Here is a 72,089-nt window from a genome sequence, read left to right as displayed (position 1 = left end):
AGACACAGAAATGTGTGCAATGAATGTAAATGAGCACAGAGACACACACATGGTACACATACACACATGTACACAGAACTTATAAATAGAGAAATTTAACACAGGTGGATAGGAACAAAACAAAAGAATATTTCATTTTCATCAATTCTCCAGATCTTCTTGATGATAGCCATGTTGAAAATGATAAATAGTGACAATATCTCATTTTATGCTTGTGCATTTTAAAGACAAGCACAGTGAAATTATTTGTGTAGTCAAGTATACTTTTTCATAATCACAAGCACATCAGAGGGTGGATTATGTGGGTACATTGAAAATTAACATTAGTCATTAGAAACACCATAAAGAGAAGCAAGTATGAAAAAGGAATAAGGAATACTGTTGTGATTGGTTTGAGACCTATCTCAAAGAATTTAGGATGTGCCTCAATGAAGAGAAGAGTTGATACCTGAGCCCCAAATTTAAGTAGATAAAATGCAAAACTAAGAATTCTTAACACATTCAAAAATAAACAAACAACAAAGCCACATGAACAAATACTCTGATATTTAAGAGAAATACCAGGAAAAAAAGAAAGAAAGAATAAAATGACAATGTAAAAGTGAATAAAGCTTAGACAAGGCCAGCTGACCATCTCATCATCTAGTAAATTGTTGTATTTTTTTGCTGGGTTGTTGGGTTTTCTTATATCTTCAGGTTGGAGCAGATTAAATTACAATATTTCATCAGCATCAAAGAATGTTTATCAGCAGCCCTTACTTAAAATAAGTAACTCACTTGTTAAAGAAAGAAAGAAAGAGAGAAAGAAAGAAAGAAAGAATAAAGGAAGGAAGGAAGAAAGGAAGGGTCAGAAAATGGATGACCATCAAGACACTACTTTGATTAAAGATGTTAGCTTTAAAGGACCAAATATTTAATAATATGTTTATATGAAATGCATAGATTAAGCAAATACATGGAGATGAACAATAAATTAATATTTCTCCAGGAGCGAGATGGGAAATTAGGAATAACTGTTAGACAATATAAGTTTTCTCTTCAAAATGGTCAAAATGCACAACTGAAAACATACTAAAAACACTGAAAGTGAAATTTAACACATATAATTTGTAGTTTGAAAAATTTTCTAACATTTAGAAATTTCCCATATATTTTAATTTTATAAGCACAAAATTCAACTCATAAAAATACATCAAAAATTGAGAAGACTGTGCACTTATAACCTTATAATCTTTTATTTTGATGGGTTTATCAGGATATTATTAAATCTATTTTGATTGGTGATAGTTTTGACTTGTGATGGGTTTGTCAGAACTTGTATTGTTGAGACACCAAACACATCTTTAAAAAATACAGACACACACACACACACACACACACACACACACACCCCACATTCTGGATAGATTTTAAACATTTCCATATATTTATGAAATTTTTGCAGTAATTCCTATAACAGATGCTTATATTTACACCAAGGTATGAGAAGTGATATCTGATATTATTTCAATCTTCATAAATTTGTTTAGACTTTTTGTGTCCTAATATCTGATTGATGTTGAGGAATGCTCCATAGGCAATTGGGAAGAATATGCATTCTTCAGCTGCTAGACTTGATGTTCTATATGTGTCTGTTAAGTTCATTGGGTCTTAATTTATTTTTGGTCAATCACTAACTCCTCCTTTTGCCTGTTGGTGATCACACGTTTCCTTGATTGTCTTGATGTTTGTGGCAATGCATCAATGTTTTTGCACTTAAAGACGTAGGGACTTATCCCACTTTTCTAAGTTTGTTGTTGTCTGAGAAAGACTCAGGGCAGCATTCATGTTCATTGTGTTTGCAGGGTAGTTGTGGTTGGCATGGCTCTGCTAGGGCCTTGTTGGCAGAAACCATGCTAGGGCATGGAACCCCAAGAGCTGATGTGGTATTCCTAAAGCCTGGGAGGCTGGCAGGCTATTCCAGATTATGTGGAATCTATGGCCATGAAAGTCAGATCAACAATGGTGCAAGTTGGAGATTGTCCTACAAGGATGAAGCCTTTGGCTATGTGGCCCTATGAATGCCAGAGACTCAGTCTGCTGGTAGCTGCCTGAAATCTGGAGCTTGGTCAATTGCATGCTAAGGTGGGGAGTTTTAATACTGAGTATTCCTGGTTTGGATTTCGAACTTTTAGAAATGTCCACCTCACCTCATCTTTAACTCTAAATTCAGGGCATGGTGGTAGTGATGATACCTGTTCACCTCTGATACAATTAATTCTAAGATATCCCCTTCAATTTTTTTGTACCTATTTCTGGTGGTTCAGAGAACATGGATCCTAAATGTCTGTGATTTAGAAGTTATTCCTTGTTAGAATATTTAGTTTTGTGTATACTCCTAAAGAAAAACTTTATAATCCCAGTACTATCAAATACACTGTGGGCTCCTCCATGTATATTTTGGAGAGGGTGAGGTATGGCATTTTAAGGTAGAGTTAGAGTAGTCTGTTTGATGTTGTGTTATGTGACCCATGGTGGGGCAGCTTTGGCTCCATCTGATATACACAGCTCAAAGGACACCTTAATGTATTTCTGGACACACTAGGTAGTGGTTGGTGTCTCTGGGATGTCAACGTGTAAGCTGCTTTGTGGAGTGTACTGATGTGTACATGCTGAGGTTCCCAGGTGACTGCTTAAGGTTACATCTCCTGAGGATTTATGAATCAGAATGATAATTGAGTTAACTGGCAACTCTGGAACTCATAGCTGTGGCCTCACTAGACATGCTGGGGCACCTGAGCTACTTTGCTGTTTGCTATGGTTTTATCCACAGACAGTGCTTGTTAATCAGCCCAGAGGCCCAGATCTGTGTGCCTGGAGGATGCTGCATCAGCTGGTTGTTTGTGTTGGATGTGCTGCTGCAGGGGGCAGGCTTCAGGGCTGTTGCTGAATGTCTTGTCTTGGAGCACTGAGTACCCACGCTCCTCTGCAGGGTTTTTTTTTTTTTTTTTTTTTTTTTAATGGCAGCAGAGAATGTGTTGGTTCTGTACAACTGTGAGGCCTATAAATACAGCTCTTTGTAAATGGCCTGTTACAAAGAAGTTTCCACCTTGATTGTCTCATGGTGAGCAGCTTACCCATCACCAAGATGTGGGAAGGATGTTAGTTGGCCTGTGTAAGTCTGAACTCCTGATGAGGCAGCAGGGAGAGTGCTTTTATTCTTGGGTCAGCTCTGCCTCTCTCCCCTTGTCTTCAGAGAGGTAAAGGGATTTTGGTATCCTTCAACTTTCAACAATCCCTTTACAAGTTCCTTCATCAGCTCTCTTGAAGATGTTATTTGATTCCATCTGCAAGTGGTGAGAAGCTGTATTGATTTAATGTGCCCTAGGGGGTCTAATTAGCTATTAGCTCTATAAATTGGCTGCTGTGCCTAGCACAGCTTAATTCCAAGTCCCTCCAATTCTGAAACTTTCGGTTATTAATCCTGTGAGTTTTTACTCTGCCCACCAAGTCTCTGTTCATCTGCTTCATTTCTTCTCTGTAGAGAAGATGCATGTTGCTGACTAGATACTCTCTGCCACCTTTTGAGTCCAAAATCAAAATATTTTAAATATAATTTATGACAAGAAGCGACTAAAATTGAGACTACTTTTTCCAGTTTAATGTTTAGTATGAAAAATTTATTTCATCCATACACTTATTTTTTTAAAAAGTTTTTTCATTGCCTCTATCACATCTTTGTTTCTCAAACTATAGATGATGGGGTTCAGCATAGGGATTACAGTGCTGTAAAATACTGACACTATCATGTCATGATCCAAGGCATAGCTGGAACTGGGTCTCATATACATGAAGAGGATGGTCCCATGATAAATGGACACTCCAGTCAGGTGGGAGCCACAGGTAGAGAACACTTTCCTCCTCCCCTCAGCAGAATGCATCTTCAGAATGGCCAACAGGATGAAGCTGTAGGACACCAGGACAATCAGGATAGTGACTATCTCAATGGAGCTCACAAAGAAGAAGAGCAGAAGCTCATTTATGTGAGTGTCAGAACAAGAAATGGCAAGTAGAGGAGGGATGTCACAGAATATGTGTCTGATTACATTGGATCCACAGAAGGACAGGCTGAAAGTGGCCACTGTATGTAAAAGGGCATGAAGAATTCCTCCAACACAGGAAGCAATGATGAGTGGCACATAGACCCTGGGTGACATGCTTACTGAATACAGAAGTGGGTTGTAGATGGCCACGTAGCGATCATAAGCCATTGCAGCCAAGAGAAAGCTTTCTGTGGTTCCAAAAGTGACAGCAAGAAATGACTGTGTTGCACATCCATAGAATGAAATCATTTTTCTTTTTGATATGACATTTGCTAACATATTTGGGATAACATCTGTGGAATAGGAGGCATCCACAGAAGACAGCACACTCAGAAAATAGTACATGGGATTGTGGAGCCGGGAATCCAAGATGACTAATACAATCAGTCCCAAATTTCCTGTGACAGTAAAAATATAAACTACTAGGAATATGATAAAGAGCATGATTCTCAGGTCTTTATTGTCCGTGAAACCCTGAAGCATAAATGAATTAACTTCGGTGACATTCTTCATGGTTAAATTTCATAAAACAGACTTGAAGATCTTCAAAGATCCTAGTTCATAGCCCTATAAAAATAATAAGCAACCCTGTAAGACAAGTGAAAATTACTTCATTTCTTTATAATTTTTATTAGTTCATAATAATTATGCACAGTGGTACCATTTAACTTAACATACTTTGATCAATGTCTTTCCCCAATTCTTTTCCCTGTCTTCCCCTCCATCCTTTTCAGGATTCCCTTCCTATATTCTACTGGTCTCCTTTCTGTTTTTGTCAGATAGCTTTTCTTCCTCTTTTCTTTCTAACTTCCATGCATGAGAGAAAACATATGACTCTGGGCTTTCTTTTTCTTCTTTCACATAACACGATGCTCACGAGTCCTAATTATTTTTGTCAGTGTATAATTTCCACACAGTGGATCAGGAAACAATGAAACAATGGTGAGTCAAGTCTTGATGCCACTCATGCAAAATTAAATGAATGGTGTAGTATTTTTTTACTTAGTAGTTAAACTCATCCTTTCTAAATGCCATCAGGTCAAAACTATTGATTCATCAGAGAGTTCTATTAGCTGTTTCTTAATAAATTGCATTAAAACATCAAGTGAGGAGCAGAAAGATAATCTTTTAACATCTGAACATGTGAGATTGTATAGAAGTAAACAGATGACATAGAGAGAGCTTCAGAATTTCAGATCCTTCAGAAATTTTTAAAATAACTTGCTACTTTCTTGTAGGATTCACACATTCTATATTTTAAATCAATGGAACAAAGTATTGAAGGAAAAAATAGATTAATAAAATTTAATTTTTTATTTAAAATATAAAATATACTGAATTACAGTGATTTCAAAGAATAACACATTTCTGAGTTATATTTTACAGGCTAATTTCTAAAATTGGTTTTATATCAAGTCTTACTGGGATTATCTAAATAATACCAAAGCTTAGAGGGTAAGATACAATTAAACAGTTCACCATTTTTATAATTTTGGAATCTTGACATTCTGTGAGTTTTGTTTACTCCCTCAGTATCTGATGAAAAATGGTAGAGTTATTCTGAAAAAGCACATTGTTCTCTACAGTTTTTATTTTTGTTTAGATGTAATTGAACATGAACTCAGTCATATAACAGCTAGCTACCTGCTAAGTCACAAAGTAGTTCCATAATCAAAATATTTACAAAACAGTCTTTATAAAATATATACTTAAAGATAAAAATGTAGAAACAGGTAAATGGTAGAATAAATCTTTCCCCACTCATCTCATGACTAAGCAAATTAGGTATTGAAGTTACCTGTACATGAGTTCACAGTTTCTATTTCTAGTAGGTGAAACTGTCTGCTAGAAAGTATAGATTTTACTTTTCAATATGCACATCAATTATCTTTTTTTTTAAAGGAGTGAAATGTATATGACTAAAAAGTAATGGGGGAAGTGTGAAAAAAAAAACAATTATTCCCACTCTACTAGTATTAAAATGACTGCAATTTTGAGAAACAATTTGTAAATGTTTGATATATATATATATATATATATATATATATATATATATATATATATATATATATATATATATAAAATCAGGGAGAACATAGAGCTAAAATGATTTAATATGGATGAATATCAAATATACATTTGAGTGAAAAGAGAAAAGGGGAATTCGCAGGTGCAGAGCAAGAGAATTAGCCTATCTCACTCTGGAACAGTGGCGCATACCTGTAGTCCCAGTTGCTCTGGAGGCTGAGGCAGGAGAATTGCGAGTTCAAAGCCAAGCCAATCTCAGTAACAGCAAAGTGCTAAGCAAATCAGTGAGACCCTTTCTGTAAATAAAATACAATACAGGGCTAAGGCTGTGGCTTAGTGGTCGAGTGCCCCTGAGTTCAATCCCCAGTTCCCCCCCAAAAAAAAAAAACAAACAAAAGAATTAGGATATCTCATATGAAGATATTTAAAATGCTTGCAAAAACTTTTTTTTTTTTTTTGGTAAATGAGCGTGTAAAGATAAAGTTAGCCAATGATAGCTTGTATATGAATGACAAATTATAGAAATGTCATATTTTGAAAAAGATAATTTGCAAAACTCCGGATCACATATTATAGGAAGAGAATGGAGTATACAAAGAATTTCAATTTCATAAGTAAACTATAGGTCAAACATAAATTGAAAATGGAATCCTATGTATATTAAATGTCAGTCATATTTCCCTATAATATTCATTATAAAAATGAGTATATTTTAATTTAAAAAGTAAATATCCACATGTTAATATTTATTAGTTCTCTTAAAATTAGTAGTCTCCTTAGTTAATTATATATGCATTTATGTGTGTGTGTGTGTGGGTGTGTGTGTATTTGGGTAACTTGTAAATAAAACCTGCACAACTATTCCAAATATGAAAAGTTGGAAAAAAAGAAACAACTACTTTATTGCATGTAATTGACAATGTGCTATCAAAATGCATACAAACTTTATGAAAAACTATAAAGTAAGGCACTTCAATAAGATGAAACAAAAATACCATTAAGCAGTAAAATGATAGTTATAATCATTTAAATTAAAGTATTTGTGGAAGTATAATTCTCATGTCAGAAGATTAAACCATTGTAAAAGGAACAATTCTTTGGCAATTACATTTATGCTGATGCACACCCTCCATCTCTGTCAAGTTCCATGCATTTCTGTCACTGCAAACTATTCAGTAAGTAACTTTTCCCCATTATTCCCTCCTTTGAGCCCCTGGCTACCACCAATGTATGCTCTACTTTTATCTGTTGGTTTATTCTGGATAGTTCATATAAATGGAATCATAATACATACGGCCATGTGTGGCTAACTTCTTTTATTCTGCATATTTTTCAAAATCCAGACCTATTTCAGCATGTTCTGTTAGATATCACTTTTGTGGTTAAAGGTATCCAAACATATATATTTCATAATTTGTAAATGCATTATTCTTTTAAATATTTAAACTCATTTCATCTTTGGCTGTTATAATTAGTACTACATGTTCTTATATTGTTGCATTGACTACTGTTAAGTATTTTGATTATATATCTGGGACTGGGGTTGTGGGGTCATATATTAATGATGTTTAATATTTTTAGGAAACCCCACAATGTTTCTCTCAGTAACTGCTCCACTTTCAGTTCCTGTTAGCTATGTAGAAGGGCATTGCTTTCTTCACATCCTTGCTAACACGTGATATTTGTAGATGTTTTAACTTTATTAGTAGTAGATGCTAAGTGGTATCTTGTTGCAGGATTGATTTACAGTCCTTAGTCACTACTGATGCTGAGCAACTTTTCATGCCTTTAGGTCTATTTGTATATTTATTAAAGAAATGTATATTCAAACTCTTTGGTTGTTATTTAATGGGTTACAGACAAATAATTCTATTTGCATTAAATTTTAAATATTCTGTGTGTAATATTTTTTGATAGTGCTAGGTTGGAAATTTTGTCCTTGCACATGCATTCTCTCACTGAGCTTTATCCTCAGCCCTGGGTATAATATTTGGATTATGATCTTTAACTCTGTCCCTTTTCTTTATGTCTGTAGATCATTCTTGAAGATAAAAATAAATCTTTCAATTGTGTGATCTGTTGGTAATTAAAGTACAAGAAACAAATATCACAATTTTATTCGATACTTATAGTAGGCTTACTCTTACTTCATGTAAATTAAGTAATAAAAACATCAATATTTGTAAAATTTTCTTTGTTTTCTAGGAAGGATTCATGTATAAGATTTATTTAGAAATTGGTATAAATCAGATATTGAGAAATACATTTTATGCCCCTATGAAATCAGCAAAAAATTAAGGGATTTTTATTGGATGTTTAATAGCTAATATATTTACTGTCAAAACATCATCCTGAATTTTAGTTCCCCCAAAATATTCTGCAAATGATTTCAAAATCTCTCTTACCTGTGGAATGGCAAATTAGGTTTACTTATGTTATAAATATGGTTTGTTTAGACTGTTTATACTCACTTACTGACTGTTGATGGAGCCCAAAGGAGATGCCCAAGGGGAATATGACCCAATTAATTTCTGGTTCAAAAATAATAGCATGATGATTCAATTCATAATAAAAGAGAAAATGGCTCTGGAAAAAAAGACTGCATGTCAATGAAAAAATAAATGAATTATTTTGTGTTTGATTCAAAATGGTGGCTTAGGAAATATATTTAAGATGCTTTAATGCTAGCTAAGATATCTTAAGACCTGTGAAATCACTGTCACATAGCTTTAGCATTGTTATTTTTTCACTTCTCTGAAGCCCAGTTTTCCTCATTCAACATTGCAAAAAAGTCTGTAATTAGAGCAAACAATAATAATGTAAAATCACCATATGTTTTTCAATAAATCTAGCAAACAGGTTTTCAGTCTTCAAATACATCACAATATTACTCTGTTAAAAATATACACTGCTGTCTTTGAAGTGAATAAATTATGAATTTTGAGCTTATCAGAAGATTATTATTCAAGGTAAATGGCAAACTACAAAAGTGACATTTGTCTAATAAAATGTTTACAATTTTCACATCATTTTAATCTCTTTTACTTCTTCTGCAAAGTATTTGTTCAATTCATGTGTCCATTTATGAAAGTGTTGTGTGCACACGTGTATGTGAAGATTTCTGAGTACTGTTTATTCATCCTTGTAAGAAGTATAGCTAGCAGGTTTTCTTCCATTCTGAAGGTTTTCCTTCAATCTGATAATTATTTATTTTACTGTAAAGCTTTTAAATTTGATGTTACCTCATTAATTAATTCTTGCTATGATTTCCAGAGCTGTAGGAGTCCTAGTCGGGAAGTCCTTGCTTATGCCGATGTGTTGGAGTGTTTTTCTTGTTTTCTTCAAGCAATATCAATGTTTCAGATGATGCACTTAGGTCTTTGATTCATTCTGAATAGATTTTTGTACAGAGTGAGTGATAGGGATTTAGTTTTATGCTTCTACATATATATTTCCGATGATGCCAGCACCATTTCTTAAAAAACATTTTTCCCATGTATGTTTTTCACACCTTTGTCAAGAATCAGATCGCTTTTACTGCATTAGTTTGTATCTTCCTCTATTCTATCCCATTATCCAAGTGTCTATTTTTAAGCCACTACCATGATGTTTTGGTTACTAAGGCTCTAAATATATTTAGATGTTGGACAGGGAGATACCTCCAGTAGTGTTCTTTTTTCTCAGGATTGTGTTAGCTATTCTGGATCATTTGCTTTTTCAGGGCAGTTTTTTCTAGTTCTTTGAAGAATGTCATTGGTATTCTTTTCAGCATCTTTCTTTTTTTCATTTATTAGTGCATTATGGTTAAAATTATAATGTATAGTTGGGTTCATTTTGACAAACTCATACATGCACAGAATTTTATTACTCCATGTCATTTCCCGGTCCTCCTCTCCTCCTTGCTCTGCCTAGTCTCCTTTCTCTATTCTATTATTCTTCCTTTCACTTGTTTATTTATTATGATTTTCACAATCTCTCAGAATTTCTGAACATTTTAACATGCCTGTTATTTTTATCAATTTGAAAGAAATTTTTTTACATTTCTTTTTTCATAAAAAATTTAAAAAATAATAATATGTTCACCTAGCTCAAAAAATGAAATGTATAAAAATTACACATTAAAGTGGTCCTTACATTTGCCCAGGGCTCAACCATTCTCCCTTACCCCAAACACCATCTCCTGAACTTTAAAGATTCACAGACCTTTTGTAGCTTTATAATTGTATAATTGGTATTTTAATGGGGAGTGTATTGAATCCGTACATGACTTTTAGTAATATGTCCATTTAACAATATTGATTTTTTGAACCATAAACATGGGAATTCTTTCCCATTTACTATTTTTGGAGTGACAATATTTGTCATAAAATAGGAAATAGATTCAATCAGAGTATACATACAATAAAAAATGCATGCTGTACAAATTTTTAAGTGAAGTAGATACACTTAAGAGTCAAATCTGCCAATCATTGGACCCTGACTCTGAACATGCTCCCCTTTTGTTAGTCTTCATTTTAACTAGAATCTATATAAATGATAATGCCCAGTCTCTCAGGCTGATACTGCCATCATAGAATGAATTTGACATTGTTTACTCTCTTCTATTTCATGGAATAATTAGAAGAATGCTGGCGTTAATTATTCTTTATAAACACGGTAGAGCTCAGTTGAGAATCTATTTTGTCCTGGGCTTTTCTTTGTTTAAAGGCTTTTAGTTATTGCTTCAGTTTCATTACTTCAAATTGGTCTGTTTATTTTTTATATATCCTAATGTTTCACTTTGGTTAGGTCTTATGTTTTAGAAATTTGTCAGTATCTTCTAGATTATTAAGTTCATTGGAGAATAAATTTTCAAAATAACTTCTAATGATCCTCTGGAACTAAGAAGAGTCTGTGGTGATGTTTCCTTTTTTTTTTTTTTTTTCAGAAAGGAAGAAGCAAATTTCTTTTATTCTTTATTGCCAGCTGACATGATCATCTATGTAGAAAATTTTACAGATCCGACAGAACAACAAGTTGTTATAATGAGGGAGTTGAACAAGAATACAAATCAATTTATCAGGAATAAATTACATTTTTATGTGCAAGAAAAATAAATTATAAGTATATATAATACAAATATTTAGAAATTCATACATAATGCATATAATAGTATAAGTTATAAAATATTTAAGGATAAGATTTTCCAGAAGATATTCAAGACCTAAATATTGAAAATTACAAAATATTGCTGAGAGAAATTAAGACTTAAGTAATAGGAGAAGTAAGTTTACCATATTCATTGATCAGAAGACTCTATGTTGTAAAGTTGTCAAATCTCAAGTTGATTTATAGACTCAGTGTAATCCCAATTATACAAAGCAATCTTTTTGTAGTGATATTATTTTTTTGGAAATTGACAAATCAATTCAAAAATTTATATATAAATATGAAAAAGCTTAACTAGCCAAAACAATTTTGAAAATAAACAAAGTTCAAGGACATACATTACATGTTTTTATGACTTATGGACAGGTCTAGAAAACAAAATAATGTGTCATTGGTATAAAGATAGACCAATAAATAACTGATGCAGACTAAGGAGTCCAGTAAGAGATCTAGGCTTTCTAGGTCAACTGACATTTGATGAAAATGAAAGGATGCTCTTATCTACAAATGGTGCTGGACAATTTTCAAACCAAAAAAATGAATCTGACCCTTACCTCATACCATATGCAAAAATCAATTTGGAAATGATTACATTCCTAAAAGAGCTAAAACACTAAAACTTTTGGGAGAAAATAAGGGTGAAAACCTTAGTAATTTTTTGTTTGGCAAAGATTTCTTCAGGTAGAACACAAAAACTACAAAATATACAAGAAACTAAAAAAGTTGACTTTATCAAAAGCATAAAAGCTTGTTCTTCAAAAGAATCTGTTAAGAAAATGAAAAAGCAAACCACAGATGGAAAGTAAATCTTTGCAAAACATATACTAACATAGTGATGATTGTTAAATATACTGAAAGTATCTAAATTATGTATATTTTAAAAGGATAAAATTTATGTGAATTATGTATCAGCAAAGCCTTAAACAAAAAAAATTGTATCTAGATTATATAAAGAATTCTCACAGCTTGATGACAAATTATATTGTAAAAATTAAGCAAAAGTTTGAACATATGCTCCACCAAAGGAGATACCCTGGTATCTCCTTTTTTTCATCTCTAATTTTATTGATGTGCGTCTTTTCTTTGTTGTGGTTGGTTTGGCTAAGAGTTTCTCAATGTTATGCATATTTTCGAAGTACCAAATTTGTTGTTTCAATTATATCTATATTTTTTTTTCTCTCAATTTCATAAATTTCAGCTCTGATCTAGTTTCCTGTTTTCTACAAATTTTGAAAATAATGTATTCATGGTTCAGTAGGGCCTAGAGATAAAATATCATCATTATTTTTCTTTAATTAAACCTATGGGCAATTTGGCATTGAGCTATATGCCCAGACCTTTTTTCATTATTATTTTTATTTTGAGACAGGATTTCATTAAGTGTCTTAGCATCTCACTATTTTGTTTGATTTAAATTTATAATCCTCCTGCCTTAATATCTGGAGCCACTGGGATTATTGGTATGTTTCACTGTACTAGAGTCTTTTTTAATGTATGTGCTTAACATTATAAGCTTTCCTCTTAAAACTGCCTTCATACTGTCATAGAGATTTTGATATCTTTAACCTAATTCTCATTTGTTTCTAGGAAATTTTATTTCTTTCATTATTTCTTCAACAATCCATTCCTCATTCAAAAGTGTAAAATTTAATCTCTAGTGTCAAAATATGTTTTTCCTCATATTGCTATTGATGGAAAATTTTATTTTATTACCATCAGATATGATTGATATAAGGAATATTCTCTATTTTTCTTTGTATTTGCTAATACTTGCCATGTGCTGTGAATTACTATCCATGGTATAGAAGATTTTACGTTTAGCTAAGAAGTAAATGAATCTGGTTGTTGATGGATGGAATATTTTATAGATGTCTGTTAGGTTTATTTGTTTATTAGTATATTTTAGCTCTGAAGGGTATTTACTCAGTTTATATCTTTAAGATCTATCTATTGGTGAAAGAGATATGTTGAAATTACCTAGTATTATTGTATATAGGTACTTTTGATTTTTATATTGAGTGATTTTGTTTTATGTATTATGTACATCAGCATTTTACGACATGATATATTGTTGGATGTTTCCCTTAACCAGTATGAAGTGACCTTTTTGACTGTTCCTATTAATTTTTGGCTTAAAATCTACATTATCCAACATTTTCCATCCCTTTGCCTCAGCCTGTGGATCTTTGCCTATAAGGTATGTCTCTTATAAAGATATGTTTGGTCTTGTTTTTCAATCTCTTCTGCAAATTTGTATCTTTAGACAAAATTTCTTGGACCATTTATATTCAGTGTTATTATAGAGAAATGATTTTTATTTCATATCATTTTGATTTATTTTTAATGCTTAATTTGTACTTTATTCTCTTTTAACCAACTATTTTTCTAGTGAAATCCATGCATACATTTGCCCTGATATTAATTTTCATTTAATCTGTGTGAAATATTTCATTGACTATATTTTATACAGCTGACTTAATGGTTATGAGTTATTTAGTTTTACTTAACATGAAAAATATTTATTTCATCTTCACATCAGAAGAATGTACTTGCTGGGTATAAAAATCTTGGTTGGTACCTGATATCATTCAGGGTATGTTGTAGATTATCCAAAATACTCCTAATTGCTGGGGGCCTGGTTTGAGAAATCAGCCAAAAATCTAATTGGCTTACCTCTAAATGTGACTTGCCATTTTTCTCTTACAGCTATGAAAATTTTATTTTGTTCTTTATGTCCAGCAATTTAATTGCAATATTTTTTGGAAAGGATCTCTTTTGATCTTTTTTTTTATCAGCGGAGAGAGAGAGAGAGAGAGAGAGAGAGAGAGAGAGAGGAGAGAGAGAGAGAGAGAGAGAGAGAGAGAGAGAGATGCTTTCTTTCTAAAAATTCTTTCTAAAAGCATTTTGTATTTGGACTTCCATCTCATTCCATCTCATTCTCATCTCCTGAAGATTTATGCATCAGAATGATACTTGAATCAACTGGACACTCTAGGACTTACATCTGTGAACCCTACTAGAGATGCTGGAGCAGGTGAGCTACTTTGATGTTTACTATGGTTTTCTTCTAAGCTTAGTGATTTTTTGTCAGCCCAGAGGCCCAAGTCTGCATGCCTGGAGTGTGTTGCATCTTCTGAATATTTCTGTTGGGTGTGGTTGTGTATGATGCAGGTTTCAGGACTGTTGCTGAATGCTTTGGAGTACCACTCCCCTCAGCAGGAGTTTCTTTATGGCAGCATAGAACTTGGTGGCTCTCTACAACTATGGGGCCCGTGAATCTAAGCCTTTAAGTTGTAGAGAAGATTCTACCCTGGCTGCAATGATGAGGGGTTTAACTACCTCCAGGTTGAGGTGATGAAGAACACTCCTGCTGAGGCAGTGAGGAACCCTAGGCTAATGTTGGATTCCTTGAAAGTGATTTTTTTTTTTCCTATTCAGCTTCACCCCACCCCACCTTCAGAGGGGGGAAGACATTTTGGTATTCTTCAGCTTGCAGAAATTCTGCTACAATTTCCTTCTAGATAGTTTACTTAGATAGTTTGTTGCAGATAGTTTTTCAGAGGTTTTATGTGATTCTACTGTAAGTTGGGAGAAGCTATATTGACTTAATATCTTCCAACCAGTGTGACTAGCAGTGGAATCTACAAAATGGCTTCCCCACCCAGCCTAGTCCAGTCAATTTCCAAGTCCCCTCAAGTTTTTAGTTGTCCAATATTGAGCTTTAGAGTGATTAGTCAGTTAATCAAATCTCTGGTCATCAGTTCTTTAGTGCTTCATTTCTCCTCTGTGGAGAGGTTGACATTAGTATCATACATCCTCTCTGCCACTTTCTGAGTCCAAATAAAAATATTTTAATTAAAATATAATAAGATGACACTGGAAATAAGTCTAGTATTTTTAGTTTATTGCTTAGTATGAAAACTCATTTTATCCATACACCAACTTTTTTAAAAAGTCTTTTCATTGCCTCTATTACATCTTTGTTTCTCAAACTATAGATGATGGGGTTCAGCATAGGGATAACAGTGCTGTAAAATACTGACACTATCATGTCATGCTCCAGAGCATAACTGGAACTTGGTCTCATATACATGAAGAGGATGGTCCCATGATAAATGGACACTCCAGTCAGGTGGGAGCCACAGGTAGAGAACACTTTCCCCCTCCCCTCAGCAGAATGCATCTTCAGAATGGCCAACAGGATGAAGCCATAGGAGATCAGGACAATCAGGATGGTGACTATTTCAATGGAGCTCACAAAGAAGAAGAGCAGAAGCTCATTTATGTGAGTGTCAGAACAAGAAATGGCAAGTAGAGGAGGGATGTCACAGAATATGTGTCTGATTACATTGGATCCACAGAAGGACAGGCTGAAAGTGGCCACTGTATGTAAAAGGGCATGAAGAATTCCTCCAACACAGGAAGCAATGATGAGTGGCACATAGACTCTGGGTGACATGCTCACTGAATACAGAAGTGGGTTGTAGATGGCCACATAGCGATCATAAGCCATTGCAGCCAAGAGAAAGCATTCTGTGGTTCCAAAAGCGACAGCAAGAAATGACTGTGTTGCACATCCATAGAATGAAATCATTTTACTTTTTGATATGAAATTTACTAACATATTTGGGATAACATCTGTGGAATAGGAAGCATCCACAAAAGACAGCACACTCAGAAAATAGTACATGGGATTGTGGAGCCGGGAATCCATGATCACTAATACAATCAGTCCCAAATTTCCTATGACAGTAAAAATGTAAACAGCTAAAAATAGGACAAAGAGAATTATCTGTACTTCTTTATTGTCTGTGAAGCCCTGTAGTACAAATGAATTAACTTCAGTGACATTTTTCATGTTTAAATATCATAAAATAAGCTTGAAAATCTTCAGAAGATCATAGTTCATGTTCTATAAAAATAATGGGCAAAATTGTGAGTCAAAAGAAGAAGACTGTTTTTTAAAATTTCTACTAGTCTATAATAATTATATATAACAGTTGGAGTCACTGTGATTACATATACAGGCACTTAACGTACTTTGATCATTGTCCTATCCCTGTCCTCCCCTCCACCTTCCTCCAGATTCCCTTCCTTTATTCTACTTGTCTCCTATCTATTTGCATCACATAGCCTACATAGGCTTTCTCTATTCTTGTTACATTCCAAGTTGTTAAGTGGAATAAAAAGAGTTAATCAAAAAGTGACTAAACCATCTTGCATCCACTGAGGAAGTATTGAAGCTGCATAAAAAAATCAGTTTCTTATATGTGTGTGCCTTTGTGTGTATGTACACATTCTGATCACAAAACAGAAAAACACACACAAATAAACAAATATGCACCAGTATTGAAAATTTGTGTGTGTGTGTCTTTCTGTTTTGTGATCCACTGATGGCTCTGCACTCTTTTTGATTTTTGACTAACTTATGTTTATATAGCTGAGGTCACAGAACAAGAGAAATGAAGTACCATTTTGATGAACATGATGAAGTCTATCCATGTCTCTATGAGATTAGAAGTCACAGGGAATACAGGGATCATGCAATTCCTGCCAAAGATTCAGTGACTTATCTGACACAAGGTAAGTAACCTGGTATGTGGAATCCAGATGAACCAAATTCCTGACTAAAACCCATGTGTAATGTCTGTCTTTCTGTGGATTTAACCATCTATATTTGAATAGCCAAGAAACAACATAATGTAAGGTAAGAATACAAGTTAAATACGTGCACCAATTTACTTTATAGTTATGGCTACACATTTAAGATGACCATATAAATGATCTTCAGAGGTATCTATTTAAAATCAATTAAATTAGGACACATAATAAAAATTAAACAAAGTTAAAGAAAAATATGTATAACTAGAATATTGAGTCAGATATTTAAATATTTAGCCACAAGTAATGTATTTCTGTAGTTGCTAATAAACACTCAAATAATTCAATTGAGATTAAATTTAAAAATTCTGGGTGTAATTTTGTTTTAGACAGTGCTTGACTTAAACCCAAGTCCTTGCACGTGTCAGGCAACTATACTATTTTTCAGCTTTATCCACTGGGTCTAATATTTAGATTATGGTTTTTATGTCTGTCCCCTCTCTTAATGTTTGGGTTCATTTTTTAACAAAAAAAATGGAATTTTATCAGTTGTGTAAGCTATTGATAATAAAAGTACATAGAAAAAATATTACAGTTGCATTTAAAACATTAGAGCAGATTTAGTTTTACTATGTGCAAATAAAATAATAACAACAAGTTGTTTCAATTTTTTTTTTTGCTTGGAAGTATTGGTTTTCAATACTTACTTAAAACTTGGTATAAATCAGATATTGAGAAATGTATTCTACTTCTCTATACAACAGGATAGAATTAAAGAGGTTTTTTATTGAGTATTTAATAGCTATAGTATTTAGTACCAAAATTTGATCCTGACTTTCAATTCTCCAACATATTGTGCAAATAATGTCAAATTTTTTCTTACCTGTGGTATACTAAATTCAGGCTTAATCATGTTTTAAATATGGTTCATTTAAGCTATTTATATAAACTAACTTTACTGTATGTAGAGCCCAAAGGAGATGCCCCAACGGGAATATGACCCAATTATTTTTTGGTTCCAAATAACAACATGATGATTTAATTCATAATAAAAAGTGATAATGGTTCTGGATAAAAAACACTGTATGTTGACATAGATAAAATGAGTGAAATTATTTTGTGTCTTATTCAAAATGATGGCTTAGAAATGCATTTTAAGATGCTTTTATGTTAGCTAAGAAATCTTAAACTCTGCAAATATATTGTCACATAGCTTTGACATGTTATAACTTCACCTCTCTGAAGCCTGATTTCCTCCCATTGATGACATAAGCAACAACTCATTCATGACATTGCAACAATTCAGTTATCATGGTGAATAATTTTAGAAGATGGGTTTGCCATCATCAAATACATTACAGCTTTACTCTCTTTAAATTATAGCTTGTTGAGTTTGAAGTATAAATTTTGAGCTTACCAGAGGATTATTTTTCAAGGTCATATTAAACCCCCCAAAGTTACATAAATGTGGAAGATTTTAAAAATGTTAAACTTGGACTAAATAAATCATACAATTTGTCAATGGTGAAAATTAAAATTTATTCAGATGAAACTGTGAGTGTATATGTATATATGTATATTTATGTACATATATGTAGAGATAGGGAATAAGTTTAAGTATACATATGTAGGTAGATTCACACACACAAATGTGCAAAAACACACTGTGAAACACACAACATATAAAAGGATTAGGATGAAGAAATTTAACACTGGTAAGCAGGGAAGACTCGATTTTTTTTCATTTTCATCATTTTTTTTTAATGTGCTCTTGATGATAGGTTGGAAATGACAAATAGTGAAAGTTTCTCATTTTATACATTTTTTCTTGAAGACTAGAATAGTGAATTATTTGCATAATCACATACATCATATTCATAATTGCAAACACACCCAAGCGTGGATTGTGGGACATTGAAAAGTAACATCAGTCACTATAAACACCAGGAGCAGAAGCAAATATGAAAAAAAGAACACAGTGTCATGCCATCATATGAATAGGTTTAGACTTTTTTTTTTTTTTTTTTTTTTTTTTTTAGACAGGGGTTTGAACCCAGGGATGCTTAGACACTGAGCCACATCCCCAGCCTATTTTGTATTTTATTTAGAGATAGGGTCTTACTAAGTTACTTAGGAACTTGATAAATTGTTGAGGCTTACTTTGAATTCATTATCCTCCTGCCTCAGCTTCCTGAGCCTCTGGGATTACAGGTGTGCTCTACTGCACCCAGATTAGCCATATTTCAAAGAATGTAGAAATGCCCTCAAGGAACATTTGTCACGTGAGCACTAAAGCTAATGTATAGATGAAATGAAAAACTGAGTATCTTTAACATATTTAAAAATGAACAGACAACAAATACTGCCAGAAACATGTGTAAGGAATTCGATGATAATAGAAAATTGATCAAAACTGAGACAAAACAAGTAGAAAGTTTAAAATACATACACACTCACACACACACACACACACACACACACAAAAAAAAAAAAACCTGTCCTTTGAAACAGTTCATAAGAAAGAAAATTACAAAAATCCTCAACAAAATACTACCAAAACAAATTCAAAAGCATATTAAAAGGTTAATTTTATCAAATGACATTTATCCCAGGGACAGAAAGGAAGCCAGAAAACAATAATGTGATCTCTGTATATGCAAAAAAGGCATTTGACAAAATTCAACATTCCTTCGTGATAAAAAACATTGAGTAAATTATGTGTGAAAGGAATGCAGCTGAACACAATGAAGACCATGTGTAATAAGCCAACAACCAACATAACAGATGGGGAAAATCTGAAAGGTTTTTCTCCAAGACTTAAAACAAGATTAGGATGTCCCCTTTCTCCATTTTTGTTCTACATAGTACTGAAGTCCTAGCCAGAGGACTCAAGTAAGATAAACAAATAAAGGACACTTATATTAGAAAAACTATGTGAAATTGTCATTGTTTTCAGATGACAGAATCTTAGATGCATAAAATCCCACAAACACGCCAAAAAGTCTTTTAGAGCTAGTGAATGAATTTAGCAGCATTGCAGGGTAAAATAATCAACACAAAAATCAATAACATGCCATCAGAAAGTTATCAGAAATGGAAATGAAGAAAGTAGTCTTATTTATAACATGTACAAAACCCAAACCCAAAAAGGTAAAAATATATCTTACCAAAGAGAGGCATGATTTCTACAATGAAAAATTTAAAAATATTGATGAAAGAACTTGAAGAGGAGAGAAAAAGTGATAAGACATTGAATGTTCATGTATAGGGTGAATCTATATTCCTAAAATGTTCATACTACCTCATGTGATCTATGAATTCAATAAATCCCTGTCAAAATATCAGTGGCATTCTTCATGAAATTAGAGACAAAACAATCCTAAAATTCTTCAAAACTTCAAATTTATCCTTAGCAAAAACAACAAAGTGGAAAGCATTGCATTATTGACCTTAGTATATACTACATATCTATGGTAATCAAAGCACCGTGGTATTGTCATTAAAACAGACATGTAGACTGTTTTAATGCACAGCAAAAAATAAATCCTTGAAATCTGCAACCAACTGAATTTTAACAAAAGTGTTAAAAGCATTTATTGGAGAGAGGATAGTCTTTCAAAAAAAATTGTTCTTGGAGAACTGTATCTTTACATACAGAAGAATGAAAGTAGATCTCTATCTCTCCCCATTTATAGAAATAGGCTAAAATTGGGTTTAGACAAATTTAAGATATGAAACTACTCAAAGAAAATATGAAATAAATGCTTTATGCAGTGTATGGGCAATATTTTTTTACAAAAACCCACAATCACACGAAACAAAAACAAAAGAGAAAAATGGGATTACATCCAGCAAAATAGGTTGTGCACAGCAACCTATTGAAGAGACAACCTATGAAGGGGAGAAAATATTTTTAATCTACACATTTGACAAAGCGTTGATATCCAGAATACACAGGTTCTCCAAAATCTCAATAGTAATATATAAATATTCCAATTACAAATGAGCAATGGGCCTAAATATGCAGTTCTCTAAAGAAGTCATATGAATGGCCAATAGGTATATGAAAAAATGTCAATATCACTGACCACCAAGGAATTGTAACAAAGAACTACAAGAGATATTACTTCATGCCTGTAAGCAAGGAAAGTATCAAAAACATAAAGAAGCACCAGTAAGGATGTCAAGTAAAGACAACACTTGTTGGGAATGTACATTAGCACAGCTATTATGTCAAATAGTTTGAAGCTACCTAAAAAAAATATTTTAAAAAAAGAACTACCACATGATCCAACAATGTTATTATTTAATATTTATCCAAAGGAGGGATGAATAAAGATTGATTAATGAATACTAATTTATACTTAGCTAAGAGCAAGAAATTCTGGTGCTCTATTACACAGTAAAGTGGCCACAGAGAACAATATTATACAGTCAATTTCAAACAACTAGAAGACAGGATGTTGAAATTTCTCACCATGAATATATGACAGATGTTTGGGGAGAATTTTTAAGCTAATTCAGACATTAAAAAATGTCTATCAAAATAATGCAACATATCCCCATTAATATGCATACTTTATGTTTTTAAGTGTCAGTTAGTAAATTAATTTTAAATGTGCTTTTATATTTTTTCTGAATTGGTAGTAAATTATCTGTATACTAAAAGTATAAAAAGAGAAAACACAAGAAGATGTACCAACAATGAAGAAGTAGAATGTTAAAGAAAACATTTTTTTTACAAAATTTTATTACAAAGAAAGTTGATTAATGAGAAAATGAAATTTTTGGTAAGGGATATGGTAACAAATGGCAGCAAATTCTTAATAGAATCAACAAATCTTCTGCAGGCACAAAATGTTTAGGAAAAATAAAGCATTAACATGATTTATAAGATATGGGACACATGGCTTTTCAAAACTCACTGTTAACAAGGAAAATCAATTTCCTAAGTAGGAATCTCAGAAAAACTGAATTGAGAAAAAAAAAAAGGTGGGGTGGGGGGTTATCTCCAAGGTGCAGTTGAATGACCACCCAACCCCTCACATAGCATCAGATAGATATCCTGTCCCAGAGGAACTGGAAGACTGGAAAGGTGCCCTGATTCAGAGAATCCCAAAAATATGCAGTATGTCTTCCTTCAGTAGGAGATATATTTATCTTAATGGAAAAATATTTGAGAAGCATGTCACATGAGTAGGGCAGAGACAGTGGGAAAGTTTAAATAAGTGATGAAGTTCTTGGAAGACGGCGGACCCTACACATCCTGTTAAAGCAATATAAAATGTCTGAAGTACAGATGACCACTGTGAAAGGCAATACCTGTCTGGCCATGGGACTTAAGGAAATCCAGATAGAATGTTCACAGATAATACTCCAGAGTGTAAACATATCACATTTTTTATTCATTCCTCTGTTGATGGACATCAAGGTTTATTTCATCTTAAGCACTTGTGAATAATGCCACAATAAATATGAGAAGTGCAAGTATCTCATAGGTATGCTGATTTCTTTTTATTTTGATACATACACAGAAAATTAGCAGGATCATATGGTAGATCTGTGTTTATTTTTTTGAGGAACCTTTGTAATATTCTTCATAATGGGTATACAAATTTATATTCTCATCAAGAGGAAAAAAATTTCCTTTTTCTCAATAAATGTGTCAGCATTTTTTATTTTTTTATAACAACCATTTTTAATTAGAGTGAGATGATATTTTATTGAATTTTCTATTTACATTATTCTGGTGACATAAAGAAGAATAAAACTGGTTTAGTCATTTGCAGCATAATTGAGGACATTAAGTTAAGGACATTAAGTAAAGCAAAATGAAAATCAGATGCATAAAGCCATTACTGCATGTTTTTTCTCAAAAATGGAAACTTAAAAAGTCAAACTGAAGATAGAATAGTGATTAATAGGGCTTGTCAGGGATCAGGGGAACAGGATAAAGGGAGTTTAGATAATAGGTAACAAAACACAGATAGTAAGAATACATTCTGGTGTTCTTCAAAATAGTGAGGGAAATGTAATTTACAATAATATACTATATATTTTATGAAGACACATAAGAAAAGAGCTTGAACACTCCAAACACTCCAAAAAGAGCTTGAACACTCCCTCTCTAATTAGAGAAATTCTAATTACCCTGATTTTATCAGTGCATGCTGTATGCATATAAAGAAATATCACACTGAACCTCATTAACTTATAAAATTAATTCAGATCTATAATATTAATTAATAAAAAGCATATACATACATCTTAGCCCTGAGAGTTAAAATAACTTTTCAATAACTATTTTAAGCACTGGTAAATATATGAGAGTGACTCTGTAATTATGAAACAGAAAAATACAGCTGGATTTACCTTCAATCTTACATGAACCTCCTTCTGATCCTTCATATGCTTATCACACTGAAATATAAAGATAAATATGAGGATCACAACTGAATCTTATGTAAGAATATTATGGTGTAGAAGGACCAAAACAACAAAATAGCATTTTAAAAGTTGCTAAAATCAGAACATAAAATAATGCCATATTAATAGCCTATCAAATATGTGTTAAATTTGCTAAAACAAGATAAAAATAATCATTGCAGCATCAAGAAAACAAAATATATAAGAAATATGACTAGTGAAAATTAAAAGAATATACAGAGATAATTCAGAGAGCTCGGAGTGTTAAACCAATAATATAACTTCACACAATATAAAGCAAAACATCATACAATGAATAATGTAGTAAAACACAAGAGGAAGTAGTTATCATATAAAATTACTATTAAAACACAAAGAAAAACAAGATATAAAATAGTGATATGAAAGAAAATTAATCAAAAAGAGAGAAAACTGAGAGAAATTGATGAAAGTAAAAACAATAAACTAATTTTTCAAAATATTAGATACTTATACAATTATGAACACACAACAACTGTTTACAAGCTGTGTCATTAATAAGAAAATCAGTAGGATGATAAAACCAATTCAAATGATAACATTTAAGTAATACAGTCTAGGAGACCTTATTAAAACAATTACAGTACAAGAAGGTTTTGTTTCCCTTTTAATTTTATTAAAGAAAATAAATAGAGGAAACATCCTTAATGTACAACTTGATGAATTTTTACAAACTTAAAAAGACTAAGTTAAAGAGTACTATCACCAGCACTCCTAGTGTGTTCCCTTTTCCTATCTACCAGTCAGTATCACCCCTCCAAAAATAATTCAACTTCCAAAGCTGTAACAATTATAGGCAATCACTAGATTTTATAAGCCAGAATTTTGAGTTTTAATTCACATATAGGAAAATAAGTACCAGTTATATAAATTATGAGAATCACATACACTTGTATAAGAAATTCAAGTTATGAAATATAACCCTAAAAATGTTTCTTCTTGCCAGTTCATATTAAATCAACTCCCATCACCTCTAGTTCTGGTAATTGCAATGACGTTTTCCATTGTTAAAATTTTGCCATGTTCAGAATGTGACAAGAGTGGAATCACATTATTTGCATCATTCTCCCTTTGGTTTCTTTCACTTAGCAAGAGGCAATTGAGAGCCATCCCTGTTATCTGATTACAGTATTTTTTTTTTCCTTTTTAATCACTGAATAATCTTCCATTATTTAAATGTAACATTATTATTTTATCCATTCACTAGTTGTTAGATTTGGTTTGCTTCACTTATATACATAAATTTAAGTTCCTTCCATATCTTTTCAGAACTTAAAAAAATTCATTTTTAATGTTTGATAATATTCCATTGTCTGAATATACCACAGTTGAACAATCTATTTACATTCTGAAAGGCATCTTGGTTGCTTTTAAGTTGGGGCAATTATACATATGGCTGCTATAAACATCTGTGTGCAGGATTTTGAGTGGACTTATGTTTTAAAACTTTGTGTGTGTGTGCACACATGTCTATGTCCGTGTGTGATTATTGCATTTTGAGCAAAAATTTGTAAGAAACCTCCAAAGTGTTTTCCAAAGTAACTGTAGCATTTTTCTTTCCCACCATCAATGAAAGAGAACTCCATTTACTGGACATCCTACTTAACATTTGGTGTTCTAGATTTTGGTTGTTTCAACATGTAGCAATATCTTATTTTTACCTAAATTTACATCTCTCTGATGAACTATGACATGGAGCATCTTTGCTATTGCTCATTTAATATCTTTCCATAGACTTTTGTGAGGTATCTGTTGAGGTCATTGACCTAAGTTTTAAGGTCATTTTTACCATTTATCAAATATTCTTTTCTTATAAATTGCTGAGTTTTATCAGGTCTTTGTATATTTGTGGTAACAGTCCTTTATCAAATGTTTCTTTAGCAAATATTTTCCCTCATTCTGTGGTTTGTTATTTCATTCTTTTGGTCATCCACACAATATACTTTACAATATTTTGAATTATTTATGACCATAGTTAGGTACAAGTCTTTACATTAGTATATGTGAGAGTCTAAATGGGATGGAAGATTCCAAGGAACTGAAAAGGCTGACCTTTAACTAGCCAGATTTCTAAAGTTATGATATTCTATGACAAAGAACATTATCTGTACATTGCACTAATTCTCCTATCAATACTTGCTGTTCAAGGTTAACAGTTTAGTTATGGGCATTTACATATTATATCCTCCATTAAATTTTCAATGAGCTTAAATCTATTTTTATACCACTTAGAATAATAGCACTTCAAAATTTAGATAGTATAGTTAGTGATCTTTATTGAATGATTATACATTCTATCCTAAATTATGCTTTCACATGAGCTCATTTTATACATATGTAAAATATATTAATAGAATTAAACAGGTTATATTTCCAAGAAGAGAAAAGTAGATTTCAGAGAATTTTTTTAATCAACCCAATGACACAAAATTAGTATCAGAAGTGGAAATATGTGCTGATTTATTAGACTGCTTTTCTAGGCCTAAGCATGCATGAAGCATTCATTTTATACCAAGTGCCAATGCACATTCAGTCATCTTTTTTATCATTTTTATGATGTACTCCATTGCTACAAATCATACATTTGTTTACCATGAGAAAAAAAAAAAATAATGACACTTTCATGTCCCTGAAGAGAATTACTGTGTTTCCTCCTTGGAACATCCCTGTGGACTTTAAGAAGAGCTCAAGGACCTGGCATAAGAATGAAAATGCACAATATGCACAGTTTGCCTTAGTTGAGAAGTTTATTTCCAAAGGTAAGAGGCAAGGCTTTCTTTCCTTATGAAATACTTAGATCTGTAACCTTGAATTTGGAACTAAAGTATGTATCATAGTAGTACTAAAAATGCATTTACATGAAAATGTTTTAATTATAAAGTTTTAAATATATATATAACATATATGTAGATGCATATATATATTTATATATGCATCTACATATATGATTAAAATTAATAAAAAATTTCCAAATTTTACTAAAGTGTAAAAAAAATAAATAGGGAATTATAAAAGCTGTATTTCTTCATGGTCTTGAATAATCAAGGGACTACAAACAAGAAGATAAATATTTCTTCTTTTTGTTATAAATGTATGCCACATATTTATATATGTATATACATATATAATACACACACACACACACACACACACACACACACACACACACTAAGTACTACTCTAAGAGAATTTTACCTAAGTGGATTGGATTACAAATTGAATTACATACCTGTCAGGGACTACAGCAGGGGATACAAGAAGGGTTCTCTCTATATTTCAATTAACAGAGCTGTAAACTAAGAATTTGTTTTGATTTTATAAAAAAAAAAATAACTGTTAACATAAGGTGGTAAAAAAGGAGTTATGGTTATAATTTAGAAAAGTGATAAAATGGATAAAACATTAACTTTCAACCCAACACTTGTTACACAATAATCAGGAATTTTTTTTTTGTTATGAAGGGATATAAATGAATTTAAATTTTATTTCTAGTTAGGAAATTTACCGGGGCATAAGTTAAGATTGTCTTTAATCCCATGGTTTACTGAAGTTGGACTGCTTTATAAAATAATTCAAGTATGTAAATATCTGATTTTGCCTTGCTTTCAGATGATCCTGGAGCTATGGCATGTCACACTGAGTCTGCAGTGTGGCCAAGAGGATAAAGTCTCAGTGTGGATTCACAGAAGTCTGGGCTTGAACCCTGGCTCTGCTACCATCTGTGTGACTTGCTTAAGTTACCTGTTTTCTCTTCAGTAAGGGGACGTGGAATCACTTATTCTACACGTCATTATGAAGATTACATAAGATAATGCACACAAAATATCTTACCCCTGGTGAAATCTGCACACCGTCAGAGCTGCTGTCGAGCTTTCCTTCTTGATGAGCACAGGTTTGTAATACTATTCCCATACATGCCCAGTGATTGTGTTCTCTGTGAGCTTTAAGGAGCTGATTTTCCTCGGTTTTCCAGACTCATTATTTTTGGTTGAAGATTCCACAATCTACATTTTGGCTTTCCAAACTCTGTCAAAGTGAAGTCAGATAGAATAAACAAAATCAGTTCTACTTTCCTAAATTATTACTTTGACAGAAATGTCTGTGTGGTGAGCATTTTGAAAATATGTCTAGACATCACACTGTCGGTCTCTCCTGCCTCTATTTCCCTATAAGAGAGTAGATATGGACTCTAAAGAGGCATGGTTTAGAACAAAATATACTGTGACTCATAGATCTCCTTACTCTACAGCCAAGCTCAGAGCCATCAAAGTTTACTAGAAAAATATTTTAACAGACATAGTAGGGGAATATATTTAAACATATTAATTATGGTTCTGTCATAAGAGGAGGCATACTACAGTAATACAGATGCATTTTAAATATAATATACTATAGAATATTGGGATATTAGGTATCATATCATTGGAATAGTGTGTGTGTGTGTGTGTGTGTGTGTGTTTATACCTTCTTGTTTGGAGCCCATTGATTATTCAAGACCATGAAGAAATACAGCTTTTATAATTACCTATTTTTTATTAAAACATTTTTATGTAAAATGCATTTTATCTTCTCATAAATAGGTACTCTCTGGTGATATCTCATTCATGTAGTTGAACAAGACAAAAATTTTGGTCAATCTTAATCTTTGGTTCAGAAGAACTAACTTTTCCAAGCTCACAATTGTCAATAAATAGTAATTCTGAGCTTTTAATATAGGGGTTTAGAGTCCAAATAAATGTAAAGTAATGGTCATGAATTGTTTTTGAAACAATTGTATCTAAAAACTATACCCTAAAATTTGTATGTATAATCATCTTATTTATTGAAACATTTGAATTCAGTTAAAATAATGTGTTTAAAAAAAAAAAAGCAAGACCCAAAATGGAAAACATGATGATGTTTATTTCAAGAATAAAAATGAAAAACAAAAAGTAAAACTAATTTTAAAATAAAACCCACTAAAACTATTCTTACTTGTTATACAATGTGCCCCTCCTTACAGAAGAATGCCTATTGTGGTTTTCAACCTTGCCCTTCAGTACTCTTGGAATTAAGCAATTGTCATAAGAAAGGACTTGATATGCTTTCGTCAGAAAAACTGCCCTGAATGACAAACTAAATTATAAGTCTAACATAACAAATTTCTATGAATGTTGAACTGAGATTACATAAGCAATAATTCTCACCCTCTTTTTCTTATTTCAACTAAACGTGATCTTATAAGTGTGATTGATTCAATTAAAAAAATGAAACTTTAATGGAAATCATCCCGTGGACATTGTATGGAACCTAGAATATGCATTCAGTTTGTGAATTTAAAGATGATATACTGTGAAAACAGGTAAAGAAATTTGGCAGAAAATAAATGTAAAGTTAAGGAAATTTAATTGGCAGATTTTGTTTAATGTGACAAACATATCCAGCAACTGATTAATTTCTTAAATTCATTTAAACAGAATAATGCCTCCATTGGAATACATCATCTTCATCATTGCACACTCTTTAATGGCAAGATTTTTCTATGCTTTTCCAAAGCCCAAACATGAGGGCTTAATTGACTGGACTCTACTTTTGCAGGATATTGCTCTTAGAAAACCTAAGTGTTAACTTAATTGTCAGGGATACCATCAAATATGGATTTATCCAGGATTCAGTTCAATAATGCTACTGAAGTCACAATGTTTATATTATTAGGCTTCACAGATGATTTTTACCTGCAAGTATTCCTATTTTTACTATTTCTTGGCATCTATCTTTTTACTTTGATAGGAAATTTGGGGCTGGTTGTATTGGTCATTGAGGATTCCAGGCTCCACAACCCCATGTACTACTTTCTGAGCGTCTTATCATTCTTGGATGCCTGCTATTCCACTGTTGTCACCCCAAATATGTTGGTCAATTTCCTGGCAAAGAAAAAATCCATTTCACTTTTTGGATGTGAAACACAGATGTTTCTCTTTGTTACTTTTGGGACCACAGAATGCTTTCTCTTGGCTGCAATGGCTTATGATCGCTATGTGGCCATCTACAACCCACTTCTGTATTCAGTGAGCATGTCACCCAGGGTCTATGTGCCACTCATCATTGCTTCCTATATTGGTGGCATTTCACATGCTACTATACACACGGTAGCAACTTTCCGCTTGTCCTTCTGTGGATCCAATGAAATCAGACATGTTTTCTGTGATATCCCTCCTCTCCTTGCTATTTCTTGTTCTGATACTCACACCAACCAGCTTCTCCTCTTCTACTTTGTGGGCTCTATTGAGATAGTCACCATCCTGATTGTCCTGGTCTCCTATGGCTTCATCCTATTGGCCATTCTGAAGATGCATTCTGCTGAAGGAAGGAGGAAAGTGTTCTCTACTTGTGGCTCTCACCTCACTGGAGTGTCCGTTTATCATGGGACAATCCTCTTCATGTATGTGAGACCAAGTTCCAGCTATGCCTTGGATCATGACATGATAGTGTCAACATTTTACACCATTGTGATTCCCATGCTAAATCCCATTATATACAGCTTGAGAAACAAAGATGTAAAAGAGGCAGTGAAAAAATTATTTGAGAGAAATTTGTTCAAAAATAAAGTGCATTTTAAAAATTGATTAAATCTAAAAATAATATTACCTGTTATTTGATATCTTCATGTTCAGCAACTAGAGAAAAACGCTGTTGATTTCAGTTAATAGTGATATATATGCTAGAATATGTTCAAATAAAATGTTAATTAGTCCTCTAAAGCAGCATGTTAGAAATGATGATATATTAAATTATTTGTATACCTTCCTATGTTCAAACTGATCTGCATTGAACAATCATTAATGCACATATATTTGTTTTTAATTAATTGATAAATATTTTGATTTTCAGTGACTATGAAAGGAATATTGTTCTCAAGATTGTATGACTTCATATATGTGTGCATTGTTTATAATGAGTTTCTATCACACAGGATGAATTTAAACCTGATTGTTCAATCCCTGTTCTGCCCAATGTTACTACAATTGCCCAATTTATCCTACATACTCAGATAAAACTAGGCATCTGTTACATGTTTTGCCCTGTTTGACTCTAAACCATAGATATTTCTTCTATTATTAGTCAATTTCCCTATTCAAAAGGAGAAATTGAGTAGATCCATTCCAATATTCCAAAACATAAATGAAGCTTTTTTTTTTTTTTTTAAGATTATACTCAAGGACTGGAAAACAAGTGAAAATACGGCTTAGAGAATAGCATAGAAATGGCTACTACATGTGACTATTTCAAGATTAGAAAGATTTCTTAGAAGCTGTGATCCTTGTTGCTATATGCCAGATGCGAGCTCATTTCCAAGACCTGTATTTGTCCTCTATTTATAAGAAAAAATCTTACATTTGTTCTCATTCCACAAATTTGTAGCCAATAAAAAAAGACCCATAAATGGAAACACTCTTTTTTTTACTGTAATTCATATCTCTGCATTATTGCACTCTGTTTATTTTTTATTGGTTCTTTTTTTTTTAAATTTGTTTACATAAAAAGTAGATTTACTTTTTAAAATGAAACCTGTTTTTTATTCTAAAGGAGTGATTTTCCTGTGATTCTATGAAAATATAGCAATCAAAATAAAATTCCAGTCATACTTAACGGCACACATCCACAATCCAGCAATTCTTCAGGCTGTGGCAAGAAGATTATAAGTTGGAGGCCAGCCTCAGCAATTGAACAAAATGCTGTCTCTAGATAAAAAATTAAAATGACTATCTATGTATTTCAGTTATCAAGCAGCCTTGGGTATTTAATCCCCAGTAATGAAAACAAAAACAAAAATTCAAAATTCCTCTTATGATATAATTCCTAAATGTGTGTTTGAGATTTCAAATAATAGCTTGTGGTACTTCATTTTCTAATTTCTTCTAACCTATTATGGGAAGAGGAGCCACACAATTCTATTTGAACAAGTATATGTTTGAAAGTAAAATGTACACTCAAAATTCTCCTTAAAAATAAAGCAATATAATATTCAGAGACATATACTGACAACATTTTAGACAAACTTTACATCTATATATATAAACATATAAGTATGTATAAATATATATATTATTTTTACAGCCAAAACCCTGAAATTTATTTTTCATATTCTGATCTGAGGAGAATTTTCTGTAAACTACTTTAAAATATTTCTAGATATATCTTATAAGATTATTATAAAATATTTCTTATAAAATAAAAAAAATTACATCTCACCAGGTTTATTCTTCAGGATTCAACCAAACTAGCATATTACAACACATTATGAAATGTTTTACTCCAGGTTTTATTATAATTTTTGGTTTTATTGCTGTTTCAAATTAGAATATATAATCATTATGAGGACAAATAAAATATGAGCACAGGTATCTGGGATGATCTCATTTATAACTGGTTAAAAATCCATATCAAGTTTAAACATAGGAAACTTACCATATATTTCCTTTTGCATCCATACCACAGAAGCCAAATGATGGGAATAACCATTCCCCCATCATTTGCCATTGTCCAGGTCAGTGTAAAGGAATGACTATATTTAATAAACACCCAAGTCAATAAATTTTTTTCTATATATTTCTGATAATTAACTTTACCTTTAAAATAATGCTTTTACTTCCCTGGTGCTCATGGGCCTTTTTATCATTTAAGGACTTTTATTTATTATTTTTTTTCTTATGAGTATTTCATTAATATAAGATCTTCTACTACGTCACTGTAACTTTCATAAAGATAAGTAAACGTCTACTAGATCTCACTGTCATATTTCTAGGCTAAAAATATACCTGAAACAGTTAATGGAAAAACAAAACAACTGAATGACATTTATTTACTGAGTGAAGTCATGGAAGACATGAGATTGGTTCTTTTTGTGCTTAGATTGTTCAATGGACTTCCATTTGGTCTCCTTTGTCATTCTCCCTAATCTACCTTCTCTCCCTTTGCAGATCAACTGCCACTCATGGACTAATCCAGCTCTCATCTCCACACAAGCTCTGCTTTTAATTTTTTAAAACCTTTTCATGCAGTTTTAGATGAAAAAAACAGGGGCTCAGTACATGATGCTTCATAGTGTATCATCTTGGCAAGCTGAGTACCTCTAAATGAAGGAGGCTGCAAGGGTCTTAGAAGCACCCTCCTTTCTTGTGTTCTGCTTTCTCCCACAGATAGGCCATAGAATCCCTCCTCCTCAAGGCAGGGTTCATAAACTACCACTCCTCTTCCCCAAAGCAATATCACTAAATATCACTAGATAGAATATCCCTAGATATTCCCCCAAGAAATATCACTAGAAATATCACTCTGACCTTCTACAACCTTTCTGTGTATAGATGGCAATAAAGAATTCTCTGACCAACCTTCTCTGAATATAAATCATCTGACCCCCAATTTAGAAAGGTGCTGATCTACGCCCATTGGAAAACAACAACAACAACAACAAAAAAAAAAAAAAAAAAAAAAACAGCTATGCAGAAAGGCCAGGAATCTGAGGAGAAAGGCCTTAAGAAGTCATCCTCCTGCAGTCTCTTCTCAATCATATTCTTCTATTCAATAACATTTCTATATGACTGTGACCTGTGACATCCATTCTTTATTTTTATTTTTTTTAATTTTTTGGTAGCTGGTTTGAACCCAGGGATATATAAAAGTTAAGCCATATCTCTAGCCATTTTAAAAATATTTTATTCAGAGACAGGTTATCACCAAATTGCTTAGGGCCTCACTAAATTTCTGAGGCTGGCTTTGAACTCACAATCTTCCTTCCTCAGCATTTGGAGCTGCTGGAAAGCATGCACCCAACTGTCAATTCCTCATGAATATAAATATCAAAGTAAATAACTTCTTCAGGATCTGTGAGTCTTTATTTTGGCATTTTAACTATGTCATGTAAAACTTTTATGAAATGAATTTGCATGCTTTCTCCAATTAAACCATCTTTGTCAGTTTTATTTTCACACCTAAACTGAGACCTAATAGTGTTAAGGATTTTTCCTACCTCATAATATCAATAATTTTTGTAGTTAATGAGATACTGGACCTCAAGTATTAAATCATGAGATCTTCATAATGACTCCAATAAATGGAGGTAGTAGTACCTCTTATCACAGATGAAGAAACAAATAATTTGATCAATGCTACACAGTGTTTAAGAGTGATGGCAGAATTCAAATCTAAGTTGTAAGGATGCAGTTTCTACATTTAAACTCACTATACATGGAATGAAAGAATTACAGTTGTTTTTATTTCACCAATATTATCATTCTTTTCTTTGGGGGACATACCGGAAATTGAACTCAGGGTCACTTGGCCACTGAGCCACATCTCCAACCTTTTTTTAGAGACAGGGTCTAGCTGAGTTGCTTAGTGCCTCACTAAGTTACTGAGGCTGGCTTCAAACTCACAATTCTCTTGCCCCAGCCTCCTGAGCTGTTGGGATTACAAACTTGAACCATCACACATGGCTCATCATTTATTTTTGAGATGATATTTTAGGAAGTATTGAAGTTATTTAGTAAATCAGTGACAAAATGAAAGAAAAAGGAGTGTATTTAAAAGATCTATAGAAGTGGTTTCCTTTGGATTTGATGAGTTATTTCATTCATTTAAAGTTCATGGAGTTTACAAGTTGTGAGCTTGATTGATTCAAAAGATAAAGATAAAAAAAGGAAAGGAAGACTGAGAAAGGGAAGAAGATAGGAAGAAACAAAGAATCGAGAAAGCAAGGTAAGAGCAGAGTGGATGAGATCAGTCATGTCTGGACTAATTTAGAAATTCCTTTGCATTTTCAAGTTTCAGAACTTGATATTGCCCTGGTGAGTGGGGAGTTATCCACACAAGCAATATTTAAAGTCATGGCAATGGACAGCATTTAAATGTATATAGAACCTATTCCCATACAGTATGTGGAAACCTCCATAGCAACTTTCTCCTACGCTCATTTTAAATTCAATATATTAAATATATATATATATCAGCCAGGCTGGTAGCACATGCCTGTAATCCCAATAGCTCCAGAGGATGAGATAGGAAGACAGGAGGATCAGGAGTTCAAAGCAAGCCTCAGCAAATTGAGGAGCTAAGCAATTCAATATGACCCTGTCTCTAAATAAAATACAAAATAGGACTGGGGTTGTAGTTCAGTAGTCAAGTGCCCCTGAGTTCAATCCCCAGTACCTTCCCCCAAAAAACACCTTAATTTTCTGTAATCTATACCAGTGATGAATTTGCATTGATCCAAATAATCCGAATTCCAAGGAAAAGCAAGAGGACATGGAACACATAATTTACTTCACTCAGGGCAAAGGGTGAGAGGAAGATATGACCACCTTACAAACATGTAGGAATATCTTAGTTACATCTTAAGGAACTATTAAAACCAACTGTAGGCAGTTGGAGAAAGCAGACAGACATGAAATGGACAAGTTTACAATTATTCTCAAAGTCTATTCTGCAGGCCTTTAAAAATTGGTTATTAAAATGACTAATAAAATTTAGTGTTTCAAATATATGTGTTTCTGGTGGTGAGTCATTCATTAAGTCATTGAGAATTACTTGGAAAAAAAAAAAGAAAGTTCTACTGGAGAGAGGAAACAGCATGCATGGAGAAACCAGCAATCTCTCCAGATAAAATGGACATTATATACTGTCCAGTGAAACACTGTAAATAAAATATACACACTCCCTACCCACCCACAAAATCAAAGAAAACAAGTTCCTCCAAAAGGAACATCAACAGAGTCAATACAGACTTGGCAAGAAAATGCACTCTAGAAGCTTGAAAATAAACCAATAGATATTTACTGAATAGAAAAAAAAAGTGGGAATAAAAGTGTGCAAGTAGTGCATAAGCACTCTAATATAGATAGAAGTGTACAAGAAGTGTGCAAGCAGTATAATATAGACACAAAGAACAAAGCAGTATAAATATAAGAAGGCATTGTAGTCTATACTTTTCTGAAGACAAGGAATGCATCAAACCATAGATTAAAAAAGATTGAGGAACCTGGAAAGGATAAATGTGAATGAAACAAAAGGGAAACAAGAAGTGAAATTCAGACTGATTAATCTCAGCAATGAAAAGCTAAGATACATAGAAAATTATGAAAGCATTCAGAGGAAAATACATATTAAACTCAGAAAAAAATTTACAAAAATTATTTCATTTTGAACAAGAAAATATACATAACAGTAATAATGAAGATTCATATTTATAGTAATAAAAGATATCAACCCAGACTTTAACATTCATTGAAATAATTTAAAAACTATCAAATATCTAAATACAAAAAAAAATCCTATGAGTAAAATCACATACACACTCTTTACACACATATATATACACACTTAGGCTGAATAATTTATAACTAATATTAATTTATAACTATAACAGATTCATACTTTAATTATTTTCCAAGCAGTCATTATGACAGCTAAAAGACATGTGTATCTATGCAAAGACAGAAACACCAAAAATGTGAAAAAATATATATATAACAAATAATGGACATTTTAATTTTGTTTTAACAAATAAAAGACTAAATCCTTACTATAGTGTTGTATTTTAGCTTTAAACTATTCATACAAGTAAAATATATGAAAAAAATAACATAAAATAACAGTAAAATTAAATTTATGCATTTCATTTTTGGTAGAATATATTAAACTTGCCCTTATAAACCATGGTCACCACAGAGAAGAAACAAAACAAAACATTATCAACATCAAGAATGAAATGAGATGCCACTATGATGTCCATAAATATTAAGAGCAGAATAAGAAATATTATAAACAATCTCATGCTAATAAATTTGATAATTTGAAAAAGTACAGTTCTTTTAAAATTACATCAGAATAGGTAATCTGAGTAGTTCTCCCCACCCCTTTCTCTCTCTCTCTCTCTCTCTCTCTCTCTATATATATATATATATATATATATATATATATACACACATATGTATACACACATATACATATATATACATATATATACATATACATGCATATATATATATATATATATATATATGAGCAATTAAATTGTTTCATACAAACCATTCAAGAGATCAGTTTGCAATAACTTTTTCAGTATAAATATCTCACCATTACAGATTAGTTAATGAAAACCATTCATATGAAAAATAATTTTTGCAGTAGTTTTTCAGGTAAAAATCTCATCTTTCTCTCTGACTGAAATGTGGATAGCATTGGATAAACTCTCTTTAACCATGTAGAACAGAAGAAGAATTGGGAGGTAATAGAGCAATAAAATGGGAGAAAGTAATGGTCCCAATTACCTTGTGAAAAAAAAGAAAAAGAAAAAAAACTAGTCATCACAAACTATTCCTATTGAACAAGTCAACACAAGATGTATAAAATTAATACACAGACAAACTGCAGTTTATACCCAATGATTCTTCTATTGTGGTTCCAGGGATTCAACCCAGGGCCTCCTAACTACTGAGTCACATCCTCAGCACGTTTTATATTTAGAGACAGGGTCTTACTAAATTACTTAGGGCTTTGCTGAATTGTTGAGAATGTCTTTGAACTCATTACCTTCCTGCATCTGGCTCTTGAACCACTGAGATTATATGCATGTGCCACCCCTTCTGGCTCAAGGATTCTTTTTCTCTTTGATGATCCACTCTGTTCCTGAATTCCTTTATTAAACTAAAAAGCCTGTGTCCTAATACATTTTCAGACCCCAGCATGTTCCCATCATCTGATAAATTGTTCTTGTATCTGCAATGCTATATTAATGAATTCATAGAATAAATGCAAATAGCTGAATCTTTCATATTACCTATAGATTATATTGAAAATTTTTAAAAAATCATATAAATCCATTTTAATCCACAGTATAAAGAGAAAATGCAGCCTTAATTTAATTAAACTTCAAGAATTTCCTCAACTTACTGTTGTCTTCTAATGTGTAGATTCTGTTGACCATCTGTACCAGCACAAAATGTAACGAAAGATTTCTAAATCATAGAAATAAATGCAAATTAAAGCAATGTGAAAGTAGATCTCATAAAAATAATCGCAAAAGTGAAAAGAACCCATAAAGAAATGGACTGAAATAAGGAATATAGAGGGTAAGAAAGGAAACCAAATAGCATTTTTTAAATAATAAATGTTTATTAAATTCTTACTTCTAATAGAAAACAAAACCAACTAGAAATACCTACAAACAAATTATGTACATCACAAATGTCAAAGAAAACCTAAATCATAATAATTTTTATATCATTGATGTAGGATAAGGAAAAATTTGAAATAGATTAAAAATGTACGGAAACATAATACTAGTTTAATTGATTTCAATAAATTTTTGGCAGCTTTGAATTAGGGGAAGATTGTTTAATTAATTAACTCAAAATAGATTTCATTTTAAACACACAAAAAGCACTTGGGAAAAGTTATCAAAGATAATTGTACCAAAAACATTATAAAATTTTTTAAAAAATAACTTATATAATCATTCTTTGGCATAAATAATCTCAGTAGTAATTATACAATTTTTTAAAAAATAATTACATAAATAGAAAAGGGAATTATACTTTTTCTTGTACTGGAGAATGTATCCAGGGTACTTTGTCATTGAGCTACATTCTAGCCCTTTTTATTTTTTTATTTTGAGACAGGATTTTGCTAAGTTTCTGAGGTTGAGCTGGAACTTGGGAATCTCCTGGTCCCAACCTTTTGATGGGGAACTATACCTTCTAAAATAACATTTAAAGAACAGAAAGAAAATTAACATTACAATTTCAGAATATGCAATAAAAATATTTAAGTAAAGGAGATTTTAGTTTTCTAACTGACTAAAGTTTATGGAATACCACAAAGTATACATTCATTGACACTTATTTGCATTATAACTTTTCTTTATTAAAAATGTAATGAAAATTAATCAAAATTTACTTCAAAAATTTATTTTTAAATAACATTACTAAAGAAATCTGGAGAAAAGAAACGAAGTAGCCTACTGGATATGTTACAGAGAAGAACTTTCTTAAATGTTCAGAAGGTATACACACAGGAGATATCATTACTCACAGATTTTTAAATACAACAGTAGATGACTAATTTTGATCCTGTACCCATTTATCCAAAAGCTTTCAAAGACAAAAATACGTTTGAATATTAAGCATTCAAGAGAATACAGCTGTAAATAAGTACATAGGAAATGACAAAATGCTCATTATATATGCAATATATAGACATAAATTAAGTTATTAATCTAGAAGGAAGTCACAAATATGACAATAATTGCTACAATGTTTCTATTTCTCTTAACATCTTTTCCTCCTACTAAATTGTCTTCAACATTAGCATATATATTTCCCATGATTTAATTTCTACTTCAATATGTTACTTTATTCTAAATTCAAAATTAGGAATAGTGATAGTTTTCCTTTTAGCTATTTGAGTGTTTTTCAATTAATTTAACCAGAAGTAATTTTTTTTGTACCAGGAATTGAATTCAGAGGCACTCAACCACTGAGCTACAAACCCAGTCCAAATTTGTATTTTATTTAGACATAGGGTTTCCTGAGTTGTTTAGTGCCTCATTTTGCTGAGGTTGGCATTGAACTCCTGATCCTCCTGTCTCAGCCTCCAAAAGCTGCTGGAATTACAGGTGTATTCCACTAAGCCTGGTCAACCAAAGCTAATTTATGAAATAAAAAGAAAAAATTATTCAAATATGGCACCATGCATTAAAAATATTATGTAAATGTAAGTCTACTATTAATGGTCAACATTTACCATTATTGCTTTAAATGGTTTACATCAGTCCTCAGATGCACATGGAATCATTATTTAACTTGTGAATTTGGGTGAACTGACCATTTAACTGTCATTGACTTTTTAAGGGTTGTACAATGAGAAAACTATCAGATATAAAATCTAAATCCTTAAATTGTTGATTCCAAAAGAAATGCTATTAACCACATGTTGTATTTCTTATTATTGTTATGAATAGAGTGACTTCTAAAGGCATTATCTTTGTGCCAAAATCATAGCTCTTTTTCTTATAAAATTATTTGAAATGGGAGTATTCAAGGAATATTTTATGATATAGTTTTTAGATTGACATTCATGTTTTCTTATTTTTCACTCCAGGTGCCTTTAAAAACACAAATATTTAGATAATAGATTTAACACACATTCAATGATTTCCAATTATGATGTGGATTTCTCAAAACATATTTCTAGAAATGTCAAAAATCTTGTTTGGTTAAGTAAAGGGCAGTTCCAGAGAAATAACAAATGATAGATTCAATTGTTTTTATCGAGAGATCAAGGAAATACCCAATAGGAAAAAAAAAAAGAAAAAGATAAAGATGAATTAAAATCCTTAGCATCACTTTAATTGCCTGGAGCCCTTTCTCTTCTGAATGATTCTAATGAGAGCATTTTTTACTTCTTTGTTTCTAAGACTATAGATTAGTGGATTCAGCATGGGAATCACAATAGTATAGAAAACAGAAGCCACTTGATCCTTTCCCAAGGAATAGGACTTATTTGGTTTTAAATAAGTAAAAATCATAGTACCATAAAAGATGGTGACTCCCAGGAGATGGGAGGCACAGGTAGAGAAGGCTTTCTGCTTTCCTGAAGTGGAATTAATTTTCAGAATAGTATAGAGAATGGACACATAGGACACAGATATTGTAATAAGGGAAACCATTAATGTGCAACCAGCAAAAATAAATATCATGATTTCAGTATCATATATATCTGTGCAGGACAGGGATAAAACTGGGGATGTGTCACAGAAAAAGTGATGGATTACATTGGAGTCACAGAAATGCAATCTGCTCATGCAAAGCAAATTGACAGAGGAATCCATAAAGCCAATCAAATAGGACCCAAAAAGCAGGGCACAGCAGAGTCTTGTGGACATAATGACTGAGTAGTGTAGAGGATGGCAGATGGCTACATAGCGATCATAGGCCATTGAGGAGAGAAGGAAACACTCAGCAGCACCCAAGAAGACAAAGAAGTACATCTGAGCAAAGCAGCCCATGAATGAGATATTCTTGGTGGAGGTCAGTAAGTTCTCTAAGGTTTTAGGTGTGATGACAGTTGAGTAACTGAGGTCAAGGAATGACAACTGAGTGAGGAAAAAATACATGGGGGTGTGAAGCTGGTGATCCAGGCAAATGAGCAATATCATGCCTACATTCCCTAGCACAGTAATCAGGTATATCAGGAGAAATAGCATGAAGAGGACTACACGGATCTCTCCAGAATCTGTCAGTCCCATGAGGATGAAGTCAGGCACATTTGTGTTATTCCATCTGCTCATAGTGTCTACCTCTGCACTGTGGAAAAACCAAAGTCGAGACTTAGCAGAAAAGGTTTCAAAATAGTTTTATTCATAGGAATGACCCAATATTTTTATTATTAATTTAGTGTTTCTAGGAATTGATAAAAATTTACAACTTAGGAGTAGAAAAAATTTGATTGGCAAATATAGATAGAGACATCAATTGACATTTGGATATGGTATAATAATTAAAGGTAGCATACTATTGTTGTAGAATCACCCCACTATTTTTCTGAATGCTCTTTTTTATTAATATACTTAGCTCACCTGAAATGTGTTACCATATGTACTACTACTATCTACATATTGATGAGAAAAAGGCACAGAAAATGTATGATTCCCCTGAAGTCAAAGCAATTAAATGCTGACTCTGTGATTCTACCAAAACACTTGAATTCTAGAAAGTGTGCTCATAATACCACATTCCCTTTTGTAATTAGTTTGAACAAACCAGAGCAAGGTTATGTCATAAACAATAATATAATCCTGTTTTAAAGTTTCACTTGTTATCCTCAATATCCCCATATAATTTAACAGCAATTACAAATACATTTCACTTCTAGGGGACCTTAGCAAGGGACATTAGAATTAGAGAGTACACACAAATATTAATTTCCAGCGGATGTGATATGTTCCTAACTTCCCTAACTTGACAATTGAAAAAAAAATTTCTTTCAAAATTATAATTTCAAAATATGTACATTATTTATAGACTCTGATTCCATCAACTCTATACCTCTGCTTCCATAAATCATGAATTTCTTAGGACAAGGTACAATGGGTTGTGTGTTAACACTCTTTAGAAAATGTCCCCATTTTATTTAACATAATTTAACACCATAAGGTTTTAAATAGAATACTTACTGTGAGCCAAAGCTAGTGAAAAACTTCCTCCAATATTATATGTTTAGGAATTTGTTAACTTATTCTTTTTCACAGAAGCAAAATTTATAAACCATATGAGCTGAAAATTTTGGTAAACTACTATTTGTTTTTCATTTAAGTTCTTTTTACATTTTTGTGCTTTCATTATTTTTATTATTCTGAGATAAGATAAATCACCCTAGAAATTGACACCACAGAGGTACCATTAAAGTAAATAGAGCACTGGACACCTTGTCTCTCAATCTCATTATTCCAGGGTGCCCCATATAAAGGGAATGGAGCATAATGCAACATTTCGTCATCCTCAGGGATCACTTTCCAGTGAAAATCACCTGGCATGTTTCCATCAACAAGATGCAAGGATTAAGTAAGCACACATTTTGCTTTAGAAATCCCCCAAGGGAGAAAGTAGAGAACATGATTATTTTGTGCTATTTTGTGATGCTCTAATTTTTTTTAAAAAAAAATAATATTTATTTTAAAATTAATGCATAAAGTGCACACTTATAATGCATAATATTTACATTATATAGGCATCAAATCAGGAAATTTCTGACTAGAAAAGAGTATATTTCTAGACAATTGCTTAGTTATCATATGATTGACATTATTAAGGATGGAATTATAACTTTTTGCTTAGAAATCTAGTAAATCTAAAATAGTGATTCAATCATAGGAGTTAACAAGTTCATTACTAAAAAAAGGATATACAATCTAATTTAAAAAAAAAAAAACAATTAAAACAATTCAAAGCCATTATTATTCTGTTTAATTATTGTAATTCTTAAAATCATTTTTGTGACATACTACTTATTTGTATGTGTACTTATATACTCACATAATAATTTTACCATTGTATAATTATTGTTATATAAATTATATAATATATATAAATATATAATATAAATTATGTGATATAAATATATAATATATAATTATATAATATTATTATATAAATATTATTCCATTGTACAACTTTAATTTTACAATATACCATGACTTTCATGTGTTAACCTTTCACAAATCCCACAACTTCATATGTTATGCATACCCATCATTCATAAAGATGAGAATAGTGGGAATGTGAGGTTAAGAGAATAATTCTATAAAATGGGCCCACATGCTGACCACCAAATACTTTCCATGCCAAAAATCAATTTGCCTGCAGCACTGTCTGGCCTAAAGGGACAGGGAACTTCATATTACTCAAAAAACTACCTGTTATCTGCAAGGAAATGCAGGCAGGAAATAACATTGATAAAAGGAACCTAACTTACTTTGAAGGGAGAGATTTTATGACCCTCTTTACAAACCAGATCCTGGAATATAAGGATAATTTTTCCTAACCATAAAACCTGTAAAAATTGATTAAGAATCCAATTAGAAGTAGTCAGCAATGGACAAGAGGACCTAGGTTTGAAATGGCAATAGCTACTAGAAAGCCTGCCATCTTGCTGTCAGTCAAAAGGGGTGGACCTGGGCAGGACTCTCTGAAAACTTCTAAGAGATCCCCAGTAAAACTGGTATACAGGAGAAGTACGTTGTTCCCCTTCTTTCTGAGAGGACCTGCTCTCTCCCTTGATAGTGTCCCTTTTCCTTTTTCCTATCCCTTCAATAAACTTGTTCCTGTTTACTCTGACTGACACGTCTGAACTGAAATGTTTCTGAATTAATTGCCAGAATTAGGGTTTGAAGGGCAGGTCTTCATGATGCCTCAGTTTTCTGGAAGGCCCCAGTTCTGTAACATAGGTAGGCATCTGACACCACAGAAATGGTGCAGGCTCTTCAATCTGCTTTGACAGTGTCACCTCCTCCATACACATGTAAAACTTGTGAAATATGTTTTACTATCTTAGTGTGACTTTTAAATATATTTTATAAAGGAAAAATGGAAGCAGAAAGACAAGATTAGTCCGAGCATGGTAAATATTTAGTAATTAATTTTTTGGTCAAAAGATCATTAACTGTAAATATTTAGGTCAAATGATTTTTAAAAGAAAGAATAAAATGAAATTAAAATATTAGAAATGCTGAAATATTTCATGGAGGAATGTTTGTCCAAGATGAGGAAGCAAAGAGAGAATATAAAAAAGGTATACAGTGAAAATCTGTGCACAAGGTTTTCATGAATCTTCCATTGAGTCAAGAAAAACATGATTTTCATATAGATATAAAAATGGCTTTCTTAGTGGTGGAATGAGATGGACATTATTACTCTAGGTATATGTATAACTGCACATTTGATGCAACCGCTACATCATGTAAAACCAGAGCAATTAAAAGTTGTGCTTCATTTATGTATGCTGCTGTCATATACACCTAATTAGAATAAATAAATAAACAAATTTTAAAAAGGGCTCTTTTATGAATGGCACTGGCATGAAAGAGACACATTGATCAATGGTACAGAATAGAAGACACAGAAGTAAACCCAAACACTTGTAGTCTTCTGATTCTTGATAAATGTAATAAAACTAATCAATGGAGAAAAGACAGCCTGTTGAACAAATAGTGCTGCACAAAACCCAACTTGAACTGGATCAAAGACCTAGAAATTACACCAAAAACTATGCAACTCCTATAAGAAAATATCAGGTCAAATCTCCAGTATATAGGTATAGGCAATGACTTTCTCCATAGAACCCTTTAAGCTCAGGAAATAATGTCAAGAGTTAATAAATGAGATGGAGTCAAATTACAATGCCTCTGCACAGCAAAGGAAATGATTAGGAATGTGAAGAGCGAACCTGGAGAATGGGAGAAAATCTTCACTAACCACTGGTCTGAGAGATGATTAATATCTAGAATAAAGAACTCAAAACACCAGAAACATAAACAATTAATAAATGGAAAAATTAACTAAACAGAGTCTTCTCAAAATAAGAAATATAAATGGCCAACAAATATATGAAAAAAAAAAAAAAACCATCAACATCATCCCCAATTAAGGAAATACAAGTCAAAGTTACACTGAAATTTCATCTCACACCTGTCATAATGGCAGTCATCAAGAATATAAATTATAATAAATAAAGGAGAAAATGTGGAGAAAGGGAAATATTTTTACCCTATTGGTGGGATGTAAATTAGTACAAAAACGTGGAAATCACAATGGACGTTTCTCAAAATACTAGGCATGGAAACACTATATGACCCATCTATACCATTTCTTCATATTCTTTCTAAATAATTAAAGACATCTTACTACAGCAATACATGAATACCAATGTTTAAAGCAGCACAATTTACAATCATCAAACTATAGAACCTGCTTTGGTGTATATCAGCAGATAAATGCATAAAGAAAATATGGTATATAGAAAGAGTGGAATTTTATTCAGCCATAAAGAAAAATGAAATTTCAGGAAAATGGATGGAAATTGAGACCAATATGTTAAATGGAATAAGCCAAATTCAAGGGTCATATGTTTCTTTTTGTTGTTGTTGTTTATATATGTAGAAACTGGAGAGAAAAAAAAAAGGAGAAGAAAGTTGGGAGGGGGTGATCACATACATGAAAAACAAAGAGTGATCAGTAGAACAGAGGAAGGGGAAAATAGTGTGGGAAGAGAGGAGGGAGGGAGAAGTGCTGTGGAGTAATATTGGCCAAATTATATTCTTATATTGTGTGCATGTATGAATAAGTAAAAACAAATGCAACCAACAAGTACAATTACAATGCATTAAGTAAAAAATGTAGCAAAAATAAATTTTTGGAAAGGGTGTTTGTACCCCAGAAATTCAGGTGACAATTTATATGGATAAAGAGTATATTTATATCTATTGTCTATTTAAAGAACTTTTGGAAGGGCAGCTATATTCATCAAAATTTTAGCTGATTCTGAGACAGGCTAATTTGTAGATTTAAAAGCCCATATCAAATTATGTGACAGTTTAGAGACATGTCAATGTTTCCCCACTAGGCATACTGATCACAAAATCTCCCTGAACATGGTTTTCTTGTGTAAGGTTTTCTTAACAATGAAACTCATTGGGATCAGTTTAGAGCTATTTGTGATGGATGGGTGACTCCTGTTATCAGTTGTGTATAGCAGAAGTCTGAGAGAGATTTTTAAATCTCTTGCCTTTTAAACAATGGTATTGTTTAATTCCTAGCCCATTCCATTTTAAAGCACATATATCTTTTTCTCCCCATTTTTTCCTCTCCATCTATTTCCCCCTAAATTATTCTTATTCTTATTCTTATTTTTTTCTTTCATCTTTGGATCAATAGAGAAGAAAAGTACCTTTTTTTTTCTTCATTTTATTTTGTTTTCTGAATGACACATAATATTTGTATATATTTGTGAAATAGAGTATGATGTTTTAGTTCATGTACAAGATGACTAGTGACCAACTCAGGGTAATTAGAATATCTGTCATCTTATAATTTTATAATTTATCTACTATGAGTACATTGATACTATTTTTCCTTTAACTCTCTCCCCTTTTTTGAGAAACAATGTTCATTTATTCACATTTCTAATTAATGTTTATTTGAATGTTATTACTCTATTTTCTCTACTATGTTGAATTCAGTATTTTTTCTCTAGCCTCTAGTAGTAATTATTTACCTTACTTTTAATCTGTTTACTAATGATATAATTTAATAACTGCCAATGATCTAAGTGCCATTTTTCTTTTGACTTGTATGTCCTGATCTGGATTATTTTTATTCTAGTATGTTATATAGAGATTCTAAAGATGAATTTTAAATTTTTAATTTGACTAAGAATAATTTAAAATTGTGATTTAAATTTTTTAAATATTTTGGTTGGAATCTATTTTGGTATTTTTTAAAGATTAATTCAATATTCTGTTTCCGTGTGGTCAGAATATATGACCTCTATAAATTAGTCTCTGCAAATTTAATGAAATTTATGGATTACTTGTTATCACCTGTTTAAATAGTACATAGATTCTTGGAAAGAATGATTCAAATGCTGATATGGACCTGTGGTGGTATCAATTATGTTGCTCATAGATTCTAAATCTTCAGTAGGAGGAAACAAAAATCACACAAATAAGGGATAAAACATATAAGATGATGAAATGTATTATACATAAATAAAGAAGTAACATGTGAAACAGCCTAGAAGATGGGGGTTTGGGAGTGGGATTTGAAAAAAAAAATGAGAAATCATGTACACATATTCACATTGGAAGAAAGTGTTGCAGGTGGGAGGAAATCAGGGCAAAGGCCTGTGCAGAAGATGGTTGTGTCATTTGAAGACCAACAAGGAAGATTCTGTAGCAATAGGGCGATTCTTTGGTAGTGATGAAAAAGACTAAGGGAGTAACTATCTTAATTATCTGATAGTCGTAAATACTATAAAAATTAAGAAAAACGAGGAAGCAGTACTTGGAGACTTTGAGCTTTCTCTCTGAAAATAATTTTCAGGGATATTTCAGTGGTTTGTATTTTGAATAACTAATCACTTTTGGCTTTTCAGGGAAATTTGTTACAAAAATAAATACAATTTTTTTCACTAGGGTAATTACATTTCATTATACCTTTAAAGGTATTTATATCTCATAATACTAAGAGATTCACAGCATTTTCAATTCTGAAGTACACTTTTTTTTTTTTTTTTTTTTAACTTTAGCTGCTTTCTTTAGCTATTTTTAGATAGTCCTGCCCACATTCTCCTTGTCCCCATATTCTGAGACAAATGTCCTGGCAAAATCTTAATTTATTCTATAAAACTTTCCCCAATTAAGTAGTATTAACCTGGAATTCATTTTTAATAGATCTTTAGAATTTGTACACAGGTGTAAAAAGGTTTCTGAATCTACATATCAGAATCAAATTCCTGAAATTGATTTCATTTTTGATTTTTACCTTCATTGTCTAGTTTGTTTCTTCCAGAATTCCTGAAATGTTTCTCAATGTAAGATAACATTTATAAAAATGATAGTAAATTTATTTTAAACGTGGTGAAATAGAACACAAACTCCAAGAAGACAAGTAGTTAGCACAAACATTACAAGGGCATCTAGCACCCAACAGAAGGGGCAGAAACTAAGGACAGTCACAAATATTTTAAAGGTGAGAAGTTCCTCACTCCCGCCCCAGCTTATTAAGAAAAGAGAATATCTCACAAATTTCACACCCCACGTTACTGCTGAGGGCCGGATTAGTTCCAAAGACTGTTGATCTTAGTCATTTGATAGAGGAGAGACCACAGCAGCCAGACCATGTTGGGGCTGGCAGAATGAAGAAGAAAGACTGAAGAAGAGGTGAGACATCCTCTGGAAAGAGATGCACTGTGGAGCAAGCAGAGAGAGGAGGAGCAGAGAAGGGGACTGGAGGAGAGAATGGTTGATGTGTGCCAGGGGCTCAGGTGAAGATCGTATTGAATCAAAGTATAATGAATATTTCAGCAAAACTTTGGGAAAATAAAATAGACTGCTGTCTCATTTGATGAGTTAAAAAAAATAGTCTAGAATGTTATTGCCTCCCTGATGCATACTGGCAATAAATTATCAATAACATGAAACAGAATAATTAGATGCAAAGCTTATTAATGAAAAATTAGATAAACAAGGTTATTAGATACATAACTTATTCAATTTCAATATATAAATACTGATATTTGCAACTATTTATGGAATAATTACACATTCGATATGATTGAAAATTAATTAAATACAATTAAAATCAGGAAAATATAATAAGGTATCAAAGCTATGAATTTTCATATACATAAAAAATAATCATTCTATTTTGAATGCATGAATAAATATCCAGGTAGCAAAATTTTAAAAAGCAAAATATCATCCATCAAATATTTCCAAATGATCATGATAGAAAATCTCCATAATAACCAATCTTAATCAGAAACTACAATTAGGGGAAATAGATTTATGTAGCATTAAAAGAGGAAGTGATTCATTAAGTAGACTTAACGCATACCAAGACTATTGCAGCAGAATGTTTCTAAGTTGTTGCTTCTAACAGTTTATAATGCAAAATATTACATTGCAAAGTTTAGTTTGCAAGAATCATACCTCAGAATGTAAACAGATAAGAAAATAAAACAAATTAAAAAAATAAATAAACTAAATAGAACAAAAGAAAAATAAAACATGGATATGTACACACACACTCACACATATACACACAGCTTTTTCTTTTTTTAATGCTACATACTGTCATTAAAAATTGTGTCTAACAGATAAATGATAAAACTTTTATCTCTTATGACGAAAAGACTCCACAAGATTGAGACTTTGCTCTGATTTACTTGCTAATTTATGTTATCTACATTGGTGACTGCAAGGAAATAATTTCAATCTTTATTTCATCTTTTATTTTTTTTAAAAAGTTCTCTACTATTTCATCTACTCATGAGTAAGGGGTGATGAGATCCTATTTTGGATTCCTAATAACTCTCAGGTTCATATGGCTTAATCTTTCACTTTTCTACTCTTACAAATACTCAAGAAAACAGAAGCTTTAACCATATTAAGGTCAATTTCACCTTTTTAAACATCTTTCAGTGAGATGGCAGGCTTACATATGTACATCTTTACCTCTTTGTAAAATGTATTTGCTGACGTGATGTCCCAGTGCAGTGACTCAGTGGTCCACATGAACAAATTGAATAATTCACATCCCACATTTTAATATTCTACATTCTACATTCTCATTGAGTTTGTGTCACATGGTTTGAAGCCACTGCTTTCCTAAGCATTGGAGTAATCAATGATTTACAGTTTAAACTGTAGCACGCAATATCTGTTGAGGGAAAAGTCTTCCATGCATGACTCTCAGTAGGGCATTTTTCACATCTTTGTTCCTCAGACTATAGATCAAAGGATTCAGCATTGGAATGACAATAGTGTAGAACACAGATGCCACCTGTGCCTGGGTCAGGGATGATGTGTTGTCAGGCTGCAAATATGTGAAAATCAGGGACCCATAGAAGATAGTTACACCTGTGAGGTGGGAGGCACAGGTGGAGAAGGCCTTCCACCTGCCTGCTGCAGACTGTATCCTCAGGATGGCTGAGATGATGCTGATATAAGTCACTGTAATGATGAGGAGAGAACTAAGAAGAGTGAATCCTGCTAAAATAAAAATCACCAATTCTGTGCCAAATGCATCTCTACAGGACAACGCCAAAAGAGCTGTGGTGTCACAGAAAAAGTGATTGATGCTAGAATCACAGAAGTCCAAACTGCTGATCATGCAGACAGATATCAGTGAGTTTGTGAAACCAATGGCATAGGGCATTGCTCCTAGCCAGGTGCACACTTTCTGGGACATGACTACCACATACAATAAAGGATTGCAGATAGCTACATAGCGATCATAAGCCATCGATCCAAGAAGAAAACATTCACTGCACACCAAACCAACAAAAAAATACATTTGAACAAAGCAACCGAGAAAGGAGATGGATTTCTGTTTGGATTGGAAATTTACCAGTGCCTTGGGTGTTACAGTAGAGGAATAAAATATGTCAATGAATGCTAGATTGCTAAGGAAGAAGTACATAGGTGTGTGCAGCTGAAGGTCAGTTCTGATTAGCATGATGAGTCCAAGGTTCCCCAAGACAGTGAATAGATAAATGAAGAGAAATATTAAGAAAAGACTGACGTTTAATTCAGGGTGGTCTGCAAATCCAGAGAGTACAAAGAGAGCCACCTCAGTGAAATTGTTCCCAGCCATTATAACTCAGGACTTTGATTGTACCTGCTAAAGAACAGAAGGAAAATGAGAGATGAACTCATGTCAAAAGGTCCAACAACTATCAGAGTTGACAGCCTCCAAAACTGAGAACATTGTGGGTGGAACATAAATATTTAGTGACAGCAAGTTAGTTGTGACTTACACATGGGTTTTATTTTTTATAGAGCTGGCAGACCTGGTTTAAAAAAATCTAATTCATCATTAAGTAGACTTGGAAGCACTCTGGAAAATGCTGCCTGTAATGATGTAAAGAGATTTCTCTATAAATATACCACTTCTACCTAAGACTACCACTGGGCTCCAAATTCTATACTTAGTAATTTATTTACTAGAATTAATTGTATTGTTTTCTTAAAAAATTAAAGCTGGTTTAGGAAAGAAAACTATAATTTGTGACTTTAATGATTTTTTTTAATTGAAGTCATTTTCTTGGCATCTCATAGCTAATTTACAAGATAATTGTAGGATCTTAATTAAATCTCAGATGGACACATCTAATAATCTCTCTGACTCAATAAAGCTTGGCTTTTTTATTTTGAAAGGAAAATTAGAAAAATCCGTTACTATTACATAGCAGTCCAACTATTCTTTTTGCTGTCTTTACCCCTTGTCACTGCTGGTGAACTAGGACCACTTGAGGACTTTAATTGATAATGTAGTTCAAATTGTTTTATATGTATAAATACAAAGCAGGCTTGTTTCCAAGATAAGGCATACATAACCTCTGGAAATGACAAACTCATTGTGGAATAGTAGTTTTCACATCAGTGATAAGAAGGCTACAAATTCTTAAACCAAAACATTTATCTGAAAGGTGATCTCACAGAAAGTAAATCATATTTTCTTAATTAAATTGACCTAAATATATGATAAATAAAGCAAACTGAAACTAGCATACACACTTAAAACAAGTTTGTTTCAGACATGTAGCACAATAAACTAAAGAGACTTGAGCTGCATTAAGCATACTTAATCATTCAGTGTGCACCATGTTCACAAGTGGTCCTATACATTCGTTCAACAAAGTCCTTGTTCAATGTAGAAATGTTGTTTTTCCAGTCAATAAAACCACATTTCTTAAGACCTAATTGATGATATAAATATATAAAAGACAAAGAGAACTCTCAGCATGAGAAAGCTGCACATAATACATATACATACACAAACAGAGTTATAGAAAGGAGAGGACTTAGACTTACCTAGGATTCAGTCACCTAAGGAAGAACCCTTCTCTTGTAGCTATCTTCCACCTATTTTTACATTTGTTATCTTTCCATCATCCAGAATACTGAGTTCCATGAGTTGTCAATACAGGGACTTGTATCTCCTATTACTGGTGCTGCTGCTTCTGCTATTATTTAGACAAGAACTATATTTCCTCTATCATGAACCCTCATCAATATTATAATATTGATAAAAATATTATTGATGATAGCAGTGGATATTCTATATGTTACCTTCCATTGACAGATTAGAAGGAAAAGACAGATTAACCAAGATAATTATTTCACGTCCTTCTTAAAAATTAAGACTTATTTTCAGTTCAAACCTCATTCATGATCAGGACTAGTTTTTTTGTTTATTTTTTCCTGGTGTATTTCTAAAGAAGTCCCACAACAAAGAATTTTCTTTTGCAGTCCAGTGGGTTAGACTTCTAGCAGAATTACCACCTTCTTAAACTCTTAAATTTACCTCATAATGAATTTCATCAATTAACGTCTTTGCTCTCTTGTGGTTTGTATTTTAATTGTACCCTGAGGTCAAACCTAATATGTCTGGAAAACTTCTCAAATCAAAACATTAATAGATGCAAGTTCCTCACTTACATTTATTTCATTTATACAGCCTTGGATATATTGAAAAATGTATCAAGTTTTGAAAATGTTTACCTTGATCTTATCAGTAAAAATGTATATGAAACACTTCCAAAAACATTACCTCCTTATTATAATCTATGAGACACATTTTGCTACAGAATCTCAAATAAACTCTGTCTCTACTTGGTCTTCCCAGATACCCTTACTGCAAGAATCCAGTTTTTCAGTTCACTGACTTACTGTTGTTAATGTATGCTGAAATTAGGATAGTATCCATGCTATCAAATAATGTAGAGATTTAACACAGGCATTCAGCGATTTGTAATAGATGGCATGCAATGGTAGATACAAAAAAGCATTGGCTGAGAATAGACTGTGATCTCAGAAAACAAGTAAGGAATCTGAAGAAAAAGTAAAACTTGTGATCTCAGTTTGATGCTCAGATGATAGGTCAATACTCTCAAAAGCTGAATCACATTATTTTACAGTATTTGTTTGCTTGTTTTAAAGCAGTTTCTTGGACAACATAACTATAGAGAATTGGTTTCTTAGTTCTGATGCTGGCCAATAAAAGTGAAATTTTCAAAATGGCCCAGAGCATGGACTATGCATTTATAACCATTAATTTAGAAGGATCTCATTAGACTTGTCTAATTGATTTCTTCTAGTGTGATTATAATATCATCTTCTTTATTTTTAAAAGAATTCAATACTAGGATAGTGGAATATGTAAATTCTCCATGTAGACTTCCATTTGTAGGGAAAATATTCTCTAATCTTTCCTGTAATATTAGATATATTAAAATAAATAGAAGCTGTTATATATATGACATATTGCTTCCTAATAATCAACATAATCATATAGTAGGACAAAAGAAAGGATGCAATATATATTCTCCTAAAACATACATCTTGAGAAAACAAAATTTTGAAAGGGTTGTGCTATACACCTGAAATCTCAAATTTCATTTCATTCTCTTATGTATCTGTTCAATAGACTTTGGTTTAAGAGGTTAGAGGAGAACCACTTAGCTTACTGTAACTATAAAGATGACAATGAGATTGCACCTATTTTTGCCTTAGACTTTATTGCTTCTTTCGATTTTCAAAATTTGTCTACATTATTAACTTATCTGATACTTGATGAACAAATAAGTGGTCACTAAACTAAAACTAGTATATGGATATCAATGTCCATATTAGAGAATAAATGAACATAGTATGATTGTTGGCTCAATTTAATCCATAGCTACCTTGTCCAACTTGAAGGTTATAATTTAAGTATTTCTAACCTTTTATTTAAATGTTTTAGACTTTAAAAGTTTGTATATATGCTTTACTATCTACATGGACATTAATACCTAAATAACAACATAACAACAGTAAAAAAATAGCATTAATAAATTTACCATCATACAATTATATAACTACAGACCATTTAATCTCACCAGTTTTTCCACTAAAGTGTTTTTTTTTCTCTCTTTCAGTATCTAACACATAGTACTGCGTTACAATGAATGTTATCTTTCCTAAGTCACATGTACTATGGTTGGAATGTGAATGTGACAACTGTGATATATTTTTAGAAGCACTGGTAAAGTATTTTATAGAATGTTTCTCAACTGTAGTTTACCTGATTTTCAAACTTTGTAAGAAATTATTCATATGGATTTTTCATCTTCTGACAAGATACATGGTATTGATAAGTGATATTATTTGTGATATTAATCTTGACTACTTAGCAAATGTAGTGTCTGCCACACTTCTTCATTATTAAGGTGTGATTTTTTTCCTTGTAATGAAAAAAAAAAAAGATTAGGAGGAGATAATTTAGACTCTACAAATATTCTATTACAACTTTTCCCCTTTGTCTGTCTGTTACCTATAGCAATTACTATAATACTTTAGTAGATTGTTCCTATTTTCTTATTCTGTTAACATACATTAACTGAAATAATTCTGTGAAGAATTGTTGATATTTCTTCCCTACATACTTGTTTATTCAGTTGTTTATAGCAATATAAACACTGATAATGAGGTTTTTTTTTTTTTTTTTAAGTGGTGGGGAGGTACCAGGGATTGAACTCAGGGGCACTCAACCACTAAGCTGCATACACATTTTATTTTATTTAGAGACAGGTTCTCAGTGAGTTGCTTATTTTTTCTGAGGTTAGCTTTGAACTCATGATCCTCCTGTTTCAGTCTCCCCAGCTGCTTGGTTTACAGGCTTGAACCATTGCACCTGGCCTAATATTGATTTTTTGGGGCGGTTATTATCCAATACTATCATCATTTATTTTTTTCTCAAATTATTCTAGCTTTGTTAATAGAACCATCAAATTGTGTCCTGTGTACTTTGTTTTTTCATATGTCCCTTTCTTTAAAAAATTATTTTATTTTTCCACTTAATGCCCTCTGGTGTCTTGTATTTTCCTCACCCACCTTAGCTCAAAAATTGAGCACTTCTCTATGGGTCCTTGCTATCATTTGGAACAATAATATTTAGAAGATAGACTTTGAATAACATCATGGTATTGCTTATGTATATTTATAATCATCTTTTTAGAGTATATCAGGTTATAATCTAATTTATTAAATTCCCAAAATTCTATACTTATAATTTTCAAAAGAAAATTATGATATTACAGAAAATGTTTATTTTGGGGAACCATAATTCTGAATTTATTTCCAGGAATGTCATGTACCATCACTGTCACAATTTCTGAACTTTTCTTATTGTGTCCATGTGTGCAAATAACAATAATATACTAGTACCTGCCTCATGCATTTGTAAAGATTATATAAAATTCTATATGCAAAACATCAGCATGATTTTGAAAATATAACAGGTATTAAATTAATATTTGAGTTGTGTCTCTAATAATCATGACTTTAGAGTACTCTATTATATTCAAACATTAATATTCACTGAACTGTTCTCTCCATTTTGGGGTAATTATATGAATAACTCTATGTGACAATTTTTTTTTTATGAAATGCAAAATAAACTATGATTTTTTTTTTCTTTAAATAAGTAATCAGAAGTACTATTCTAGATCCAAACTATGACTTTCTATTACCTGTCAGGTGGAGGCAAGCTAGACTGGCAAGACAATTGTTTACCTCACTGACCATTGGTTTTATCATTGAGCATTTACATCAAGCCCCACATTTAGTAGAGATTGATAAGTCAAAGATTATCTTACTAGATATTTTTAAAAACATGCATGAAGAACATTTCCATATGTTTATTATTAAATGTTAAAATGCCCATTTCTAAATATTATTGAAAACTTTGTTACACACACACACACACACACACAAAGAAAAAAAAAAAAAGCCCTGATGATTAGTAGAGAAAAAGAACTTTATTGAAGGATATAGGGGAGAGAAATCCTAACCTAATAAGTCTTTAGAGAAGGTAAGACAAATGAATCGATGAATCAAGATGAATCTATGGTTATGTTCCACATATCTGGCTTGTGTTGACTAAGTGTATGGAAATGATTGATCAGAAAAAAATAATACTACCATAGGTTCAAGGAAAGTAGTGACATCAGTTTCAGAATATTGAGTTTGAGAAACTTGAAAGACATTGAGAAATGGAACTATTTTGGGATTTAGTGTTAGAATGTGTCTATTCAGAAATTCTTAGCTATATTGATTAGCTACAGCAACACAGTAATGTTTCACAGTGTGTTGAATAAAAAGAGACCTGTGCTGAATTCAGAATGTGTAATGAGTAAGGAGGTCTAAAGCAAATATGTATGTTCTCTCCAATCTTGTCATCCTTTGGCCTTCTTGGGGGCTTTGTTCCTAGGCTCCCTTTCCATACCAAACTCCACAGATGCTCAAGTTCCTTAGGAGAAGTGTGTAGTATTTATATATAACTTATGTGTATCCTCTCATATACTTTATGTTAATTTGCTGGTAATATAAATCACAATTACTTGTAATACCTAGTGCAAGGCAAATGGTACATAAAGTGTCGCTATACTGTGTTTTATTTTTATTTATTTATTTATTTATTTATTTTTGGAACTTCTCCCCAAATATGTTCAGTGAGCACAATGATGCAACATGCTTATAGCCAGGAGTCACCGATTTTGCTAGCTGCTCTGGGCTGATGACATTGATGGCTGCTGAAGTCAGCCTGCTGATGGCAGGCTGGAGATGGAGGTCTGGGGCTAGCCTGAAGTCTGGGACTAATCTTACTATCAGACACAAGGGCAGGTCCCCATGTCCCAGCCTGGAGTATAGAGCTGTGGGTATGCACAATGCTGAGTTTTCCTGGAGTGGACCAATATTGGTGTTGAAGGTGAGCGCTTGTGTTTACATCACAATGACAAAAGTTAACAATCTTCCAGTGTTGCCAGGCCTTGAGGGAGCTAGGAATGTGGGTAATGCAAAGCCATCCCCTCTCTCCTCTGCAATGCCTGTTTTCTTATTATTGGGAAATCCCCTGGTTTCTTGCCGCTGTGTTCTGCACAGCAAGGCATCAGTAAACCAAAGGGGTGAGAATCAGCTGGGAAATTAAAAGTCTGAAAGAATATTTAAAAATAAACACAAAAGATATGGACAATGCAGGAAGTGAGAGGCTATAGGGAAACTGGCCTGATTGCAGACTTACCACTTGATCAGTAATTTTTCCTCCTCTAGATAGCTGGCACCTTAAGGCTATTTGAGTGCACTGGTATTCTTTCTACCTCCTGGTGCGTTGCGTTTGAACCTAGGGTTGTCTGAACCAATAAATTCCACTCTCTTTGAGCAGGATGTTTTCAAGGCAAGTGAACAGCTCAGACAGGTGAGATGACACTGATACTTCTTTGAGGGGCACACCTCTGCTGTGGCTCAGAAAAGTCATTCACTGCTGCCAACAGTTTCCTTGCTTTTTCTGAAGGTATTTTTCTGCATGGATTGTGGTTTAAATTGATGCCACTGACAGGAAGGATGATCACTGAAGTGTCAATCCCTATCTATTACTCCACTCCTCTACTCAGTGCAGTTCTTTAAAGGTCAAATATACTACAATATGTATAGAAAGTTTAAGTAGAGGACTGGATGACACTATCTGCAAAAATAAAATACTGGTTGTGATTTTCATATCAGAGATACAGCATGCAGGAAGAGTCTCTAACTAAACAAAAAGGAAGCACTTTGCAATGATTAAATTTAATTCACACTGGTGACTTAGAACTTAGAAGTGAGTTGTATCTTTTAATGGATAATGTAGAAACTGGCATTGAAAAACTGAATGTTTTTATATAGGAAATGTGAAGAAAGAAACACAGAGAAGACTCCAACATTAGGCAAACCTAATATGTCTCCAAAAAATATTTTTAGTCAACAACATATTCAAGACAGATGACAAACTACACAATATAAACCTTTTTTAGGCATTTATATTAAACTTTAACACCAAATAAGAAAGGACTCTCTTCTGATTCAACAGTATTTGAAATAATCATGGAAAACTGTCATACATTAGCTGCAAAGGGATTCTGATATAGCAAACAACATAATCTGAATTTTGTTTAGAAAAAAATAAAAATGTAAAAATAGAACTTCTGGAATCATTCCAGTTACATATGTAAAAACAAACTGCATAACCCTTCTGAACCTAAAAGAAATAAGAGGGAAATAAAAAAATAACATTTAGAATATGACTTATTAAAATATGTGGAATGCCACTAACCCACTGTTCATTAAAAATGTATGCATATTTCTGATTTCTGAACTATAAATTTCTGGACTTCTTAGACTTTATAGTTAAGAAATCTAGGAAGGAATGGAAAAATTGACTAACAAGAAAGAAGAAAAACTAAAAAAGAAAAGAGTAAACAAGGAAATATGAAATTAAATAATATTTAAATTAAATTGTTATTTATTTTGTCTTAATTGAAAGAAACTGTTTTTGACAGAAATATTTACTCATTAAGGAAGAATTTATTGAGCAATATTACGTATCATTCTCTTAGATTTGTAAAATAGTAGATGAAATATTGATCTAAATGTATGTTATATAAAATAGTGAAGACTGCAAAAGACACATTAAGGAAGAAGGAAGATGAAGAAATAAGACACAATACGGTAAATTTCAATGATCTTAATGTATTGAAGGGACTTTAATCAATACGGGAAACCTAGGGTGGTAACTAAGTGAACAATAAAGGAGAGTCTTCCAAACAGGAGAAACAAATGCAAAAAAATCATGGCAGGAATATTTTGTGCTAAGAGATGTTATATATTTGTGTTGTTGAGGTATTGTTTAAACTTAGCCCCAATTTTTAAAAATAGAATTAAAATGCATGCTATAATATGAAGGTTGTATTATTAAAATTAAAAAAAAAATGTTTGCAACCATTGATTGAGACAATGACTTTGCTTTCTTTTTTATTTATGTTATAATTATGCATAACAATAGGATTCATTATGCCATATTCATGCATTCACATAACATAATTCACTAAATCTCATTCCCCAGGACCTTCCTTTCCCCCTCATTTCTCGTCTTGATCTGTGGGGGTACCATGGTGACTATTATCTTTATTTCAAAATGTCAAAAACAAAACAATAACAACAAAAAACACCTCTTAATAAAATACTACCTTTCTTTCTCAGAAATGATGATTGGGGCACATTAAAAATTAGTTTCATTTTTGTCACGTAAAAGTTTAGTGAGAAATATTCACTTTATCCATGCACTATTTTTTATGAACACTCTACTCATTGCTTCTTTTACATCTTTGTTTCTTAAACTATAGATGATGGGATTCAGCATGGGAATAACAATGGTGTAAAATATTGACACTATCATGTCATGCTCCAGAGCATAGCTAGAACTTGGTCTCATATACATGAAGAGAATGGTCCCGTAATAAATGGACACTCCAGTAAGGTGGGTGCCACAGGTGGAGAACACTTTCTTCCTCCCTTCAGCAGAATGCATCTTCAGAATGGCCAACAGGATGAAGCTGTAGGACACCAGGACAATCATGATAGTGACTATCTCAATGGAGCTTACAAAGATGAAAAGCAAGAGCTCATTTATGTGAGTGTCAGAACAAGAAAGGGCAAGTAGAGGAGGAATGTCACAGAATATATGTCTAATTTCATTGGACCCACAGAATGACAGGCTAAAAGTGGCTACTGTGTGTATACTAGCATGCAGCATTCCTCCGATGTAGGGTGCAATGATGAGTGGCACATAGACCCTGGGTGACATGCTCACTGAATACAGAAGTGGGTTGTAGATGGCCACATAGCGATCATAAGCCACTGCTGCCAAGAGAAAGCACTCTGTGGTTCCAAAACTAACAGCAAGAAACATCTGTGCTGCACATCCAAGAGATGAAATGACTTTTGTCTTTGAAATAAAATCTATTAACATTTTTGGAGTAATAACAGTAGAAAAGCAGGCATCCAAGAATGATAAAGCACTCAGAAAATAGTACATTGGATTGTGGAGTTGGGAATCCCCAGAAACCAATATAATCAATCCTAAATTACCTATGAGAGTGAAAAGGTAAATTGGAAGAAACAGGAAGAAGAGCATGACCTGCAGTTCATTGCTGTCTGTGAATCCCTTGAGTACAAGCATGGTAACTTCAGTGATATTCTTCATGCTGAAATCTCATAGTACAAACTTGAAGATATTCAGGAGTTTATAGTTTATGCTGCTATGAAAATAATGAAAAATATTATAAATCAAGGGGAAATAAACTATATTGATATATTATCTTGTGGGCATAATAAGCAAGCAGAGGTTGAGGAGACAATGACAAGATGGTAGGCCAAGGGTAGAGTACTCATGCATGATCAGCTGCAAGGTACTGGTGGGATCCCTGACTCAACACATGCCATTCCTAAAGCCTTAGTAGATTTAGTATTAAATCATATTGAAACACAAAGTGAGCAAAAAAACAAATAAAAAAAAATTTCTTCTAACATCCAATCCTACACGTGTTCACATCATATGAAAAATAACTTCAGACTTCTAGATCTTTTAGTACTTGTGTAAAATGACTTGATATAATCTATGCTCTTTCATAATTAGAGCACTATAAATTCTATAACAATATATAACAATAAAAATGGCATTAATAAAATTTTATTTAAAATAAATGTCTATATACAATATGCTGATTTGCATTGTTCTTATAAAGTAGCAATGCTTGTATTCTATTGTTTTATGAACTAATTTTATAAACAAACAACAAACCAAAAAGCTATCTCCATTATGGCTTTTTTGATGATTATTAGTAGAATTCATATTTTGGGGGGAAGAAAGTTCATGAAAATTTTATGAAAGCATCTATTTTATTCAAATTTCTTTCTTAAATACTTGGCATTGTAATGTCTTTTTTTTTTTTTTTTTTTAGTTGTTGGTCATTTCATTTATTTTGGAACTCTAAATTTTTTACATGCTCTATATTTTTGCACTCTTTCAAAACTCTGGTAAAAATTAATAGAATTATTCTGAAAAACATGAAATATGTGATTTTTTAAAGCTTTTATATTTTTTAGGTATTGTTTGTAGATTATTACATGAAATAATAGCAATGTAACTATTCATTAAGGTGCAATTAAAATATTTTAAAAATAACAATAATTGAATTTAAGTTAAGGAATAATTTTATAGCAAGATATAAAAATGAAAATTTAAGAGCAAATGTTGGAATGAAACAATAATTAAAATAAATCTGTCTTCATTAGTCTTATTGTTAAACAATGTGTCGAAGAGTTGCCTATATGTAAGTTCAATTTCTAGTTGTCCATAAGTTTTCACTACTTGCATGATCAATAATATTACAATTATGTATTGATTCATTTTATTTATTTATTTTTATGACCCCCCAAACAACAGGAAATTTGAATCAGTTCTGGAGGCACATGACCTGCTGAAAATGATGATCTATTAGGTACTTAGAGTCACCAATATAAGTCAAATTCCAATTTCAATAGATTGACATCAATTCCATCAGTAAGTGAAGGAGATATTTGGGGAAAAAAATAGTAATAGATTAGATTAGTGATAGATTGGAAAGAGTGACAGCATGGGAGGACACCACATATCAACAATCTTTTGGAACAGGTTACCAGGAATATGAAAAATAATTTCTAATAAAATATTTTCATATAATTGTTAGAAACAATAAGGCAGAGAAGTGAAAAACCACTCTTGGGTAAGATGGATGCCTTCCTCTTTACTATGTCTTCTTCTGATTCCTTCATTACCTTCTTTCCTTTGTCCTTTCTGTCCTTCTTTTCTTCCTTCTTTGGTTTATTCTTACTGATGATTTTTAACTTTGAATTTTAACTGTGATTTTGTGGAAAATTATTCTCTTTCTCAAGGCAGCACCATGATATGCTATTTCCAATAGGATAATAACATTAAAACATAGAGTGTCATCACAGTGTGCTTTCCTATATGCAATGCATAAATGTAATGCTTACCCTTCAGCAGAACAGAGAAAACCTCTCTTGTCATGAGAGTCTCCTCATACAATATCCCCATGTTTTTTTTTTTTTTTTCTGCTGTCTGAATAACTTTCTACTCTCCATCTACATGGTTACATCCCTCAAGTGTCAAAGCTGCCAATTGTGCATACCCAAACTTTGCAAAGGAAGAGTGAGTTTATCACTCATCATCTAAGAGATCCCCAAATACACATCAAATTCACAAAGATTGATCAATCTTAGATTTTATAACCTTAAATATCTGCATGATAATATCATCACAAATGGAGTAAAAGAATAAGTTGCAGACTGAAGAAAATGGGTATACTTATGCTTTAAATGACACACTAAAAATCCATAGAAAAATGGACATAATATACCTATAGACAACTCACATTAAAAGATCTTTCTATGGCCTATGTATATGTATTACTTTAGCAATGATCTGAAAAAATGAAAATGTACGATGATAGAAAACTCTCCATAACACTTGAACAATAACAAAAATTTACCAAATGATGGTGAAGCAATGAAGTAAACAAAACATTTCTACACTATTGGTGGAAGTGTAGTTATAGCCATTTGGAGAAAAAAAAAAAGAATTTAAATGTATAATAACTGTATATATCTACAAAATCAGGGAACAACATATAGTCTAATGAATTAACCAGGAGAAAAATCAAAGGCATATATTTGAATGAAGACAAATTTACAGGAAAAGATAGTAGTATATCACATTAATAAATTTGGAATTTCCAAAAACTATCATTTATTTTGTTAGTAATTTTCATTTGTTAATTACAACTTACATATTAACCACAAATTATAGATATACTCACCTCTGGGAAGGATATAATTGTATAAAATCAGATCCACATTCAATAGGAACAGAAAGAAATACGCAAAGAATTTCTAGTTTAAGAAATATTAATTTCTGTGGGATAAGTAAAAATAAATCAAAGATTATTTAATGTCAATACATAAATTATACCCTTATATTATATCCATTATAAAAATCACATACATTTAATTTAGAAAATGCAAAGTTACATTTTTTAATGTTTATAATCTCTTAAGGTTAATAGAAGTTCCTTAATTTTTTAAAAATTGATAATTTGCAAATACAAAAATTTTATTATACCAAATTTGAAACTTTTACAAAATAAAAGTTATTATGATCACATTAAAGGACATTTTTTATTGCACACATAACATTTAATTTACTTTCAAAGATACATACTTATAAAATCGGGCACTTTATCAAAAACAAAACAAAAAAAATTATGCAAGTTAAATCACATTTAGAGTTATTTTTATTTAAATAGTTCACTGAGTGGAAATATGCATGCCACAAATTTAACCATTTTAAGGAGAGCAATTCATCAGCAATTATGATATTCATAATGTGCCACAACACCAGCTCCATCTACTCCCAAAAGATTGTACTGCAGTTACATAGACTTATCATATCACCTATTTTAAAACTTCTTGACTTTTTATGTAGCAGTAAATTATAGTGTTATTCAGTAATTATATACACATATATTTGCATATACATATATATGCATATTTTTAATGTATTTTTTTGCTTGTAGGTGGACAGAATACATTTATTTGTTTGTTTGTTTGTTTTAATGTGGTGCTGAGGATGGAACCCAGTGCCTCACCCAGGCCAGCACTCTACCTCTGAGCCCCAGCCCCAACCCCAAGTAATTCTATATTTAACTTTCTGAAGAATTACAAAACTGTTTCCCAAATAACTGATCCATTTCACATTCCAACTAACAATTCAAGAGAATCAATTTATCCATATTCTTGCCAATACTTGCTATTTCTGGATTTTGTTGTTGTTGTTTTTGTTGTTATCTTACAGTAATTTTAATTAATGTTTTCCTAATGGTTAATGATGTTAAACAATTTTCCAAGGTCTTCTTCTCTATTATTTGGTATATTTTTAGAGAAATATGGTTTTGCACCTTTTGCCCAATTTTTAGTAGGTTACTAAACTTCCTGACATTTGCTCGTATGGTTTTATATATTTTGAGTATTCAATCTTTATCAAATGTATAATTTGAAAGTTTTTTTTTAATTCTGTAAGTTTTCTCTTCACTCGCTGGAAAACATCATTTGATACACTCCTTAATCTATTTAATGTTGGTATAACAATATACCTGAGAGTGGATCATTTATAAAGCATAGAAGTTGATTTGGTTTACGATTATGGAGCCTGGGAAATCCAAAGACAAGGGGCCACATCTAGTCAGAGACTTCTTGCTGTGTCTTAGCATGACAGAAGCATGGCTAGAGAGCAAGAACCTGTAAGCTCAGGTAATTCTTACCCTTCTTATAATACCACTACTTCCACCATGAGGCATCACCCTCAGGTCCTCCTCTAAATTAGCTAGTTTCTAGAGTTCCCACCCCATAAAAACTATCAGCATGTGCATTTGTGGATTTAGTTTCCAACAAATGGACTTATAACTGACATATTTAAGCTATAGCAATGCAAACATTTTTTGTTGAGTTTTGTTGATAAATCCAATTCCTTTTTCTTTTTTTTTTTTTTTTTTTTCCTGTTTGGACTTTTCTTTAGTTGTTTGTGTCATGGTTACGGATCTATTGCCAAAAGGATTAAGGATATATGTTCAGTGGTAGAGTGCAAAGTCCTGGGTTCAATTCCCCAGAACTGGAAAAAACAATCTACTGCAAAATCCAGGTACATGAATATTCACCCATCTGTTTTCTCTTGAAAGTTTTAAGTTATATTTGTTATACTTAACAGTTTTCATATATTTCTTATATTTAAGTTTTTTAAATCAATTTATAGGTATTTATTATTATGTGGTCAGCAGTAGTCCTACTTCATTTTTTTTGCCTGTAGACATACAGTTGTACCTGTGTTCTAAATTTACTTTTAATCAGTATTAGAAATAACACAATTATATGTCATTACTTACTTTTACTTGGCAAAATTTGAAATGTTGTCAATATTATAAATCACTACAGATATGATTAAATAAATGTCCTAAAATTCTTTCCAGTGTTATAAATGGATGACTCTAATATTAAAAAAAATTGTGCTACCCCTAGTAGATTTGAAAATTCCTATACCATTTACCTGATAATTTCCACATACGACCCAAATATTTAGATTAATCATGTGATTGCATGTCAGCAAATGGAGAATAAAAATATATGAATGGCATTACTATTTGTAATCAAGAAGGTTGAGAAACAACCAAATTTTTTTCTCACTTAAATTTATAAGCCAAACTTGTAGCCATCAAGATAATTAAATATCAAATTTTTATGGCTAAATGGGAACAAAAAGAGCCAGGTAAAATCTAATGTGAATATTATAAATCACTGTACAATTATTAAGTCCCTGTAAAATAAATCCATATATGTTCTCATAAACATGTGTATATATATTGGTATATAATTTATGTATTTAATAAAGTAACAGAAAAACAGTTTTATAAAAATTTGGAAAAGCATAAACTATGATGGTCCATAGTGATTGCTTCTACATACAGTAGAGGGAATGAGAATAGAGAGGCTCGAATGATACAAAATTAATTTACATGCAATAGTGTATCACTTAAGAACTATAATACATTCATAGTTTAATGGGGGAGATGGAAATTTGACATTTCCAGTGTCATTTTCTACTTACAGTCATGTGTGTGTTTGGTGTGTTGTGATCAGATGACTCCTCTTCTCTTAAGAGTTTTGACTGCTTGACCAAAGTTCATGCAAGTGAGGTAAAGAAAAAAAAATTAAATACAATTTTGTTCAGTCATATAAAATGTGTCCATTTTAAAATGTGATTAGAATTCACAAGAGAAAGGTCAAGACTAATGTAATTCTTGCTAGCAGTTAGATGATATATTGTGTTCAAGGTATGCAACAGGATTTGGAATGTTAAAATTAATGATCATCACTCAATATCATGATTAAAAGCCATATGTGATAAGACTTTTCCCCAATGATTTTTCCTCTTTAAAATATCAATATACTTGATTGAACAAAGAGAGCAATGATACACAGCAAATAGACTAATTAAATGTATCCAAAAATATTACACAAAGTGATTTCCTTCAGTGAGCCACTGTGGGTTATAAATTTAAGATGACTACATAGTAGAACATTTTAATTTCAGACATTTTGTTCACATTGACAAATATTGGGTTACTAAATTAAGTCTATAACTAAATTATTGAAAATATATATGTGATTAGAACCCTGAGTTAGGTATTTCATTCTTTAACTACAGGATTTTTATTTGTTGTGTAATACACACTCAAACATTATTCTACCAGGATTTAGTCCAATTAACACTGGATTCAATATTTGATTATGACTTTTCCATGGCACACTCTTTATGTCTCTTGAGTTCTCTTCAGAGAATATAGAGGTTTTATAGATTGAGTGATCTATTCACACCAAAAATATACTGCAGATTGCTGTAAGTGGACTTCACTGTGCTTTGGGTATATAAAATAGTAATAGACTATGATGTTAAGTTCTTCAACTAAATTTCTCTTAAAACTGGCATTTCTTTTTATTTTCTTCAAAAAATTATTTACAGGAATTATTTGTACCTATTACTGGAGTTGAGTGTGATGTTTTAATAGTACCTATGGTATGCCCTGATCAGATCTACCCTCCACTTAACCATGCTCCTCTTGCCTTCCAAAACTTGGGTAGTCAGTATCCTACAGTGTGGTCAAACTGTTTTTAACTTCCATGACACTAGATGTCAAAAAAAGGAGTTATTCTACATTTGACTGGAAAAAATATTAGCCCAGGTTGAAAGGACTTAGTGACAGAAACAAATTTACTATTAAAAAAAAAAAAATGAGTGTTGTGATTTTGGAGGTTGAGGGTCTCAAGTTCTGCAGTCAGCAAGTTGGATGGTCAAAATTTTAGGTTGAGTTCAAGGGCTGAAAAAAAAAACAATGTCCATCTCAGAGGTACTCAGCAAAGAGAATGCCCTCTGCCTCAGCCTTTTTATTCTATTTAGACCTTCAACCAATTTGATGAGTCCTGCTCACACTAGTGAGGGAAGGCAAGTTGCTTTACTCAGTCTACCATTTCAAATGTTAATCTCAAACAGAAACATATTCACAAAATAGAAAGAAAGAAAGAAAGAAAGAAAGAAAGAAAGAAAGAAAGAAAGAAAGAAAGACAGACTTAGAGTGATTCTTAAAGAATTTAATAAAATATTATTAACTTTTGAAGTTAATATAAATCCATATCTAGAAGTATAATTTGAATAGAAGTCAGAAAACTACAAATGCCTTTGGTTTCATGTTAATATATTAAGTTTGCCAAGAAGGAGAAACAGCCATTTTTGCTTTGTGAGCAATTATTTCACTTTTGAGGCAACACATAAATTTTAGAGACAAGGGTCAATACAATGTCTCCCTCATGATTCATTCACTTTTGACAGTTATACATTTCCTCTTCTTAGACCTCAGCTCCCTTCTGTGAGTGACATCCCTACTACCCTCCTTCATCCCAAGTGAAACAAAGCAAGACATGCTCCTTGACATATTTGGATATTTTAAAATATTCAGTGAAAGAAATATTAGACATTACCAGTAATTCTGAGTGGCTTCTGGATTATATAACTAAAGAAACCCAAAATTAACAGAATTATTGTTTTTCTCATTAAAATAAAGTAAATGCTCCCATTACGTATAAAAGGAAAATATGCTTTTATTTTTTATTGGTTAATTCCTGATAGTTCATAATTTGAACAAGGCCATCTTCTTCCATTTTGAAAATGAAAATGTGGTATATTTAGTACATTTTCATTTATCTGTACAAACATAAATTCAGCATTTTTTATTTTCTCAGTTGCTTTCCTTGATATGTTGAATTTGAACTCTTAGGTGGAGCTTTTTATAAATTAGATTTTAATAAATACATTTTATTCACCTATGTAATAGGAAGAGATAAGGGCTTTTGGGCTAGGGATTTAGCTCAATGATAGAATACGTGCTTAGCATACCAGAGACCTCAGGATCCATTCTTCACAATAAACACACACACACACACACACACACACACACACACACACAGGTTTCATACTACATATTTAATATATAAATAATTTATAACAAAATAATCTATTCAATCTTCATTTTTAGTGTTCCTAAAATATTCTGATGATGATCTGAAAATTTCTCTTACCTGAACAAATAGCACATGCAGGTTTAATAACCTTAGGAATATGGTTCATTTAGAATGTTTATATCTACTTACTAAACTGTTGATGAAATACTCCCATAGGAGATGCTCCAATGGGAAAGTGGTCCAATTTTCTTCTGGTTCAGAAGGCAATACAATGATTAATTAAATAATAAAGTGTAAAGGACTCTGGAAGAATACATTACTACAGACATTTATGCAATAACTAGAGGTTTTTTTAAGCCTTTGGTTTAAAAGTTATAACAAAAAAAGTAAAATATTTTAATGTTAGACAAGAAATCTTAAGACATGAGACATAATCTTATAACATAGCTGGGATATTGAGCAGTATTTTAACTTTTCTGCTGCCCAGTTTGCTTATGTTGGCAATAGCAGACACTTTTTTTTTTTTTTTTTTGATACCAGAGATTGAACTTAGGGGCACTCTACTACTGAGCCATATTCCAAGCCCTGTTTTGTATTTTATTTAGAGACTCGGTCTCCCTGAATTGCTTAGTCCCTTACTTTTGCCTCTGCCTACGGAGCCACTAGGATTTCAGGCATGTGACACAGCACCAGGCTTTGGCCACTTTATATTGTAACAAGTTAATAGTTATGATGAGCTATAGTAATGTACAATCACAATATTTCTTGCAAAACCTACATAAATTTGCAATCACTCAAATGCATTGTAATATTTTTCTATTTGGATTATAAACTGCCCAGAAAACTGGACAGTACAGAAAGCAAGGAAGTTAAATTATTACCCCAGTATACCAGCTACGTTATAAGATTATGTCTGATGTCTAACATTAAAATACTTTACATTTTCTCTGTTATAACTTTTTAACTAAAGGCTAAAAAAAGAGAACTCTAATTACTGCAAAAATGTCTGCATTAATGTGTCCTTCCAGAGTCCTTTACATTTTATTACTTAATTAATCATTGTATTATCTTCTGAACCAGAAGATAATTAGATCACATTCCGTCTGGTGCATCTCCTGTGAAGTAGGAGTGCCAGTCTGTAGCTTGCTTGAAAAATGACACGCACATGAAATAAAAACAAGCCTGTGGACACCAACACACTCATACTCACCTGCCCTGCTAGAGATACAATAAATGAGTTTAATATCCATAGGCCCGGAAACATAAGATATTTTCTCTTTTTCATCTAATTTCCAAATACTTCTCATGACAGCCAATTTGGAATTGACAGTGGAATTTTTCATTTTATATATGAGCAAATTAAATTTTAGATTAGTGAAATTATTTGCATAATCCTTTACATATTTATAGTCACAGATGCATTTGAGGGTCCACTATTGAAGAGAGAAATGGAAAAAAAATACCAGGTATGATAAACACATGAAGAGATGAGAATATGAAAAAAGTCATAAAAAAGTATAAAGTGATGGGTTTGGACATCTTTTAGAGAGAATGTGGGGTGCACCTCTATGAAGAGTGGACAATGGAACCAAATAATTAATGAAGCAATTAAGCATGACACTGAGCATGCTTTTCAGAAAGTCACCTCAAAGATGAGCAAAGATTGCCACATATGTAAATACTGTGTTGTAAAAAGTAGATCAAAAGAAGAACACACAAATAAAACATTTTTAAAAGTTTCAGTAAACCCAGAATCAGCCTTAGAACACTTCCCAAAAGATAAAACATATAAACAACAAGTAAGGATTGAAATTAGAAAATAGTACATTAAAATAAAAAAAATAATAAAAGATTTTTTTTTTATAAATTTTTGATCTGGAGAATTTCCATTAACCACAGACTGAGGTTTATGTAAAGGCTGAGATACCTGAGACTGAAGAATCATTGGGATCAGTAGTTTTGCCTCAGAAAGAGAATGAATAGGCAAAGTCACAATTTAACTGAATGCATGACACATCAAACCCAGGCATATTCTAAAGCCACCAAACAAAGGAGAGGATAAATTACTGAGTGTGAATTTTAGCAAAATCAAGATGAAAAAAGGAACCAACCTCTATGTGCCCCAAGAAGCAGGTGAATGAACAACCCACACTCTCCCAGGCTTAATGTGTCCCACAGGAACTGAAGTGGTCCTTTAGTTTTAAGGGTCTCAAAATATGCTGCACATACTAGTTAGTTGCAATAGGACATGTGGTACAGAAGATGATTCTGATAAGAACAAGTAAATGAGTAGGACAGATACACTACCAAGGACACTTTCATGGAAATAAGCGGGGATGATCTGGAAAATATCACTTGACATGTGATGGAAGCACCTAAGGTATGCACTGTGGTGGACCACTTTGAAAGGCAAGATCTGTTCAGGTATGGGGCTCAGGGAACTGCAGGTAGGATGCACTCATGGTCAAGCTTAGCTCTTAGAGTTAAAGAAGCAAAACAAACCATGATTTGTTTTCTTTAGATCAATAACTACAAGTAGCCAGTCATGGTGCTGCACACCTGTAGTCCCAGTAGTTGGGGAGGCTGAGGCAGGAGGATCATGAGTTCAAGACCAGACTGAGCAATTCAGTGAGAACCTTTCTTAAAAAAATTAATTAATTAATAATAATAATAATAATAATAATAATAAAATAACAAGTGCTGGGGATGTAGCTCAGTGTAAAGCACCCCTATGTGCAATCTTGAGTACCCACAATACCACCCCTCAAAAAAGCTCAAGTAATAAAATAGAGTTCTGGGATCAAAACTATGGCTTTCCTCCAAATATTATTAAAGTAATGTGGAATGGCCAAGAACACTTCTTCCATACACTTTATCCAGAAAAGATAATGTGATGATAAAAATTTGGTGTTAGTTTCACAATATTGAGTTTGAGAGGGACTGAGGCACTTTGAGAAAGGGAGCCCATTTGGGAGGTAGATGTAAAACGTTCAGATGGCAAATAAAAATATAAATGTATGTGTAGTCAGATATTCTTAGTTATTTGGTTAGCTTAAGCATCTAATTCACGTTTCATAGTATTTACCATAAAAAGAGAGGTGTGCTGGAATTCAGAATGTCTAATAAGTAATGAAGTCTAATGCAAATACACACACACAAACATACATAAGACCTCTATGAATTCTGTCCAACAGAATCTTCCCTTGGCATTCATAGGGGTTTGGTTTCAAGATCTACTATCAATACTAAATACCTAAGTCACTTACATAAAATAGTGTAGTATTCACATACAACCAATATTCAAATTCCCACATATTTTAAATCATCCCTTATATTACTTTTGATTATTTACAATGTCTAATAAAATGTAAATGGTGTATATATATATATATATATATATATATATATATATTTGTTATATTGCATTTTATATTTATTTTTATTATCACATCATTCTTATTTATTTATTTTTCCCACATATTTTCAACGTGTGGTTGGTTGAGTCCACTGACCTGGAAATGTGTGTACAAAAAGATGAAGTGCTACTTTCTCCTCCTATCCATGCATATCTATGACAAAGTTTAATTTATGAATGGGGCACAGGAATTGATGAACAATAATAACTAGCAATAAAATAGAGCTCTTTCTGTGAAAATATCTTTACCATGTACCCTCTTTTCCTTACACTTGATGAATAATTGAAACCTTAACAAGTGAAACTGCGGGTCAGAGCAGAAGCTACTGTACAAAATTCATTATGCCAAAAATTACTTGGACAGATGAAAAAATTCAAATTTCTAACACCCAAAGATGAGTGCATGGGTATATAAAATATAGATTTAAGTTTTAATGTATGATTTGGGAATATCACTCAGAAAGCATCCTGTCATATTCTAAAGATTTTCAGGCAAACTGTTTTGTGCTATAGAAAGCTTGGTTATGACAATAACAGCAATTACTTATATTTTGGCACATAAAGTGCTATTGAAGTTATATGTAATCAATATATTTAACAATGGAATTATTCTGGAAGAAACTATTAAACAGAAATAATAAAAAAAATTCAACATTTTATTATATTTATATAAATTTAAATGTCAAGCACTAGGAATAAAATAGATTTTAACTAACAGATATATTTTATCATAAATTATTATTTAAAAACATTTAACTAGTACTATATGATAGATATAAACATTCTTTTTGCAAACTCAAAATTGTATTCACTACATATTGCAAAAGTGGTATTTAACAAAATCTGTGTTTGTTCTCATTTCAATTCTGGGCATAATGATGACTCTGGATTGGGCTTTTAATGCTGAAGTGACCATAAAATGATTGCCATTTGAAACAATGTGATATGGTGTTCTGAACACTATTTTGTTAAAAAATAAAACCATTATCATTTTCAAATTTCTTGACTGTTTTATGGAAATTTCCATAAGTCTTATTTTTCATGGATTCTGATCTACTCT

General features: G+C 32.1%; 6 protein-coding genes across 7 annotated transcripts; 1 reads left to right on the top strand and 5 right to left on the bottom strand.

Moving 5' to 3' along the window:
- Positions 1–3,659: 3,659 nt before the first annotated feature.
- LOC143391763 (olfactory receptor 5T18-like) lies at positions 3,660–6,766 on the bottom strand. 2 transcript variants are annotated; one of them, XM_076844515.2, is made up of 2 exons: positions 6,756–6,766; positions 3,660–4,596 (listed from the first exon to the last, which is right to left on the bottom strand). In XM_076844515.2, exon 2 carries the CDS (start codon positions 4,593–4,595, stop codon positions 3,660–3,662), a length of 936 nt encoding a protein of 311 aa, XP_076700630.2. In that variant the 5' UTR covers position 4,596; positions 6,756–6,766. The 2 variants fall into 2 exon arrangements, with proteins under 2 accessions (XP_076700630.2, XP_076700629.2); XM_076844514.2 differs by lacking the exon at positions 6,756–6,766 and having other exon boundaries at positions 3,660–4,619.
- Positions 6,767–15,180: 8,414 nt separating this feature from the next.
- Positions 15,181–16,116, bottom strand: LOC143391762 (olfactory receptor 5T18-like). Its single transcript, XM_076844513.2, has one exon. The coding sequence runs from the start codon at positions 16,114–16,116 to the stop codon at positions 15,181–15,183; it is 936 nt and encodes a 311-aa protein (XP_076700628.2).
- A 12,826-nt stretch (positions 16,117–28,942) lies between these two features.
- Positions 28,943–29,929, top strand: LOC143390463 (olfactory receptor 5T9-like; the record flags this gene model as incomplete). The annotated part of the gene is made up of 1 exon (XM_076842848.2): positions 28,943–29,929. A coding segment is annotated over one exon (987 nt), but the record flags the coding sequence as incomplete, so codon positions are not given.
- Positions 29,930–39,702: 9,773 nt separating this feature from the next.
- On the bottom strand, positions 39,703–40,650 carry LOC143391761 (olfactory receptor 8H1-like). The gene has a single exon (XM_076844511.2). The coding sequence runs from the start codon at positions 40,648–40,650 to the stop codon at positions 39,703–39,705; it is 948 nt and encodes a 315-aa protein (XP_076700626.2).
- An 8,626-nt stretch (positions 40,651–49,276) lies between these two features.
- Positions 49,277–50,233, bottom strand: Or8i2 (olfactory receptor family 8 subfamily I member 2). The gene has a single exon (XM_076842847.1). The coding sequence runs from the start codon at positions 50,231–50,233 to the stop codon at positions 49,277–49,279; it is 957 nt and encodes a 318-aa protein (XP_076698962.1).
- Positions 50,234–58,759: 8,526 nt separating this feature from the next.
- Positions 58,760–59,725, bottom strand: LOC143390461 (olfactory receptor 5T9-like). The gene has a single exon (XM_076842846.2). The coding sequence runs from the start codon at positions 59,693–59,695 to the stop codon at positions 58,760–58,762; it is 936 nt and encodes a 311-aa protein (XP_076698961.2). The 5' UTR covers positions 59,696–59,725.
- Between the last annotated feature and the right edge of the window lie 12,364 nt (positions 59,726–72,089).

This window comes from Callospermophilus lateralis, chromosome 2, assembly GCF_048772815.1.
Source record: "Callospermophilus lateralis isolate mCalLat2 chromosome 2, mCalLat2.hap1, whole genome shotgun sequence".
In the NCBI taxonomy this organism is placed as follows: domain Eukaryota; kingdom Metazoa; phylum Chordata; class Mammalia; order Rodentia; family Sciuridae; genus Callospermophilus; species Callospermophilus lateralis.
This window is presented reverse-complemented; position numbering and strand designations above follow the sequence as displayed.

Bases quoted from the DNA above. Each gene is read 5' to 3' on its own strand.
- LOC143391763 (XM_076844515.2), bottom strand. From the start codon at position 4,595: ATGAAGAATGTCACCGAAGTTAATTCATTTATGCTTCAGGGTTTCACG.
- LOC143391762 (XM_076844513.2), bottom strand. From the start codon at position 16,116: ATGAAAAATGTCACTGAAGTTAATTCATTTGTACTACAGGGCTTCACA.
- LOC143391761 (XM_076844511.2), bottom strand. From the start codon at position 40,650: ATGAGCAGATGGAATAACACAAATGTGCCTGACTTCATCCTCATGGGA.
- Or8i2 (XM_076842847.1), bottom strand. From the start codon at position 50,233: ATGGCTGGGAACAATTTCACTGAGGTGGCTCTCTTTGTACTCTCTGGA.
- LOC143390461 (XM_076842846.2), bottom strand. From the start codon at position 59,695: ATGAAGAATATCACTGAAGTTACCATGCTTGTACTCAAGGGATTCACA.